A 71,382-nucleotide genomic window follows, 5' to 3' on the forward strand; every position below is an offset into this window, starting at 1 on the left:
GGCACTCAGGCTTTTGGAGTCATTCATCTAACATACACGTATCAAAGTCACTGCGACCCCCATCCTCCTCCCACGGGGGATACGTGGGCTTCCGAGCCAGCCAAGGCATCCTCTGGGCCACAGTAATGTCCCAAAAGCCAGCACCCCCCTCCCACCCGTGAACTTTCATGCTGCTCCGCCCTCGCAGGCAAACCTACTCAAGTACAGAAACTTCAGCCCCACCCAGGAACTCGCACTCAGACCCAACAGCGGCCGTGTCAGCCCACGCAAGGTGCACGCACATTCTCGGACACGCGTGGGTGCTAGCTCTCGCGCGCGTGCGCACACTTTCATTCACTCACCCTAAATGATCAGGAACACGGAGCCCGCCCTCTGAGCAGGGGGCGGGGGAACGAGGCGCGGAGAAGCGGCGCCTGCGCACTCACTGACTCCTTCACTCCACCGCCCCTTGCTCGGGTATCGGCACAAGAAACCAGCGTTCAAAGTTCGTCCGAGGCTGGGGAGGACTCCCACAATGCATCGCCCTGGGGCGGGGGGCGGGGAAGGGGGCTCCTCATTGGACGGGCCAGAAGCACTAAGCATCCTCTACGGGGGGAGGGGGAGGGGAGCGGCGGGGAGAGAGGACCGGCTGATGCACGCTCCGAAATGGAATCCGGAGACAGCCCCTGGACCGGCCCGCGCACGCGCCCTTTTAGGACTACAACTCCCGGAGTGCTCTGCGGCCCACCTCTAGGGGGCGACAGGTGCAGGCGGTTCTATCGCTACAAGGGGTCAGAGATGCCGTTGAATCTGACTCCCACATGGAGCAGACGAGGAAACTGAGGCCCAGAGAGAGGCAGTAACTTGTCCAGGACAAAGCCCGGGCTCCAACGTGGGGCATTGGGTTCCCACCTGAGGATCGTTTAATACCATTTCATATCATTTTTGTAAATTTCAGTCAGGGCCAGAGCCTTTTATGATGATCAGCTAGAAGAGCTGGAGCCAGGCTTCTTTGTTCTCTGGCGTTTGCTCAGAGAATGCCTTGTCCTCTGTCCGCACGGCCAGATCGGGCTGACCTAAGAACTTTCACCTGTTAACCGTTAAAGATGACACCCTTGACCTGAGAAAACTATCTTGCTTAATATTCTACGGGCATATCGCATGTTATGGAATGTTAATGATACATTAAACGCAGAAACGCTGGGTTGTAGCTTCAACCGACCCTTGTCAGCACTCTTATCTTACTGTATTTACAACCTACTCCATTGAGGAAAATCCTTGTCTTGTATCATGGTCAAACATACATGGGGATCGTAAAATTGAGGAACACAAACATGCCGAAGGATGACTCTTAAAAACGCACGTAAGCTTTTTCATTCGTTTGTTGAGCAGTCAGACTTTTGTCTGGCTGCATGCATGCATGTGCGCTGCGCTTTAAAGGCAATAAACAACAAGGATTTTTCTATCACCTAGCTTGTATGCCTCCTTTAACCAAACTTTTCAGGTCAACACACTCCAGCTCATTGCCGCTGCATGGCAAACTAAATGGATACAACCCCGCCCCCCACCAAGGGAAGTCAGCCGGAGCTGCCCCTCCCCCTCTGGTCCCTGCTCTCCTTCCAGGAAGCTTGAGAGGAGCTTGTGGGGGATGTCCCCTCATCTTAAAGCCAAGGACACCAAGGCCTAGAGAGGCCAAGTGACTTTGATTCCATGGACCCATGCCGTTGAAAAGTGGTCAAGACAAGCGGAGAAACTCACTGGCCACAAGCAGCGCCATTTTTATTCTAATTTTTGGAAATTAACAGATATCAAATAAAAGCAACATTTTCAGTCCCTGGAGAACAGGGACTGTCTTTGCTTTTCTTTTTATCTCCAGAGATAGCACAGTACCTGGAAGTAGTACTTAGTAGCCACTTAATAAATTTTTAATGACTTATTGACTATGTAAAGCAGGACATTAAAAGGATCGCATGTACAGAACTGAGAATCTCCATTATGTGAAGGTTTACCTTCTGGTGGTGGCATGTAGGTAACAAAAAGATACGAGACTTATGCAGAACAGATAAAAGGTGACCTGAAAGGGAAAAATCCTTGGGACTGGAAAAGCCTCCAGGAGAAGGTAGCATTTGAGTTGAGCTGAGATTTGAATGAAGGTATTCTAAGAGGTGGAAGTAAAGGGGGACAATATCCCATTGGTAGGGACCATCTAGCTTAAAGGCACAGGCACGGACATGCAAAACAGAATGTGGGAAACCATTATGTACAGCAAGATCCTAGAGTTTATGGAGAGGACTGAGGTATAAGAAAAAAGACGAAAAAGGTGGGGAGCGGTGAAGCTGTGAGGGGCTTTAAATGGCAAACAAGGACTTTATATTTGAGCATGTGGGCAATAGAGAGCAACTGGAGTTTGAGTAGGGTGACATGGGTAGATTCGTGCTTTATTTTTAATTTTCACATATATTTGTAATCTGTTCCTCACACTGACCCCCCAGACGAACTAACAAAAATTGAAAAATGAAACCATCATCATAGATAGTCCAGCAAAACAAATTCGTATATCTGTCATGTCTCAAAATGTTCTCTCTCTTTGTATCTTAAGTTCATCTCCTCTCTGGCTAAAGAGGAGCAGAGTATGTCAACATCAGTCTTCTGGATTGATAGATTATTACTTCAATGATCAGAGAATTCTTTCATCCTTTCAAAGTTGTTTTTGCTTTATAATGTCATTGCATGACTTCTAATTCTGTTTACTTTACTCTGCATCATTTATACATACATATCTTCCCAGTTTCCCCTGAGATTGTCCATTTTGTCATTTCTTATGGCACAATAATATCCCATTGTATTCATGTGCCATTATCTGGTTAGCCATTCCCACAGGCTCAAAAACAGCTGCTATAACAGAATTTTTGAACATACAGATATTTTGCCTCTTCTTATGATCTCTTTTGGGGTATGGGACTAGTGCTGCTTTAACTGGGTCAAAGGGCATGGATGATTTAGTAACTTTAGGGACATAGTTTCAAGTTGCTTTCTAAAATGGCTGGACTAATTCACGGCTCCACCAACAATACACCAGTGTACTTATTTTCCTATAACCCCGCCTACATTTGTCATTTTCCTCTTGTGTCATCTTTGTCTGCCTGAAAGGTGTGAAGTAGAATCTCAAAGTTCTTGTTTGCTGATTTGTGTTTTTTGCTCTGTTTATATAATTTCTGCTTGTAATTTCTGTTTCTGTTTTCTCTGAAGTTCAGGGTGCTGACTTTTTCCCCTGAAGTAAGTGAATGATGATATATCTATGTTTAATTAAAGTGAGATTGTAAATCCCTTAAAGTTGCTTTCCTTAGAAAAGCAGATCAAAGAACCTGTGCTAGCAGCCCTCCTTTATTGCTGGTATTGTTGGTCTTACACCTCCACAGCAGCTGCTGGTAACGTTGGTGTTACAGGGACTTGTCTTGGGTACACCTAGATCATATGGCATAGAGTTACTGTGTCCCCTACCACATAAGTGGACATAACCTCCTTTGATTGGCTGCGAAGCCAGCAAAGGCTGTGTCTTCAACTCGAAGCCCCAGAACCATGAACTGAACTAGGAGGAAGGATACTTTTCCCCTACCAGTCTCTTTTACTCCAGATCCTAGAAACCTGTAATAATAACTACCTTGGCCTCCACTATCAAGGTTATATATTAAATCTCTACCCCTCCCCCAGGGCTCCCCAGTCTTCTTAAGGGGGGAGATTTGGGGGTTTCTAGGTTCTCTGCAAATGGTTCTAGCCCCCACTAATGCTGTTCCTTTAATTGTAGGAGGGATCCACTGCACCCCGGTTCCACTTAGCTGGATTAGTTTTTATGAAGGAATATTTATTTGAAAAAGTATAATTACAAATATACAAACTTACTCCCCAATATATGAGGTTTAATCCTCCTCCCCTCTTGTACAACCTAAGTCTCCAAGGTAGGGAAAGAAATTAGGTTCATAGCTCAGTTCAGTTCCTGTAGAGCACAGTCCCAAGTCCCAAGTCCCAAATCCAAACCCATCTCTGGGCTTAAGTCTCCAGCACTCTGGCTTCTCCAGGCTTCCCTGCTGGTCTCCAGGCTGGCTGGCTGGCTGGCTACATTATCTAACATGGAATCTTGGCTGCAAGGTTGTGATGTACCTGAACTCCAGTGAGGTCCTCCCTGTCTGGCCACCAGCACCTGAAACTTGAGAGCCACAAAGAACATAAACCAAATTATTTCTCAGAGGCAGGGCATACAGGGAACTTTTCTTTTTGTCAGTGACTGCCTTGGGGCATAAACAGAGAAGTGGAATCGCTAGGTCAAAAGTTATGGGCATTTTAGCATCTTTCTTTGCATAAATTTCAGATTTCTTTCCAGAATGGGTACTCTAATTCATAGCTCCATGAACAGAGCATTAGCGTGCCTGTCTTTGCACAATCCCTCCAAAACCGACTATTTCCATCTTTTGTTATCTTTGTCAAATGGCTGGGCAGTCTGGGTAAGAAGCCTAGCTTGACCTTGGAGGCAGGAAGACATGAGTTCAGTTTTTATTTCTGATTTATACTGGCAGTGTGCCCGTAGGCAGTGTGCCCAGAGGCATGGCATTTCCCCTCTGAACCTTCCTTTCCTCACTTGTGAAATGGGGCTGTTGGACCAGATGGTCCTTTCCAGCTCTGGATCTCCACATGGTTTCTCCTCAGTAGTACACAAGTTCCTTGAAGACAGGAATTGCTTCTTTTTTTGTATTGTATTTCCCAGCACCTGCCTCGGTGCTTGGCACATACTGTGGATCAGAAGGTTCCCTTCTGAGTAACACCACCATCTTAACTGGTTTGACTTGGTGGGGGGGGGGGGGACATCACCTCTTTGGAGATGAAGATCCCTCTTGAATGAATGAGCATTTATTAGTTGCCTACTGTGTGCCAGGCACTCTGCTGGGCGCAGGGGATACAAAGCCCCAAATAAAACAGAACCTCCTTAAGGAGCTGAGAGTCTATGGAGGGAGGGAAGAATGCATGTAGGAACATCCAGCATGTCTCTACCAAAAGAACACTAAGCAATTTGGGAAAGAAGGCAACAGAACGCCTGGCTCAGCTAACAGGCTACAATGATTTGCCAAGAGCAGCCCAAGGTACTGACTGGTAAGCTGCTCCTTGGAAAGGAAGCCTGACAAGCCCCCTTTTTGGCTTGTGGTCGGTATCGCATGTGCTTGGGAGCTTCCATTTCCCAGAATGCCCATGAATTAGATGCCTATATGTGTGTCTGGGCGGGGGGTCCTCCCTGTTTCCCAGACACGTCCTGAAATAGTTCGTGGGGATGGGCCCTGAGGGGGAAGCCCTGGTCTGGCAGCTTGAGGTCAGACTTCCAGCTCCGGACTCGTGGTGAGCGCCTCGGCGGTAGAGGGTGCCACTGAGGCAGGGAGCTGGGGCCCAGAGGACTGTGCAGGCACAGACCCAACTTCCTCCCCGACTTGTCCTGGGCCAGGAGAAGGGAGGAGTGCGCATGCTCTGACAGATGGCCTCCACTCCTGTAGAACTGGAGCGTGAGAGCAGGTGGGAGCCCCTCTCCCACAGTATGCTCGCTTCCTGTGTTTCAACTATCCGGCTAGCTGCTGTTGTGGGGGTGAAAGACCAACACAAACCCAACAACAAGAATGCTGCAAAAGCCCAGGTTCTTTGGACCTGCTTCACTAAGGAAAGCAACATTGAGGGGTTGACAAGTTTACTTTAATCCGCCATACAAATATCACTCACTTAGTTCAGGGGAAAAAGCCAGCACCCTGAACTTCAGAGCAAATACAAACAAAGTACAAACATCAACAGACAGACCAAACACAATCCATAGTTACCAACATCTAGGTTCAGCCCAGGAGCTCAGAACAAGGGCTGGCCCAGAGTCATGCGCGCCACAATGGCTCCAAGGAACAGACAGCCAACCTCTGGTTTTATATCTTTTTCAGGGTCAGGGGTGAGTCACTGTAGCCAGAATGGACTTTGTTTTCTTTGAATGACTCAGCTTGCCTCGTTGAGCTTCCCTGGACGCTGGGGCTTGCTCTTCCGGGGCAGGAGGCCCAGCGACCATGCCAGGGATCAGAGAGCTTCCTGTGTGATGAGTCATGGGGCTGGCTGAGGGAGGTGTGTTAACGTGGTCTACGCTAGGGGGAGGGGCCAAGTCAAGAACCAATCGACCCTGGTCGTTCAGGCGGCGCTTGATGATGTCAAAAACTCTATAAGAGGGGAGAGGACAGCTTGAAGATCCTCCTTTCCTTTTCCGGTTGGAGCCAGAGATGCCTACAGCTGAAGCTGAGCTGCCGGTAGCAGAGCTGACTAGAGGCTAGTGGGTAATCTTCTTACCGTAGAGGGGAAGCATGTATACGATTTTGCCTTATACCATCTCGCTTCTCTGTGGCCTCCTGTTTACCCTTGTGAGGCGGACTTATTGGGCCTGGAAGCTTTTGATGAAAATATCAAAATGGGGACGCTGGTTTGTGGGATTGTTACTATGGAGTGTAAATACATGCTTTAGTTCTCCTGCCTTCTGCCTAGAGAATTCCTTATATCCTGCGGTTCCGGACCTTTTAGGCACATATGAGATTCTCTTTGAAATCATAAATTCTGCCTTCCTAATATAGTCACACATGCGGCTCACCCACGTGACCTGAAATCGTCACAAAGAGGCAACTTAAGCCCACACGGTCTAAAAGCCTCTGATGTCCCAAACATGCCACTCGAGCCCATGGAAACTAGGCCCTCCCCTGAGGCAAGGAGGTGAGCAAGGACTCCCAGTCCAATCAAGGACACAAAGGCCAGACTCTTCAAGGGTACTTGGTTGAGCTGAGTGCTAAGAGGCCACTTTGTTGGCCAACACATCGCGTGTCTGACGGGCTCATCCAGCGTGGCTCTGGGGGTACAAGCCTCGTTGTGATCGTGCGTGGGTCTGTGGGAGGTCTCCCCTTCCCTCCCCGCCCCACGTGTTCGTGGTGACTTGCCGCGGCCCCAAGAATTCAGTGCCTGGTGGCCGGCTCTGTCCGCTGGGAGGTGGGGGAGAAGCCCCCTGCCCTGGAGCTGGCCCTGCTGCCCGGCTCCGATGCTCGGACCTCGCGTGGCCGTAACTGGGCCCTGGGCGGACAAGTGACCGGCAATTAGGGTTCTGGTGCTGTGACCTCGGTCAGAGCCGGCCTAGGGCCCTCCCACTAAGAGGTTGAAAGCAGGGGAGTTTCGCTTGAGGGACACAGCGGACCCCAGGAAGTCTCCCCAAGGATGGAGCTTCCCAGCCAAGGGGTGCACGTGGAGAAAGGGTACGATGATGAGCTTCCTCAGCCCAGAAAGTATCCAAGGAGAATCCTTTTCAGGCCTTTCCCCTCCTCTGGACCTCGGGTGCCGGCCGCCTCCACAGGCTGTCTCTCCCACCTCCCTCCCGATGCACAGTCCCTCCTTGGGACGAATGGAGAACCCCGCCCCGCGCCAAGGGTTTGCTCAGAGAGGAGCCGGCCCCTTCCCAATGCGCAGGCTCAGAGGCTCTTTTGGGAGAGGAAAACCTGGGACCTCTGGTGTGCCTGGCAACTAAAGCGGTGCAGGCGCAATGAGGACCAGGAGGCGCCGTCCCGCTTCCGAACTCCATTTCCCAGAATGCACCGGAAGGCCCTTCAAGTTCGGAAGGATGTAGACTTCCCATTGTGGGGACCGTTTTTCCGGGTGTCAGGAGGCTGAAGCCGGGTCCCTTCCAGGAGACCAGACTCGCAGCCCGGGGCTCCCGGGGCGGCTCGAGGGGCTGAGCCAGCGCGTGAGTGAAGAAGGGAGGGGCGGAGGGAGGGAGGGCAGCGTCCCCCGCCCACGCCTCCTTCCGTGCGGTGCACGGCCCCTGGCCTCTTCCGGGCGCCTCCTGCTGCGCATCAGTGCGCAGGCGCAACAGCTCCACCCCCCCCCCCCCCCCCCCCGCCCTCTCCGCCCAGCTCTCGGCCGCGTGGCTGGAGGCGGGGATTAGCGTAGTCAGGTGCAGCCCGGGGCGGAGCGCGGGGCCTCCAGCGACGCAGGCGTGTGTGTAGTGGCACGAGGGAGTGAGGCTGCCCGGCGTGGGCTTTGTGTCCGTGTGCCCAGCCAGCCCGTTCTGGAGAGTCTTGGCAGCGGGTTCTCTAGGTGGGCCCCACGTCTCCCTCTCCCCTCCCCCCATGCCTTGCCCCGCCCCCCCCACCTCATCAGCGGTCTCCTGCCCTTTTTCCTGTCTCGGACCCCCAAGCCCACGCAGCCCCCACCCTGGAAAAACTCAATACACCCTGCCCCTCCCCCACCGTTACCCTCTGCACCTCCCTCCCTTTTAGCGAGATCTGGGGCCTCCCATAGGTTTCGTTCCCTTCTCCCTTGGTGGAAGGACCCAGTCCCTGTAGGTGACCCGTGCCTTCTCCTGTCCGCTCAGCTCTTCAGTCCACCCAGTGCTGATGAAGAGCCTACTGTGTGCTGGGCGCGGGGCATCCAGAAAGGCACAAGACCCCTCACGGAGCTTACAATCAGTCTAACGGGGGACCGTGAGCCTGTGCACAGCGAGGCGGGTTTGGGGTGAAGAGGAGATGGGGGATCCCCCTGGGATCGTGGGTCCCTCCAGGATGGGGCACCTTCCACAGCCTGCTCAGATTAAACTGTAATTAGGCAGGATGGAGCCCAGCAGAGACCCGGGAGGCCCCCCAGTCATGCCCCCTGTGCGCCCCCCACGGGATCCCTCTGAGCTTGACAGAAAAGGAGATTTTAGTTTGGCTCACGGCCAGAAGGGGGGCAGAGGGGGGGGGCAGCCCCAGCCTAGGAGCCGGAGGAGGGCGGGAGGAAGGTGCTAGAAAGAGGCAGGTGAGAAAGTGCTTGGAAGGTTTGCTGGGGAGCGGCGGAGGGGGCGGGGGTCGGTGAGGAGAGCCAGAAGCCACTGCTGTTTGACTGGGGGGTTGGCCCGACCTGACCCGTGCCCAGGGAATAGCCCTTTACTGGCTGCACAAAGAGATGAAGTGGAGCCAGGAGACTTGAGGCAGGTGGACTCAGCGGGGGGCCAATCCAGGGAGGAGGTGATGATGGGCAGAGAAGGGGGCATGGCTATCTTGGTGGCTGAGGTGGGAGTGGGGATGGAGCTCCTGGGAGGAGAGTGGTTAGGATGCTGGGGGAAAGTCAATGTGTGTGTTGAAGTTCCATAGGATGAAGGCAGAGGTTGGAGAGGAGAGAAAAATGAGCTGTGCACCAAGCTCGTTGAGGAAGGAAGCAGTGACCCAGGAGTCTGTAAGCAACAGCTACCAGGATCTTAATGGGTTCATAAGGTGTGAACAGCACGACCCCCAAAGGAGGGAAGGGCACTGAGTGATGGAGGAAGAGGGAGAACCTGGAAGTGGCCATGGGGAGTGAATGTGAATGTGTGAGTGTGCAGCCAGTACTGGGAAGGGTGGCTGGGAGGCTGCGCTATCACGGAAAGCCCGGTTTAGTAAGAGCTGGCAGATGGGAGGAGTGGGAGAGGAAAAGATTTCTGGGGGAAGGGAAGTTTGTTGCCTACGAACAGGCATTCCAGAGAGCACCAAGTTCCCTCTGTGGATAGATTGGAGCTTGGGGCTGGGAGAGTTGAGTAGGATGAGAATATACAATCTGATGGAGTATAGGAATCCTCATCCTTACTTTCCCCTGCCAATAGATCTGGTTTACTCCTTAGCCAGCTTCTCTTTCCTCTCTACATTCACCATTCCTGCTGGCCTTAGCTCACATAACTTTAATTTTTTAATTTTAAAAAATTTATCAGCATTTATTTTATATTTTTCCCAATTGTCCCCCCAGCAATTGAGAAAAAATAAAAACAAAACCTTTTATTTTTACGTATGCTTAGTGACATCAGCCATGTCCTAATGCCTGTGTCTTGAGTCCATCAGATCTTCAGCAGAAGTGGGGCCGGCTGCTTCACCTTCTGTCCTCTGAATTCTTGGCTTATCGGTTTTCCTATTTCCCCTTCCTTTACTGTATCACTTCCTACAAGACCCCCAGGGTTTTCTGAAACTGGCCCTTTTGTTATTTCTTATGGCATGGCAGTATCCTATTACATTCACAGACGTATTTTGTTCATCCATTTCCCAGCTGATGGGAAGCTGATGTTACTGTTCTTTGCCATTATGAGATGAGCTACTCAAATATTTTTGTATATGTGAGTCCTTTCTTCCTCCTTTGTGCTCCTTGGAGTGTGGACCAGGTAGTGGTATCGCTGGGTCCCGGGATTCACATGATGTAGTATCTGCTTGGGCACAGTCCTGGAATTTTAAACTTGTCACCTCCATCCCGATTACTCTCAGTCCTCGTTTTCCTGAGTGCCTGCCCTATATTAGCAAGTATTTAATTGCGTATTACAATCTGACTGTCCCATAGAAATCTCAGACTCCGTGTGACTTTCATCCGAACCCCTATTTCTGCCAAGGTGTAACGGCAGTGAGGCTAGCAGCAGCTGTAGCGGTGTGAGACTCAGCAAGGCCAGTAACAAGAGCTGGTAGCACATGTTCTTTGATTTGCTTTACTAAGGAAAGCAACGTTAAGGGGTTAACAGTCTCACTTTAATCACATATTCTTATATAACTCAGTTTAGGAGGAAAAGCCAGCACCCTGAACTTCAGGCCAAATACAAACAAATTACAAACATACGTTATTAACAGACCAAATACAAACCAGCATCTGGGTTAGCAAAGTCAGGAGGCAGTTACAACAGCTTGCTCAGTCACAAGCCACTGTTCTAGTGAGTGGGAGCCCCCAAATCAAACATCTGGGTTTCTTCAAAGGGGGGGGGGCACGTTCCTTAATGGCTACCCAGAGTCTCTTCACTGACACTCTTCCCGTGAGAGCCCCCAAAAGTCAAAGGCCAACCTTGGCCCTGGGGCACTTGATTACCTCAATGCTGAAAAGCATTCAAACAAAGACCAGTGAAAAATCCCATTTAGGGGGTGGGAAAGTTAAATCCTAAGACCACCACATACAGGTCAATGACTCTTGATTGTCTTAGTGCTGAGAAATGTTACAAGACAAAAAGATCCCATTTTACATGCCAAACAAAGGCCAGAATCATTAAAGCCACTTAAGAGAAGAACAACTAAAAGTCCCACCTTAATTACTGATATACAAGGGCATCCTCCCCATCACCTGGGTTTGCAAATTTGTTGTCATCCTCAGCTCTTCACAGCCCTACCTCAATCATAGCCAGTTCTTGACCTTCCTCCCTTTGAGATAACTCTGTCACCTTCCCTCCCCCAAGCCCTCATGGATCATTGTGTCTTCTTTCTCCACTGTCTTTCACAGACACCTATGTTGGTAAGCAAAATGGGCTCCTTAGCACTTAGTTCAACAAGTGCCCTTGAATAGTTTGGCTTTGTTCCCTTTGAGTAATTCATTGAGCCTTATTAGGTGCTAAGGCCCAGGCCCAAACCCTATTAGGTGTAAAACCTTAGTGGATGTGGATTGGCAACTAAGGTGGGGCTCAAGATGGGGCTAACTCCAGGGAGGGCCTAGTTTACATGTCTGGGACAGCAGAGGCTTTTAGACCATGTGGGTTTAAGTCTGCCTCTTTGTGACGATTCTAGGTTATGTGGGTGAGTCGCATGTGTGACTCACCCCTGATGCTGAAAAAGATATAAAAACCAGGGGTTGGCTGTCTGTTCTTTGGAGCTCTCTTACCCACAGCAGTGGTGGCTTGCGTGACTGGGCCAGCCCTTGTTCTGAGCTCCCGGGCTGAACTTAGATGTTGGTAACTATGAATCTGTATTTGGTCTGTTAATATTTGTAATCTGTTTGTATTTTATTCTGAAGTTCAGGGTGCTGGCTTTTTCCTCTGAACTAAGTGACTGATATCTGTATGCTGAATTAAAGTAAGCTTGCCAACCCCTTTAACCTTGCTTTCCTTAGTTAAGCAGATCAAAAGAACCTGTGCTGTTGGCAGCTTTCTGGGTGCTGGCTGTGGGTGGATCTTATGCCCCCACAGAAGCTGCTAGCCGGATTGTTGAAACAACATCCAAGCTGATTTTCCTCTAGTGGACATCCGACCTTGTCACTCCCCTGTTTGGGAAACTCCAGGGGCTCTCCGTTGCCTCCAGGACAGGGATTCTTAACCTGAGATCTTGGACTTGTCTTTAAAGACAAAAAACAAAACATTTTGATACTGCATTTCAGTATAATTAGTTTCTTTTGGAAGTCCTTTCATTTCAGGCATTGAAAAGTTATTCTGCAAAGGCTTCCATAGGCTTCACTAGACTGCCAAATGGGTTCACAACACAAGAAGGATCAAATAGAACTACCTGTATTTGGTACCAGCTTCAGCCATCCTTTCCTTATCATACATTAGGCCTCTCCCTGCCCACAGTGGTCCAACCACCCTGGCTTCTTCCCCTTCTGCACCTGGGCTTTGGTCCTGGCTCTCTTCATGCCAAGGATATACTTGCTTCAGGGCTCCCCTTCTACTGGGAGCCTTCCCAAAGTCCCCAGTGTTACCTTTTGTATGTTCTTGTATGTAGACGCATGATTTCCCTGGCTAGATTATAAGCTCCTTGAGGGCAGGGACAGTTTTCTACTTTGTGTATAGGTCCCCAACACCTACCTCGGTGCCTAATACATCGTGGACTGTCAATAAATGCTTGTTAACTGATTGGTTAATCTGTGTGCCATATATGGGTACCTGCGTTTAGAGTGTTGTGTGTGTGTCTGTGTCTTTCTGTCTGTCTACTATGGGTGAAGGGTATGAGTGTGCTTGAGTGTGTATAAGTGTTAAAGGCTAATCGTATGTGTACAGGGGTCGGTACGGGGTGCCCAGACACACCTTAGCAAGCCAGCAGCTTGGCTGTGGGGAGCAGGCCTGTTTGCCCAGTCCCTGAGGATACCTCTTCTTTCTGTAGCTGTAGCAGTACTGCTCCTCCATCTGTCTGCTTCCCACTGAATCCCCCACTTTGTGCTTCTGTCAGAAGGCTCTGGCACAGGAGCAAGAAAATGTGCCCAGTGACTGGACCCCCTGTCCACAGGCCAGGAGACCTCTATCACCCTCTTGCTGACTCTCTCCGTGGCATTGTCTCCCTTTCTTTGGAGGTGGTTCTGCTGGAGGAGCCCACATCCTGTGTGGAGGTCAGGCACATTCTCTGCACTTTGCCTTTTTCCTCACCGCTCACCCCCCCACCCCTCCCCCCCCACCATCCACAATCCCCTTCAGCCCAAGGACTCCAATGCACAACCAAGTCAGGGGAAAATCCATTAGATATCTTTTCTCCTTTGGCTCTTCTAATTTGATTTCCGATTTTCCAATATGGCTTGGGTTGGCATAAACCCCATAAGCATTTATGAATTGCCTACTACTAGGTACTTTACTAAGCATTGGGGAGACAAAGAAAATAAAAATCAGACCATCCCAGCTCCCAAGGAGCTCATGGTCTGATGGGGGAGGAACACACCAGCCACTGTGCACAAATGAGATCCAGACAGGAGAGACTGGAGACGGTCTCCAAGAGAATGCAGTGGAACTAAGGGGGCCCAGGGCAGGCTTCTTACAGAAGCTGTGGCTTCAGCTGAGGCTCAAAGGAAGCACAGGATGCCCCACTCAGTGACACGGCAAGGTTTTAGAGGGTGCGTGAGAAGCATCTGGTTGTTGGTCCTGCCATTCCACTGCCTGCTCTCCAAGGTAAAGTGCTGGGGAAGGAGGACAGAGTCTGGTTGGGAAGATGGTCCTTCTGCATTCTGGATGCCTGAGGGTTTAGAGTCTATACTCTCTAAGTGTGGTCTTCATCAGATGGTCACTCCTCTGTCTCTGCCTGCTACAGGCTTATTTTCTTATTCATTCTCATCTTGGCTTCGAAGTCGGTCAAGAAGTATAGTCTGTGGACGTTAATAATTGGAGCTGTAACATCTCCCTCACTAATTATCAAATTAGCTCAGCCCCCTACCCCATTTATCACGTATTGTGAAATGAACTGGGGAAACTTCTTCCTATAAACCTTGGCTCATCTCTACACCCTTCCCCCAATACCTGCATAAGCATCGAAGTCACTAGCTTTGCAATGAACGATTTAATCAACAAGAAAATAAGGAAATAATTATTTACATGTTGCATCAGATGTGAGAAAGCTCATAGCCAGAGAGACCCTTAATCGTCTGACTTCTCAATTCTGGAAATCGAGCCCCATCATTTAGCTCTTGTAACCTCCATCAAAGTCTCTTTAGTGTTTTCTTGCAAGACGGAAGTAAGGCCAGAAGGAAACAGACAAGGAGCACAGCTTTGAAAATCATGTGGAGATTTAAAAAAATTTTTTTAAGAATAATCCAAACTTCCCTTGACTAGGGAGAAAGGTGATAAATGTGGATGTAGCTCTACGTTGCCTGTATTTCCAGTCCCCTTTAGTACCAAACAGGACATATAAAAATTTGGTGTCCTGTTTTGTTTTTTTCACATGTGGTCATCAAGAAAGAATAGAAACAAGGAGTGACCCTTTTCTCTTGCCAAGATCTTTAGAGAATTATCTAGAGCTCAACCTGAAAAGCAGGGTGCAGGGCATTGACATCTCAGGGACCCTGTTTCTGAACTTAATATCCAGTGATTCGTGTCTTTAATTGTCTTTTCTTTGTCTTGGAATTTTACTCTGGATTAAGAAGAGTTCTTACTTCATCAGCAAGATTGCTGCATCAAAGGGCGTTTTTTTCTCACACTGACAGTGTTGTCGTTTTAAGCCAATAAGGAACCCCTCAATGTGCAACCAAAACAGTATGTTGAATTTATCATGGACTTAAAAGAAAAAACAAGCTGCACATCATCGAGATCTTTAGATTCATGTCGAATCCTCTTTCTGTTCCACTTTGTATAGGGAAGTGCTTATTTTATTTGGTGTTTGTTAAGTTCAGAATTTTTAAAGAAATTCTTTCCACGGTCTCCTCAGTGATAAGTTACACTGTCCCAGGATTCGTCAAATCAACCACAGTAATAATGGTAAAAGCTAAGATTTCTGTGGTGCCTATTGCATGCCAAGCACTCTGCAGAATGCTTTGTAATTTTTTAATCTCATTTCATGTTCACAATGACAGGGGCTTTTATTATCCCTGTTTTACAGAGGTTAAGTGACTTGCCCAGAGTCATACAGGTAGTAAGTCTGAGGCTGAATTTGAACTCAGGTCTTCCTGACTGCAGGCCCAGTGCCCTATGTATCCATAGTCTGTGGAAGAAGCGATTAAGGCTAGTGTTACATTTGGTAAGTTTAAGAGTTTGAATAAAAGTGGCTCTTTGGAAAGTTTATGTTTTTAAAATAAAGTCTAATCATTATCATTTTTAAAAAGTGAGTTTAGTTAGATTTTGACCCATTCAAAGTTTCCGTGCCCACACGCTAATGAGATTTGCCACATAGGACCGTGGTGGCGGGTGTGTGTGTGTGTATGTGTGTGTGTGTGTGTGTGTGTGTGTGTGTGTGTGTGTGTGCAGAGGGAAGGTGATCTCAACACCTCTGTGCCCTAGTGGACAGCATGTTGCTGTGGGGAAAAGATGTATGTGATGGAGTAGGCTTTCCTTCAGTCTTTCACAAATGCGGGAAACTCATCACTGGCCCATTTTTACATCCAGGGTCTGCGTCTGTGATTTCTTGGCCCCTCCTGCTGCCTCCAGAGTTTCAGTTCTGAGATGACGGTGGGAATCTGAGCCCCAGAGGGAAGATCCCAGCTAGAGTGATCTTGCTTCTGAGCCCCCATTAGCTGGATTGGGAAGTGAAGGTGTTGGAGCCCTTCCTATACAAAAAGGAATCCCCCCAGGAGACAGTGCCTACCCTGAAATCTGAGTGCAGGCCTGAGACCACTTTGTGAGGAGAAGGCCCTGGCACTTCCTGGGGGCCAGCGAAGGACTCCTGCTCATCCTGCCTGGGCAGGGAGGACTCAGCAAGGACAGGACCATGGACAACTTGGCCCTTGTGCTTGGGGAGAGAGGTGAGCATCTCATCGCCATGGACTCTTCCAGCGTAGCAGACCGGGTTTGTGAGGGAGTGACCCTGGTGGGGAACAGTTACAGCAGATAGTCCAACTCTTCCTGCCCTTTCCTTCCCCTCTTCCCTCTCCCACTTACCACACATGATGACTGGCCCTATTCCTTCAATTATTCCCAGAGGAAAATTTTGTACAGTCAGCCAGCCAGTCATTAAACCTGTATTAAATGCCTATTTGCCACTCCAGAATGAAAAGATGGATAGGGGGTAATGGGGACTGCATTGGGGGTAAGATGGATTTCCAAGGTACTTAGTCCAGAGGTGGCGTCTCTGCCACTAGAGAAGTGAGAGGAAGCCAGACTCCTGGCTCATCCATCCACCACAACTCCTTGACAAAGGTCTAGAAAATGCTCTAAAAGAAAGTCTAAAAGTGACTTTCTGGGGCCCCCATTGGCAGCTCAGGAAGAGGAGAACAGGATATCGTGGGAAGGACAACCTGGAGACAAGAGTGGTGTCAAGCAGGGGCCACTGAACCATCTGTAAGGATCCCTGCAGGTGCATGTTGGCTTAGAAAACCACATATTAACATTTTCTACATTTTATTGTTTTTATTAAATATTTCCCAATTATTTTAGTTTGGTCTGGCCTAGGCTCTGGAACGGCAAGCCATGTTGACCTTTCTGGTCTAGAGCATGCAGTTGGCAGTGTAGAAGGGTTTGGAGGAGGGGGTGAGAGGTAGTAGTGGTGATTCATTTAGGAGCTGCACCCCGAGTTGGGTGACTTCTATCTTCGTATCCAGCTCAGCCTCCCCAAGGTTTTGCTTTTCCCCCAGACAGGAGGACTGAGCATGGAATGTCTTCTCGATTCCTCCCAGCCAGGTTTCAGGTGAGTTCATTTATACTCCCTCAGGGAATCATTTCATACCACTGTCTTTTCTCCAGTATGTAGACAGAGTTCTTTCCCTTGTCAGTCAAGCATTATTTTCCATGGTATAAGTTCACCCAAGTCCCTTCTAAGGACCTTGGCCTGAATTCTTCTTATCAGAAGCCTGAGGTTTTTCTCATCAATATACAAAGTTGATAGCTCATTAGAGCTCAGATATCTCCGGGAGATATAAATGGACAAATTTCAGATAGGCCCTCTATAATCTGATAAGGATACCTGTGATTGTAGTACCTGTGAATGGCAGATGTTAGCATTTGCATGGGGTCAGAGGAGTCAGACTTTGAAGGTTGTTTCCTAGGATTTTTCTGTCAGTTAAAAAATTTAAATCAGCAAACATTTATTAAACTCCCACTGCGTGCAAGGCAGTGATGTAAAGGTAAATATATATATGTAGATAAAAGACTTAAGAAAGTAATACAATGTACCAAGAGGCAGAAGGAGACAGATGGGCTCAGAGCAAACGAGTCCAGGAGACAGAGGGCTCTGCAGGACGACATGGAAAGGCACCCAGGTGCCTCATGGTGGCCCTACACTTTTGGAGGTCAGTGTTCAATTTGTGGTCCCATGTTTGAGGAAGTGAGGGCAGCTAGGTGGTGCAGTGGATAGAGTGCCAGACCTGGAGTCAGGAAAACCTGAGTTCAAATCCAGCCTCAGACACTTTCTAGCTGTATGACTGTGGTTTCATAAGTTAGAACAAGACAGTGAGATAAAAATAACATTATTATCTAAATGAATTTACTTATTCGATGCCATGCCAGTCAGACTACCAAAGGATTATGTTATGCTATTAGAAAAAATAACAATGAAATTCATATGGAAGCAAAATAAGTCAATAATCTCAAAGGAAACAATGCAAAAAGTGGGAGTCAAAGGGCCCTGGCAACATAGATCCCAAACCACATTACAAAGCAATAATTCCCAAAACAATTTGGTGTCGGTTAAAAATGGAGAGATTGCTCAGCGGAGCAATCTCCAGAAGCCGGTGGAGCTCCTGGCCTAGTGTTGGAGCGACACAAAGTCCTCAGCTACTTGGGTTAGGTCTTACTGTTTGGAAAAGGTTGCTAGGAAAATGGGAGAACAGTATGGAAGAAATTAGGTGTAGACCAACATGTCCATTTCTAAGATCTGAATGGATGTGTTACTGAGACATTAAAGACAGACATTAAATCCTTATCATAAACAGATGAAAAAACAATCATGGTAAAGTGTTTAGCATAATCTTGGCACTGTGAGCCCCAAATGAAAAAGTCTGTAAGCCCTCCTCCGAAAAAGAAGAGGAGGGACTTGTCAGGTTGGCAGTTCCTGAAAGCATGGGTGACCACCCCTTAGGCTGTATGTCTGAGGCCCAGAGAAAGGCTTGTTGGTTAGACCCTTGGAGGGGATGAGGAGGGTGTTCTGTAAAGGTAACAGGCTGGTTTACCATCTTTCTTGGAGAGAAAACTGTCAACAAAGACTGCAGATGCTTCCAAGTATTGCAGGCTATATTTCTTTGGAACTTAAGAGTTCTGGGCCTATTGTGGGAAATGTTATAATTTTGCAGGGGTGGGAGTGGAAGGGTGGGGACAGGGCTGAATTTTGTTTCGGGTCTCTAAAGTACAGAGGAATCAATGACCTTTGAGAAGGAGCAGAGCACCATTAGTGGTGGGCAATGGAGAGGCATGATGGGCTACTTGTGGGGTACCATGTCCTCAGTGAATATGCCTCCAGTAAGCTGATCAGTATTGGGACACATGTAGGCAGCTGTAAGTTAATATTTAGAGTGTGCCGATGGTAGTGTAATGTATCTAATTGTAAGGTGTTTGCTGATTTTTCTCATGAGGTTTCAGGCATTAGGAGAAAAGTGCATGATTTTCTTGGGGTTCACATATGGAAAGGGTGAATTTGAATATTTGTGTAAAACTGTACATGCCACTGAGTCAAGTACAGAGAGGCCTAGAGGAAGTTGTTATTCAAGAAATATTTGACATGAAATATTCCACCTCTCAGTGATGGGAGAACCTCAGCCTTGAGAACCTTTGGCTTCATGTGTCTTTGAGAGGAGTGGTCCTTGACAAGCTGGAATGTGTTTGATTCAGGAAACGGTGACTTTCAAGGATGTGGCTGTGGACTTCACCTGGGAGGAGTGGAGATACCTGGAGCCTACCCAGAGGGCGCTGTATAGGGACGTGATGTTGGAGACCTATGAGAACCTCATGTCCCTGGGTAAGCACACTGTTGGTCCCCTGGGACTCAGAGTCTGGCCACAGCGGGTCCTACAGGCCGTGGGGTACATCTGAAAAGTTTTGGCTTGTTATGTAAAAGATTTCAGGATTACCAGTCACATGTGGTAAGTCCCTTGTGGCCCATTGAGAGAATATTTTCTGTTCACCGTTTCCAGGTGAAAGTCTTTACTTGGAGCTGATAGAAAGTCCATGGGCTCTTTGTGTTGGCTGGTTGACATACAGGCTGACATCCCTGGGGAATGGGAAGGCCTCTTTCTCCCAGAAGCCTTCCCTGCTTTGTCGGGATCTCTCTCCTCTCCCAGTGAGGCCAGCAGCAAACACCTCTTGGCTGACCGTTGTGTTCCCCCAGCTCAGTTTGCTCCATATAATAAGGACTTAATGATTAGGTCCCAGGTCTGACCCCTCCCCCTGATGTGGCCTCTCAGGTAAAACATCAGATTCTCTGGTTATCATATCCTGCTCCCAGCCTGCCTTCCTAGCTTAGTGTCTCTTGTTTCAGAGGCCCTTGGTACCAGCTGTGTGCTTCCTTGGTTGTCCTTTTTTCTAGGACTAGCAGTGGAACTTGAGGTAGCTTTCTGGCTTCCACCCTTTACCATTTCTAACCCTATTCCTAGGGCTTCCTGTTTCCAAACTGGATGTGATGTCCCTGTTAGAGAGAAACATACAATGGATGCCAGAGGGAGAAGTTTCCAGAGGCTCTCATACAGGTAGGTGAGCTCAAAACAGGCAGAGAGGAGTCATTGCAAACAGTATATCCTCTAATTCCTGGTTCCCAAATCTATCTCTCTCTCCTTTTCTGTCTCAGTGAATAAGATACGCTCCTTCTTTTGTGTTGTTTAAAAAGAATTTTCAGTTTAGTAACCATCAGCAATAAAGATTCCTTATACACAAGGAAGACTGATAAGTAATACTTCAAAATACAGATTTCTATTACTTTCAGTTACTTTAGAATGTAGATTATCTTTATTTTTGAGAAATAAATTTTACCAATAGTTTCTGTTTTGATGTCATCTACATTTCCTTGCATATCATTCTTCTTCCTTTTCTTTTTAATTTATATTTTATTATTTATTTAATATTTTTAGTTTTCAGCATTGATTTCCACAATATTTTGAATTACAAATTTTCTCCCCATTTCTACCCTCCCCCCCACTCCAAGATAGCATATATTCTGATTGCCCTGTTTCCCAGCCAGCCCTCCTTTCTGTCACCCCACTCCCCCCCATCCCCTTTTCCCTTACTTTCTTGTAGGGCTAGATAGATTTCTATGCCCCATTGCCTGTATATCTTATTTCTCAGTCGCATGCAAAAACATTTTAACATCTGCTTTTAAAACTTTGAGTTCCAAATTCTCTCGCCTCTTCCCTCCCCACCCACCCTCCCTAAGAAGGCAAGCAATTCAACATAGGTCACATGTGTATCATTATGCAAAACCCTTCCACAATACTCAAGTTGTGAAAGACTAACTATATTTTGCTCCCTCCTATCCTGTCCCCATTTTTTCAATTTTCTCCCTTGACCCTGTCCCTTTTCAAAAGTGTTTGCTTTTGATTACCTCCTCCCCCATCTACCCTTCCTTCTGTTGTCCCCCCTTTTTTATCGCCTTCCTTCTTCTTCCTGTGGGGTAAGATACGTAATTGAGTGTGTATGTTATTCCCTCCTTAAGTCAAATCTGATGAGAGCAAGATTCACTCATTCCCCCTCACCTGCCACCTCTTCCCTTCCCACAGAACTGCTTTTTCTTGCCACTTTTATGCAAGATAATTTATTCCATTCTATGTCTCCCTTTCTCCTTCTCTCAATATATTCCTCTCTCATCTCTTAATTTGATTTTTTTTTTTAGATATCATCCCTTCATATTCAACTCACCCTGTGCCCTCTGTCTATATATATATATATGTATATATATATATGTGTATATATATGTATAATCCCTTCAACTACCCTAATACTGAGGTCTCATGAATTATACACATCATCTTTCCATGTAGCAATGTAAAAAAAACAGTTCAACTTCAGTAAGTCCCCTTTGATTTCTCTTTCTTATTTACCTTTTCATGCCTCTCTTGATTCTTGTGTTTGAAAGTCAAATTTTCCACTAAGCTCTGGTCTTTTCACTGAGAAGGCTTGAAAGTCCTCTATTTTATTGAAAGTCTGTATTTTGCCTTGGAGCATTATACTCAGTTTTGCTGGGTAGGTGATTCTTGGTTTTAATCCTAGCTCCAGTGACCTCCAGAATATCATATTCCCAGCCCTTCGATCCCTTAATGTAGAAGCTGCTAGATCTTGTGTTATCCTGATTGTGTTTTCACAATACTCGAATTGTTTCTTTCTGGCTGCTTGCAGTATTTTCTCCTTGATCTGGGAGCTCAGGAATTTGGCAACAATATTCCTAGGAGTTTTCTTTTGGGGATTTTTTTCAGGAGGCGATTGGTGGATTCTTTCAATTTCTATTTTACCCTCTGGCTCTAGAATATCAGAGCAGTTTTCCTTGATAATTTCTTGAAAGATGATATCTAGGCTCTTTTTTTGATCATGGCTTTCAGGTAGTCCAATAATTTTTAAATTATCTCTCCTGGATCTATTTTCCAGGTCAATGGTTTTTCCAATGAGATGTTTCACATTGTCTTCTGTTTTTTCATTCCTTTGGTTCTGTTTTATATTATCTTGATTTCTCATAAAGTCACTAGCTTCTACTTGCTCCAATCTAATTTTTAAGGTAGTATTTTCTTCAGTGGTCTTTTGGACCTCCTTTTCCATTTGGCTAATTCTGCCTTTCAAGGCATTCTTCTCCTCATTGGCTTTTTGGAGCTCTTTTGCCTTTTGTGTTAGTCTATTTTTTAAGGTGTTATTTTCTTCAGTATTTTTTTGGGTCTCCTTTAACAAGTCATTGACTTGTTTTTCATGGTTTTCTTGCATCACTCTCATTTCTCTTCCCAGTTTTTCCTCTACTTCTCTAACTTGCTTTTCCAAATCCTTTTTGAGCTCTTCCATGGCCTGAGACCAGTTCATGTTTTTCTTGAAGGCTTTTGATGTAGGCTCTTTGACTTTGTTGACTTCTTCTGGCTGTATGTTTTGGTCTTCTTTGTCACTAAAAAAAATTCCTGAATCTGAGACCGTTTTCGCTGCCTGTTCATGTTCCCAGCCAACGACTTGACCCTTGAGCTTTTCATCTGGGTATGACTGCTTGTAGAGTAGAGAGTACTTTGTCCCAAGCTTGAGGGGCTGTGCTGCTGTTTTCAGAGCTATTTCTACACAGCAAGTTCTGCCACACCAGCGCTCCTTCTCCCCCATGAACCACCAACCAGGATTGCAGCCCAGATCCAGGCAGGGCAAAGCAGGCTTTGCACTTCTGCTCTAATCTGCAGCCTAATTCTTCCCACCAAGTGGGCCTGGGGCTGGAACCAACTGCAACTGTAGCTCTGTAAGCAGCCTCAGAGCTGAACCACCTCCACTGTCCCCAGGGCAGTGGCCAACAGCAAACTCCTTTCACTCTGTCCTAGTAGCTTTTCCCACTAATCTTCTCTGTTGTCTTTGGTGTTTGTGGGTTGAGAAGTCTGGTAAGTGCCACAGCTCAATGATTCAGGGCCCTATGGCCTGTTCTGCCCAGCTCCTGGTCTGGTTGGTCCTGCCGCGGGCCATGCTGGGCTCTGCTCCCAGCTCCATGTGATAGACCCTTCCCAGTGACCATCCAGGCTGTCCTGGGCTAGAGCCCTACTTCCCTCTGCTATTTTGTGGGTTCTCCAGCTCCAGAATTTGTTCAGAGCCATTTTTATAGGTGTTTGGAGGGACCTGGGGGAGAGCTTAAGCAAGTCCCTGCTTTCCAGCTGCCATCTTCTGTTTTTGATTTTTGATAGCACAGTGGCAACTCCTGCTTTTTCGGACTCACTTGATGTATAGTGATTTTTTTTCATTCCCTCAGTTTTATCTTGTGTATGTCTTTGTTTTTTAAATGTGTTTCTTATAAGCAACAGATTGTAGAGTGTTGTTTTCTTAACCAATCTGTCTTTTTCTCTTTATTGGGTTAATTAATTCATTTGCATCTAAAGTTATGAGAGTTAGATATTTTCTTCAGTCTTTAAAATTGTGGGGTTTTTTAGTTATGAGTTTTCTTCTGCTGTAAACACAGTATCATGTTCCTTCAGTTACTTTTACATATTTTTAAGGTGGCCCTGTTTCCCATTGGCTCTCTTCCCTTCACCTCTGATCCCCTCTTCTCCTTTGTTATTCCTTTCCTTTTATAGTATAAGGAAGCAATTACTTACTAAGAACAGCATCCTCCATGTTAGTTCCTTTTTCTGTCCTGCTTATGTCTAGTTATAGAATTCTTCCCTCTTTTTTCCCTCTCAGTCAAGTAGATTCCCCCATCCTTTCCTCCACTTCAGCTAGTCCTGTTCATTAGTTTTTAAAATTTCATTTTTTTTGTGCCCCTTTCTTCCTTCATCCCTGTCTCCCTGTATACATTTAGAAAGAGTTCTCTTAATGGTCTTTCTGTTGTTGTTCTATTGCTGTTTGCATTTATTCACTCCTCCTGGGTTTCTGTTGTTTGGCATGTAGAAGGAGCAAATAATCTCTTCAGTTTTGGTTTTCTTCCTAAAAATGTTTCACACTCTTCTGTATTATTGAATGCTCATCTTTTGTGTTAGACGGTTAGGTTCAGATTTACCGGATAGGTCACGCTGGGCTGTGCCTGAGCTCCATTTCTCTTCACAACACACGAATCCATTTCCTGCTACTTTTTCTAGTAGGAATGTTTGCATTGTTCTAATGTCCTTTCCTGTGTATTTGCAAGTCATCTTCTGAAGGCTTGCAGAGCATGTTTCCACAATGAACTGTTAAATTTATGTCCTATGTGTCTTTCAGTTTTCAGGCTTGGGTTTTTTCCTAGAGGCAATCTGAATTCTTTCTATAATTTCACTTTTTATGTTCAGAAGTTCTGGGTAGCTCTTTTCTATTATTTTCTTCATTATGGTGTCAATGTTTTTTGTTCCTGCAAGTTCTTCTGGGAGATCTGTGATCCTTAGGTTGTCACTACACATCCGTCCTTCAGCTAGCTAATGATTAAGTAAATACACTACTTGGGCTTGGTGAACTGTAGTTGCTGGCAGATGTTGACACAGTTGTCCGCAGGGATTCTACACTTTTTTTTTTTTTTTTTACAAAAAGTGTTGTGTATGTCAACTTGATATTATATGTTATACTTTTCTTCTATTAGCAGGAAAAAGAGGATCCATAAAAGGATAAGAACTTTGCCTGCAAAGGACAGATGGCTGATAATTGATAATGGAGAAAATAGAGCTGTTCTGTTATTATGATTTATTTTTTTGACAAGGGAGAATGATCTTTCCACTGAAAATTAAAGCACAAAAATTACTAACAGGGAGATAATACTGAAGATAAGCAAGGAGAAAGTAAGAGAGCACTTAGCTGCCCATGATAAATTCAGGTCTCTTGTCCCAAATACATTACATCCTTAGGTCTTGAATGAGAAGGCAGATGTGGTTGCTGTGCCACTCTTAGTGGTATTTGAAAGATTGTGGGAAATAGGAGAGGATAGTATAAGATTGGAGAAGGACAAATGTCTCAGTTTTTGAAAAAAGAGAAAAGTCTCCAAACCACAGGCCAATGAACTTGACTTTAATTCTGAGGAAAATTTCTAGAATTGGATCACTAAAGAGATTATTGGTGAATGTCTAATTGGGGAAGGAGTAATTGAAAAAAAGCCAGTGTATCATGGCTTAATCAAAAATATGTCATGTCAGACTAATCCTATTCCCTTTTCTATAGGATTACTAAATTTTCTTACTTAAGGGGGATGCTGTGAATAGAGTATACCTAGATTTTAGCAAAGCTTTTGATGAAGGATTTTATATTATTCTTGTGGAGAAGATATAGAGATATGGATTAGATAATGAACTGGTCAGATGATTCAAAGAGTAGTTGTTAATGGTTCAGTGTCATATGGTAGGAGTTTTCTATTGAAGTATGTTAGGGATCTGTGCTGTTTAATGTTTTTATCAAAGACTTGGATTTGGGCATATATTGTATGCTCATTAAACTGAAGATGACACAGAGTGCAGAGAGATAGCTAATACAGGGGGTGTTAGTCAGGTTCCAAAGGGCACAAGCATGAGGCTGAAACTGATAAAAAGTAATAGCAATAACGTAAAGTCTTGCACATGCATACACAGTTCCTCTTTCCCCTTTACTGTGTGGTTTTCCATGATTCTGTCCTATAACAGATAATTCTGTTTTTCACTGAGTGTTGTTTTTAATGACTCCTAGAAATGTTTTCACTTTCAGGGAATGTAATTCATCACATCCAGGGCAGCTAAGATGCTCTGTTATCACTTCTTTTGTCTTGGTCTTCAATTCCCCTAAACGATATTGGTTCTGCCTGACCCAAATGATGCCTCATTCTCCTTGATGGAATAGTTAGAAACTAGAACTTGCACTAACGATTCCTTTCTCTCATCACAGATAATAATTGCTAGTAACTTTTAAAAATTGTCTCTCAGACTCTTAGTCAGGATACCAGGTTTGAAACCAAAGACCCAAGTCTGATGCAGGACATTTGCACAAAAGCATCAGCCAAGACAAGACTAACAAAGTCTAGTTATTGGCAGTCTATGGAGACAGAAGCTGTGGAATATACCTTAATTAATTAAATTTTTTTTGGTTTGCTTTTTTGGAGGGGGAAGGCATGGCAATTGGGGTTAAGTGACTTGCCCAAGGTCACATAAGCTAGTAAGTGTGTCAAGTGTCTGAGGCCAGATTTGAACTCAGGTTCTCCTGACTCCAGGCCTGGTGCTGTACACACTGTGCCACCTACCTGCCCCCAAATATACCTTAATTTAGAAAACGAGAGGGTTGACCAGGAGAGGCTAGCTAAACAAGTAACAGTATCTCAGAGAACTATTTTTAATGAAGTAAATGTACCTCGATGTCCTACCTTGGGGAGAAGTTTACTCCTCAAGTCAGTCTTTGTTCTGTTATGGAGAGGGACTATGGAGCAAAGTCTCCAAAAATATAAGATACTTGGAAAGAGTTTCAGGGATTTTTCAGACCTACTTAACATGTAATACCTTCTCCTTAGGTAAGAACCTTTCTAAGTACAAGCTGAAGAAGCACTTCAGTTACCATTCAGATCTAATTAAATTTTATAGAATACATGCTGGAGAAAAGTTACATGAACACAATGAATGTGGAAAACTGTTTGGGAGAAGATCAAATGTTATTGAACATCAAAAAATCCATATTGGAGAGAAACTCAAGTGTAATAACTATGGGAAAACCTTTAGCAGCAGGGGGAGCTTGATTAAAGAGAAGAAAATTGAGACTAGAAAAAAATCCTTTGAATGTGATGAATGTGGGATACGCTTCAGCTGGAGGTCAAACCTAATTAGACATCAGAGAACTCATACTAGAGTGAAACCCTTTGAATGTAATGAATGTGGAAAAACTTTCAGTGAGAGGGCATCTGTTACTAGACATCAAAGAACTCATACTGGAGAGAAACCCTTTGAATGTATTGAATGTGGGAAATTTTTCAGCAGGAGGGAACAACTCATTACTCATGAGAGAACTCATACTGGAGTGAAACCCTTTCTCTGTAATATATGTGGGAAAGCCTTCAGAGAGAGCCAAGTACTCAAAGGCCATCAGAGAACTCATACTGGGGAGAAACCATTTGAATGTAATCAATGTGGGAAGGCTTTCAGTTGGAAAGGGCATCTTACTATGCATAAGAGGACTCATACTGGAGAGAAACCCTTTCAGTGTAATGAATGTGGGAGATCCTTCTGTCAGAGGGGGTCCTTTAATAGACATCAGAGAACTCATACTGGAGAGAAGCCCTTTGAATGTAATGAATGTGGAAAAGCCTTCAGTTTGAAAAGTGTGCTCAAAATCCATCAGAAAACTCACACAGCAGTTAAACCCTTTGAATGTAATGTATGTGGGAATGCCTTCAGTGACAGAAGTGTTCTCAAAAGCCATCAGAAAACACATTCTAGAGTGAAACCTTTTGAATGTAATGCCTGCGGGATAGGCTTCCGGTGGAGATCAAGCCTTGTTATACATCAGCGAACTCATACTGGAGAGAAACCTTTTGTATGTCATGAATGTGGGAAATGCTTTAGTCGGAAGGAAAACTTTATTAGACATCAGAAAATACATACTGGAGTGAAACCTTTTGAATGTAACGAATGTCAAAAAAGTTTCAGTGAGAGCATAAACATCACACATCATAGAACTCATACTGGAGAAAGACCCCTTGAATGTAATGAATGTGGGAAAGGCTTTAGCCGGAAGGGAAACCTCATTAGACATCAGAAAATTCATACTGGAGTGAAGCCCTTTGAATGTAATGAATGTGGGAAAACCTTCAGTGACAGTGCATCCATTAATAGACATCAAAGAACTCATACTGGAGAAAAACCTTTTGTATGTAATAAATGTGGGAAATGCTTTAGTCGGAAGGAATACCTTATTAGGCATCAGAGAATACATACTGGAGTGAAACCTTTTGAATGTAATGAATATGGGAAAAATTTCAGTGAGAACATACCCATCACATATCGTAAAACTCATGCTGGAGAAAGTCCTTTTGAATGTAATGAATGTGGGAAAGGCTTTAGCCGGAAGGGAAACCTTATTAGACATCAGAGAATACATACTGGAGTGAAACCTTTTGAATGTAATGAATGTGGGAAAAGTTTCAGTGAGAGCATACCCATCACACATCATAGAACTCATACTGGAGAAAAACCCTTTATATGTAATGAATGTGGGAAAGGCTTTAGCCAGAAAGGAAACCTTATTAGACATCAGAAAATTCATACTGGAGAGAAACCCTTTGAATGTAATGAATGTGAGAAAGTCTTCAGCCGGAGGGAACAACTTATCGCCCATGAGAGAATTCATACTGGACTGAAACCCTTTCTGTGTAATGTATGTGGGAAAGCCTTCAGTGAGAGCCAAGGGCTCAAAAGGCATCAGAGAGCTCATGCTGGAGAGAAACAATTTGACTGTAATCAATGTGGGAAAGCCATCAGTTCAAGCAGTGTTCTCAAAAGCCACCAGAGAATTCATACTGGTGAGAAACCTTTTGAATGCAGTGAATGTGGAAAGGTGTAATGCCGATGCAATTGGCACAGCCACAGCAGCTGCTATGAATATGCAGACGTATTTCCAGGTAGATTGGCAAAATATAATAAACTCTTTTCCTCCAAGACAAAACCAAAATATTCAGATACCAGAAAGCAAAATCGACCATGGTAACAAAAAAGTTTGTACATGTCACCAATCCAGGGAGTACTGACATCTCTTTAAGTTAAGCCTCCCCACAAACAAGTTCTCCCAGGAAAATTCCTCCCTCTCTCACACTAACTTCTATCCCTCAGCTCTACCTCACTCTCACTTCCTGCTTCTTCCTGTTGAGCAAGCTCCTCCCACAATGGGCTCCACGTGACTTAGGCTCCATGTGACACAGGATGTAACGCAGCTGTCAGCTGGGCCAGAGCTCAAAGCAGGTCATAAAGGCTGCTTAATGGATGGGAAAGATCTTTCTATTCCATTAACATTACAGAGGGCCTTCAGTTCAAGTAATGGACTCAAAAACCATCAGAGAACTCATACAGGAGAGAAACCTTTTGAATGCAATGAATGTGGGGGAGCCTTCAGTTCAACTAATATTCTCAAAAACTGTCAGAGAAGTTATTCATACAAGAGTGAAACATTTGAATGTAGTCAAAAGTGAAGGCCTTTACTGATGATATTCTTAAAGCTCACCAGAGAACTCAGCACTGGAAAGAAACCCATTGAATTTAATGAACATAGCAAAGGATTCAAGTGGAGGACAAACCTAATTAGGAATCAGTGAACGCATATGGAAAGGAACCTTTTGTAATAAATGTGGGAAACACTTCATTGAGAGCAGACACACTATATCAGAATTCATTGTTGAAAGATTAATATGGGAAAGGCTTCAGCTGAAGTGAAAATCTTATTAGATAAACATCAAAGGACATGCTATAAAGAGAAATCCTTTGAATGCAGGGAATACTTTAGTACCAGGAGAACAATTTATATAACAGCTATTAAACTGTGAAAGAAAATTACCTCTAACAATTTCAGAAATCAATGTGGTGATCATTCATCACTATAGAAGCAAAATGTTGAAGCATTCTGCCCACCCCTTGGTACAAAAATGATGGACCTACTGCAGGGGTTTGGGCACAGCAGGGTTTGTTGCCTATTTTGTTGTGGCCTAAAACCTGAGAATAGTTTTTACATTATAAAATAAAATTTCATTGTATTTTAAAATATATAAACTATCCTTAACTAGATCTGTACAAAAGCAGCTGGTGGGCCTTTCAAGGGCCAAAATTTGCTGACCCCCTGGACTAAAAGTTCAGAAGTTTTCAGATATGAGTGATGTTAATTTATTTTACTTAATTATATTTGTTAAAAGAGACCCCTTACCTTGCATGAGAAATGTTGTGGAGGAGGGTATAGGTGGATACTGTTACAAAAAAAGGAAAGAAAAGTGTCTAAAACAATTAAAAGTACACAGAATTAAGCATAATGTATTCTGACAAGGATAGATTTGTTACTGTTCTGTTAAATTTAATATTCACTTAAAGTGTACATAATAGTTTACATACTCATGTAAATTCTTTTTCCTTTGTATATTTTTCTTCTATTTTTGATGTTTGAGTTCATAATTAAAAGAAACCTAAATGGAAACTAAGAAATCCTTCAGCCAGAGAGTATTATTGGGAAATAAATTTCTACTAAGAGAAACCCTTGGAATATAATAAATGTGCAGAAAAGTTTCAGCAGAAGGTAAACTTTATTTTCTAAAGAAAACTCATATGCAAGAGAAAGCTTGTTGCCCTGTTTGGCATGTCAAAATGGATAGGGTGAGTGGCTGAATAAGATGTTAAGCATATTGTGGTCATGGGCCAACTAGATATAGAGGGCTACTGGAGTTTGTACTCACTTACCAATTAGGATGGCTCACTACAGGGTAAGTGTTCCAAGGCTAATTGCAGTATAGTTTCTTGAAATCTTGCCCAAATGATACTGTATCCAGGGGGAAGAGCTGGTTTAGCCAGAGAGTACACGGCAGTGACTCAGTGAGACATCAAGAACCAACATATTTTGAGCACTTTTGTACAAAAAGGCACCATCATCCTTACTGCTATTGGACCCCAAAGATTGGGCAGGTATGAATGCTGTGGATGTGGAATGGAATGTTTCCTAGTTTGTAGACATTTGGGTTCTTATTTTTGGAAAAGGTCCTAACCCTAGTCTGCTACACCAAAGGTCACTGCAGAGCTAGTCTCTTCTATCTTGTATTTGACTTTACTGCTTACCTTCCCCTGACCCGCTCCCCCAGGTGAGGGTTTCATTTGACAATCCTTTCTGTTGGGAGTGTACTTCTTAGTATTATGTCTGTTGTTTATTCCATTATTTATGTCTATCACTCTTGCTTTAAAGAGCTCTCTTCCTTTTTTTCTGTTCTTTTGTTTTTTTGGCATTGCTTTCTAGTGGGGCTCACGCATCTAGTAAAGACTAGACTCTCAGATGCATCTTATTCCAAATGTCTCTTCAAGAATTTTACCAACTTCATTAATTTTTTCATTGATATCTTTTGTTTGTACATCACCTGCATTTCCTATTGTATTCCTCTTCCTCCCAGGGAGTTACTCTGTGTAATAAAGAGGGAAAAAGTTCAACAAAACTAAGTAACATAATGAAAAACATTAGATGCAGTATTCCACACCCAGTCCCCTCACATGTGTCAGAGGTATCTATACCTCAAAGGTACACATACTTTTTTGGGCTAAACTTGCTCATTATAATTTCATAGCATTCACAATAAAAATTTTAAATAAAAACTTGCACTTCCCCATTATTAGCTTGGATTTAGTTGGGTTAATACCAGGGATTCAAGGGTGGTTTAACAGTATGAAAACAATTAGAACAATTATATTAAAAACAAAAACCATTTAAAACCTCATGATTAACTCAATAGATAGGGAAGAGACTTTTGCCAAAGGACAACACTCATGCTAAAAATCCTACAAAGCAAAGGCATAGAAGGAGCTTTAATATGGAGAAAAGCACTGGTAGAAAAGCTAGCATTATTTGTAGTGAGAGAACGGTATATGTTTCCCCAAGAAATAAAGAAGGAAGGCTGCCTGTTTCCTTCCTTGCTATTTTATGACATGCTTCTAGAATTGCTAACAATAGCAAGAAGAGGGGGCAAAATGAAGGCTTTATAAAGATAGACAAAGAGGAAACAAAGCTGTACTGAATTTGCTAATGACACCATGGTTTATGTAGAAAATCCTAGAGAATCTGCAAAGAAACTAATTAGAAAGTTTAAGGCTTTGTATTGATCAAAACGCCTACCTCCATTGTAGTCAGACCATTCAGTTCCCACATACCTACTCTGTCAAAGCCCTGGAGGCCACAGCACACTGAATAATCAATAAATCCAATGAGAAACTATGACAAGTGATTTCAGAATGCATAAGAGGCTAACAGGAAACCTGAGGACAGTAAAAAAAGAGGTCACTGGAAGTCTGGTTCCAGCACAGGATTGCCTCTTAGCACAACCAGATCTGGGCCAGGGTCATGTTAAGTCTACAAGTCTCTATGTCTGAAGGTAGCTAGAGCAGAGAGCTCTTCCAAGAAGATGCCAGGATGGGGACATTAGCATCCCCAAGAGTGGGAACAAACAGGAAACACTAGTGCAGCAGTTCTCAGAACAGGATAGTACTAATCCAGGGACTCTGAGGACCTCAGAAAATCTGGGGAGAGGGACCTAACCCTGTGAGGTGAAAATCAGTTTAGAAGTCCATGACCCATGTGAGATCAAAGCAGAGCCAACCACTGGACCCAAAACCTAGCCAGGAGCTGAACCTGGCCATGGTACAAAGGCCTAGTTTAGGAAATAAAGATAGAGAAATGGGTAAATATAAGACAATATTGACCTGTATCAGACATTTTTGTAGATATGTTCTCCAAATGAGCTAACTCCATAAGAACTGGTAGCAGAGACTCAAAGAATGTTCTACAAGTACTCCACAAATACCTAGAAGAAATGAAATTAAGTAGCTTTGGAGGAAAGAATTAAGAATGGAATAGTTTAAAACTTCCTTAAGCATTCAAGAAAGTCTCTAGAAATCAATTACCTTTGTTAGAAACATACGTACATTGTCTAGGAATAAATAACACTCATTGGGAAGCCAGGAACATTTTGATTATATTTTACATTTATTCAGTCTGAATAAATGGGTTCATCCCCTAAACAGAGTACAGGAGAGTACAAAGACTCAGATGGATGCCAGTACTTTCATTGAGCCCCCACTTTGAATCCCCACCAGGCTCTTCATTGGCCAGATGCAACCCCCTGACTGCCTTCATCATGCCCTCAAATGGCTCATTTAAGCATGCATACAAGCCTTTAACCTTTCACCCTACCAGAGGCCTGGTCTCTTCTAGATCAGAGCTCTGATTAGAGTTCTAATCAGTCACCTGACTTACATTCTGCTAAAGCTGGGGGAGGGGGTGCGGGGGGGGGGGGGGAGGGATACTTTCAACTCTGTCGAAACAAAACTGCTCCCCCGTTTCTTACAATTTCCCCCTCTCCTTTTATTCAAATTTTTGCCTCCATATCTTTAATACTTCCTTACTCTCTCATCTGAATTTTTCCCCTTAACCATCACCCCTTTAAGTAAATATGGGAAGGGGTAAAGGTTGATTGACGCATTGACAAATCAAAGGGGGCAGTCCCCTTTATAAATACAGATACAGAGACCCAAAAGAAAACAATAATGCAGTTGTCCCTTTAAGATTCAAAAGTCTCTCCCCATACAGCTGTCTGGCAGGGAACAATGTCAGTGAAGTCCTCTGGTCCTTGGTATTTGTTCCAGCCATCTTCAGCACAGCATCTCAGCATCTTCTTCTTCTTGTAGGAACCAGCTTTCTTTCCATTCTCCTACAAAAGTGACCATAGCACAATTTTAAGTTACCATTTCTAATCATTTTTACAGATTCAAAATTGGAACCTTGACCAATTGTCATGTTTAAGAAATTCATATCAGAACCCAGTTTCTTATACTTTACATTAACCCATTATTAATTTCCTCACCAGGAGGATGAGATTTCACTAAGGAATTAACAACAGGATCCAGTACATACATAAATACATCAAATAATCCATTTTTAACACAGTACATATAAAATCATAAACATGTTTCTTTTAAGGCATTTACAAAATAAACCACAAGCCATTCTTCTTTTAACATTGCTAATTGTAACAAAACTTTAGACAAGCATGATATTAACCAAATAACAAAATAATATTCTCACAAGCCCTTGACCTAATTGTCTCTATACTATTGCCAAGAATTAAAGTATGCTCATTTATACATGACCCTGTACAAGGCCCTAATAAAGGATCCTAACTTATACAGGAACACTAGTCCCAGTCCTATGGTAACCTGAGATGTTCCACAATCAATTATTTTAATAGATTTGTTACTGTACTTACAAAATCTTCTGATTATAGAAATTTACCACTAAGAGATTAGGAACTTATGGTAAGGGGACAATATTTCCCCAACTTCCTGTCAACTTCAGGCAGAAGTTATGTCAAACTACAAGTTGTGTTGAACCAGGCTTATAGTCTGCCAGGTTTCAGTTACAGAATCAAGTCAAGAGTCCCACCTCAGCACATGCAGAACAGTTGCTCTCTCAACCTTCCCATAAATCATAGCTGAAGTTCATATTTGCCCCTCATAGGGCTACTGGCATCATGGATCAGTGGCTCAGACAGCCTTCCTTGATATTCACATCTGGAGTTAGACTCAGAAACAGTTAACAGTCCCATTAAGTCTTTGAATAGCACGTTCCAATAATCAGTTTAAGATATGACTATGGGGGGGCGGAGCCAAGATGGTGGCTGGAAAGCAGGGAGTAGCGTGAGCTCCCCGCCGAGTCCTCCAAAAACCTATAAAAAATGGCTCTGAACCAATTCTAGAACTGCAGAACCCACAAAGGCTCCAGAGGGAAGCAGAGCTCCAGCCCAGGACAGCCTGGATGGTCTCTGGGTGAGGTCTATCCCGCACGGAGCTGGAAGTATGGAGCAGAGCAGAGCAGAGCCCAGAGTGGGTGGTGTGGACCAACCAGACCAGGAGCCGGGTGGGGTGTGCCCTAACGCCCTGAATCAGTGAGCTGCAGCAGTTACCAGACTTCTCAACCCACAAACACCAAAGACAACAGAGAAGGTTAGTGGGAAAAGCTGTGGGAGTGGAAAGAGTTCGCAGTTCAGCTACCACCCGGGGGGCAGCGGAGGTGGGGCAGCTACAGAACTACACTTGCAGTTGCTTCTGCCCCAGGCCCACCTGGTGGGAGGAATTAAGTGGCAGATCAGAGCAGGAGTGAAGAGCCTGCTGAAGATCTAAGTCCAGTCCAGGTTGGGGGTTCTTGGGGAAGGAGGAGTGCTGGTGTGGCAGAACTGGCACATCCCCCAAGCTTGGAACATAGTTCTCTTAACTCTACAAGCAGTCATATCCCGCAGAAAAACTCAAGAGTCAAGTCAGTTGGCTGGGAACATGGCCAGGCAGCGAAAATGCACCCAGATTCAGTCTCAGACTCTGGAATCTTTCTTTGGTGACAAAGAAGACCAAAATATACAGCCAGAAGAAGTCAACAAAGTCAAAGAGCCTACAACAAAGGCCTCCAAGAAAAACATGAACTGGTCTCAGGCCATGGAAGAGCTCAAAAAGGATTTTCAAAAGCAAGTTGGAGAAGTAGAGGAAAAATTGGGAAGAGAAATGAGAAGGATGCGAGAAAACCATGAAAAACAAGTCAATGACTTGCTAAAGGAGACCCAAAAAAATACTGAAAAATACACTGAAGAAAACAACACCTTAATAAATAGACTAAGTCAAATGGCAAAAGAGCTCCAAAAAGCCAATGAGAAGAAGAATGCCTTGAAAGGCAGAATTAGTCAAATGGAAAAGGAGGTCCAAAAGACCACTGAAAAAAATACTGCCTTAAAAATTAGATTGGAGCAAGTGGAAGCTAGTGACTTGTTGAGAAATCAAGATATTATAAAACAGAACCAAAGGAATGAAAAAATGGAAGACAATGTAAAATATCTCATTGGAGATATGACTACAATCTCAGATTCCTTAAGGAACATCTCCAAAGCGAGCCCTAAATAGCTTGCATGCATTTCCACCCTTCTTCATAAAATCTTCCCATTAAGTTCATAAATTATTGCTCTAACACATTCGCATCAATTTCCCAGGTTTTTCTGTTCCCCTCTAACTATGCCTGATCTGAAAGAATGAGATATACTTCAAGAATTGAACCATGTAAATATGATAGGTTCAAACACTAACTTTCTTTATGTTTTAGACCATGGAATGAATTCAAATCCAAACAACCACATTTAACTTTTCCCATCAATGCAAAAGTATATTCTAGAATTTATCTAAGAAACTTATACTGAAATCCATTTCCCCAAACTGAAAATGTCTCTTACTTAATTCCAGTAATTAATTACACCATTTGTATTAATACCCAATTGCTCTTACATCACTTTAAAACATTTAAGGCCCTTTTTCCACATAGATACAAAGTAACTTTAAACCTCAGCCTTAATCTATGGGATAATGATTCAACCTTACATTTCTATCTTTGTTTCACAAACTTCTTTTCCCTTTGTCTAATTATTCCCATTAATATTTAGAAAGAATGTTATCTTTCACATGGCTACACAAGAGTACCAATGTACCCAATCATTTAATTGAAAACAATAAGATTTCACATATTAATCAAATTTTCCATTTTCCCCATAAAACCTTCCAGGTCTTTAGATACTACAACTTCACAATAGTAACAGATTCTGACAGATACTTTCCTTTTATCACTAACTACTTATTTTTGATTACAGAGACCTGCCATAAAAAAAGCATCATATCTATCTGCTCTCTCTCTAGTAACTAATGGCATCTCCCCAGAGGGTGGTTTTTGTTTGTTTGTTTGTTTTTTACATCAGATGGCAAGTTTCATTACCAGGACCCACATCTCAAATTCTAATCTTATCCTAAAGACCAATCACTAGAAATCAGTTCTGACTTTAAAAAGCCAGGTTGGGAGGTCAGCTGGTTTCTGATGCCTGCTGTTAAATCCCAGCAACTGCTGTCCCGCCCTGCCCCTTCCCTTCTGCCAGGTGGGGATAGGTAGAGCTCTCTCTTCTTATCTAGATAGACAAAAGGAGGGGAGGGGGAGTGGGAGGAGGGGATGAGACCCTGCCTTGTTTCAAAGTAATCCCAACTTTTTAACCTGAAGGCATCTCAAAGTCTGCTTCCAAAAAAAATTTCCTGTCTCTTCCCGGGGCGCCCCCCCCCCCCCCCCCCCCCCGCCCATCTTGAGTCCTAAAATTTCCCAGTCTGCCTTATCTTCTGCCCCTGGTCCCTCCCAGACTCATAAAATTCAGGACTTCACACAGGGTTGATAAGAATTTATGCCAAAAATCCTTGTTTTAGTTAACAGCCTCAATTCTTGATTAAGTAAATTCTTAATCTAACAACATTGAGATTATGAGAGGAATTGCTTTTCATAAATTCCCAAAGTATTATAATCACTAAATTCCTAGATATCACAAAGTATCAAATTGTGACAAAACCCTTCTGTACATGATTGACAAAAATTACAAGAGGAGATCTCACAAAGTCTTAGTTAACAATCTCACGAATGGTGTTAAGTAACAGAAAAACAATTTTAACTGAAAGTTTATAATTTCAGCAATAATTCAGTAACAGCTGTTTAACCCATTCATCATTTTTCTCTGATAGTATGATTCTTATCAACATTTAAACAATACAAATGTAATAATACCTTAAACATTTTTATGTGTTTAAAACTTGAAACTACCCATCAAGTTAGGCGAATGCATTTCTAAGTCTCCTCACACAGGAAGTCATTCATCTCATTACCAACATGTGGAGATTAATACCCTGAACAACCGTATACTTTTTTATAAATAGCCCAGATTTCAAAAGGAAAATCTGCTGTAATATTACTTGTTTATAACCAAATATAACAGTTTCAAACTATCACATTTTATCACACCCTTTTTTAAAAGATCAATTCATATCTAACAAAATTCAGACCTCACAAGGGTCTCTCAAATTTTACAACCTAAGAGAACTCTAAAATACAATTTAGAAATAAGATGACCTCAATGACATTTCCAGATTCCTATTACCTTTGGTATATATATATAGTGTGTGTGTGTGTGTGTGTATGTATATATATATGTATATATGTATATGTGTATATGTGTGTGTGTGTGTGTATATATATATATATATATATATATATATATATATATACACTTAAATACATGTTAATTATTTATTTAGCACTGAACAGCTCTTCTTTTGAGCTAACTGTTGCCACTGGCCTAGGTATTAGGAATATTTGCCTAGCCATGAGTGAATTTAGAAAAAAAATATTATTTCATGTCATTACTTGATTTTATAATACATCCAGATTCGAAGTTGGTGCCCCAACCCTCATTGGTCAGCTTTCCCCAAACTTTATCTTAGGCATTCCAATTCCTTATTCATAATTAACTAAAGCCCTAAGGAATTTTAAGGAGGTGTGGCCACTTCCCTTCTGAGCAAAAAAAGACCAAGCTAAAATATTTTAGTCTCCTTTCCGTTTGTCTGCCTCAGATAACTTGAGAAAAGATCTCTCTCAATTGCTAAAGACTCTAAGAGCAAAGGAGCTAGCCCTTTTAGATATCCTACTTTTCAGGGGGCTAGCTTAATTTCCTATCCCTAGCCACAAGTATATGGCTTCAAATCATAATTTTATATAATCTCCATGGAAACAAAATTCAATCATACCTTACACAGGCAAAGCTTATTTTATAATCATACAAATGAATATATTAACTATAAAACCTTGGATTACTAGCCAATCAGTCTTATTTTCCAATCAGGTTACAAGTTTCTTTTAGATTCAGCCCCTGATTGACACACCCAGTCTTCCAATGTGGAGTGGAGGAGGGGGTGGCTAAGAGCACATGGACCCAGAGCCATGTGGACTTAGCTGGTGTTCCACCCCCACCCAAATCCTTGATCTTTCTATTTTACCCTCCGCATCCTTACTCCAATTTCAAGCTCTTTCTTTCCTAATCTTGACCCAAACTACCTCATACATTTCAAATAAATGAAAAAAAAAATTATACTCATCAAGCTTCTTCTCCAGCTGCTTTTACCTTAAAACTTAAAGCTAAATGACTAAAAATTTGCATACTAAAGCAGCTTATCTATGTCCCCCAACCTCAGTTTTCTTTCTCCACAGCCTTCCAGAGATCTTTCTTTTGCTAATTAATTCCTTTTAACCTCTCAGTTCCTAGAGTTAAAAATTTCTATGGGAACATAAAGCATAAAACTTTTTTTTTTTTTTGCTTTTTGGCAGGGCAATTGGGGTTAAGTGACTTGCCCAAGGTCACACAGCTAGTACAAGTGTCAAGTGTCCGAGGCTGGATTTGAACTCAGGTCCTCCTGACTCCAGGGCTGGTGCTCTACTCACTGCGCCACCTAGCTGCCCCCATAAAACTTTTCTTAAACACACAGAAGACATTAGACAAGACATTACACACAAACAATTTAGAATTCGAATTCAGACCCATCTGAAGCATTAAATTAAAAATAACATTTCATGCTTCCCCTCTTGCCTCCTGGCTATGTGTTCCCAACATAAACCTCCTTTCCAAGAAACAGTGAAAGGTTTTGAAATGCAAATCAATCTACCTCTCCCTGAGAGAGAATTTTTACTGCCCACAAACTTCCAAATCCCTTTTCCTGAGTCAGCCTACCAGATTTCTAGCATTTTTCTCCAGTCAGAAAAAAAGCTAGGAGAAAACCTCGGTCAATATTTTGAGAGCTCTTTTTCCCGTTCCAAGCAAATCTTATTTCTCAACTTGGAGTTAATCCAGACATGACAAAGCAGCACTTTCCTACCTTGCTCAGGCACCTGACTTCCGCTGTCTATGGCCATTTTCCTTCCATTTACTCATGTTCCTGGGTTCCCAAGGATTCCGGTCTGAAGAAGGGAAATTTTTACCCGCAGATACTAGGGCCCACTGGAAACCAGTGGGGGCACCTCCCATTGTCTGGGTGAAATATCTCTTTCTTCTGAAGCTATATTTATCCTGGTAATGAGCCCCCAACTGTTAGAAACATGCTTACAATTTTTCTAGGAATAAACAATACTCATTGGGAAGCCAGGGACATTTTGATTATATTTTACATTTATTCAGTCTGAATAAATGGGTTCATCCCCTAAACAGAGTACAGGAGATTACAAAGACTCAGATGGATGCCAGTCCTTTTTTTGAGCCCCCACTTCGAATCTCCCACCAGGCTCTTCATTGGCCAGATGCAACCCCCTGACTGCCTACATCATGCCCTCCTCAAATGGCTCATTTAAGCATGCATACAAGCCTCTAACCTTTCACCCTAAAAGAGGCCTGGTCTCTTCTAGATTGGAGGTCTGATTAGAACCTGACTTACATTTTGCTAAAGCTGGGGGGAGCGGGGAGAGAGATACTTTCAACTCTGTGGGAACAAAACTGCTCCCCCCGTTTCTTACACCTCAAACATAAATCAATGACTCCATGAAGCAGCAAGAAATGTTAGAACAAAGTCAATGGGGAAGAGTAAAAAAGTAAAAGTTCTTATCAAAAAGAACTGATATGGAAAACAGGCAAAGTAGAGATAACTTAAGTATCATTGAATTCCATGGGAACTAAAGGGAAAAAAAAGCCTGGAAACTATATTAGATCCAGAGAATTAAGATAGAATCCACTAATCATTTCCTGAAAGCAAAAGCTCTAGGAATCTTAGAGCCAAAATGCCTTTGTCCCACATCAAAGAAAAAAATATTGCCAGCATCCAGAAAGAAATTGTTCAAGTGCCAAGGAACTACAGTCAACATCATGTAACATGCCTCAGCCTCTACTGAAAATCAAGAGATCTTGGGGTGCAATATTTCAAAAGGCAAAGATATGGGCTTGTAACTCAGTATTAACCTGCAAATCCAAGTATAATCCTACCAGGGATTGGGGGAATGGACCTTTCATGGAACAAAGGACTTCCACGTGTTTCTGATAAAAGACCAGATTTTAGTAGGAACTTTAAAATGCAAATAGGTTATAAAATAACCTCGAAGGTAAGTTTATTTGAGTAGTTGGAAGAAGTTGTATGATTATGTAGTGCCAATATTCCATTGGGGGGCAGGGAGAAACAAATGGCCTTTGAGAACCTTAATGTCTTCAAAGGGTATTGAGGGAGTTAAATGGAGAACCCTGAAATAGTCTGCTGTTTTCAAGGTTTGGAGAAGAGAAAGAGAAGGGAGGATAAATATTCTTATATGAATTCAGATCAATGCAATCACTACCTTGGCTCTAGAGGATCTGTTATGAAGCATCTTACCTGCCTCCTCACAGAGAGGAGATGGGCACAAAGCACATATATTGGAGATGGATATTTGGAAACTTAACATATGTAATTTACTTGACTGTGCTTATTTGTTACAAAGTTCTTCCTCCTGGTTTTTAGTGGGAGTGGATTACAATTAGTGATGCCAAACAATATATAGGGCCCTATTTTAAAATGTTTTAAATTTGACAGACCATTTGTAGTAGTGCTCTAGACTAACTTTTCTTTGCTGTTGGAACAACCTTTAGCCCTGCCTCCCTAAGGTGCTAAACCTTATGGAAGAGTGGTTGGGGGACCAGGGCCTAAGCATGAGCCAGACTGGGCCAAATAGTTGCAACACCCCATGGTCTTGGTGGCCTGACTGGACAGAAGTACCAGGTAGTAGTGGTCAGTAGAAGCAGTGTCAGCAAACCAGCATTCACTATCTAGTTCAACCGGTCCTATCTTACAGATTATGATCTAACAATTGAAGATTCATATACCAAACTGTGATAGATTTTAGGAAAGTGGTTTGATATTCTTGGCACAAAAAGGCAAGAAGAGTTTAGGATGATGAGAAAATAAGATATAAAGACTGGATAGGATTTCTTGCTGGTCTTTTCAGTCCTATTGAGGAATCTTTGAAGAAATCTATAAAATCCATAAATAGATCCTCAGAGTAAAAGACCATGATGAGTTTCCAGTCATTCTAGTTCATGATAAAGCAGATCTTAACCATCAAAGATGGGTTACACAAGAAAGACAGAAAACTGGAAAGCAAGTGAAGACATACATGGAGGCATCTGCAAAAATTGGAATGAACTTAGACCAAACATTTCCATAAAATTGTATGGGATATTAAAAAACTTCAAGAGAATGAATATTCCTCCTCAGAACCAGTGAAGAGAAAGATGAGAAAAGCCATGTCATTTCTAGGAATTTCATTTATCTTAGCTACCAACTTCCAGGAAAAAAAAAAAGCCCTCTTTTGTTCTTTTTCTTCCTCTAATTTGCATGCTCCTGTTGGATACCTCTCTGGCCTTACACACATATCCTATTAATGGCTAGTCCAAGACGAGGGCTAAATCTTGGCCTTGAAGATAACAATGTTACAGACACATCAGGACAGATTTAAAGAAAACCCTCAAGTTGCTTCTCTAAGGCCATCCAATTACGCTTTCTAAAAGCTAGATGCGTATAGCTATAATACACACTCTTTAAGGGCTTATAATGGGGATATATTAGCCAAGGGGTCCCAATTTTCATCCAAGTTAAAACCATATGTGATAAATTCCTATAGCACTTCCAAAATCACATTACTTGTTATCCTAAATCAAAGTTTAGGAAGTTTTACGGTGGTTTCTTATTTGTATTTTGTTTGTGCTGGAGGGGACATGAATGAGCTTTACCAAAGAAATTAAAATTTTATTTCAGTTTCAGTTAGCCTTAAACCCTATGAGGTGATTTAGCAAAAATGATGTATCTCAGACCTCATGGATCACTATAGCCTCTAGTTTCCAGAGGCCCGCAACACCCAACCATCTCCTCTATTTTCTCCCATGTGTTCAGAATAATTGTAGGGTTCTCATTCCTCTTCTCATCGTTGCTATGTGGTTAATGATGGTATTGTTCTCTGTGACCAAGCATCCACCCCCGCACTCATTGTGGCCAGAAGCATTTTGTCTTCTTAGGAAGATCCCTCAGGTCAAACAGGAATTTCCTTTTTGTATTTCTGGATAAGGGATTCAAAAAAACTTAAACTAGTTGTTTTTATGTAATATAAAAAGAGGAACTAATCTTTGCAGGGTTAGAGATGATCAATGTATTTGCTTTACCCTTTTACACATTTTCCTATATTTGTTAGCCGGTACATTTTTGTAGCATAACATGTACGTGCATAAGGTATTTAATTTTCCCAGTTCACGCCTAAAAAAAAATGCATGTGAAATTTGCATAAACTATGGTAAAAGTTATTCTTCTGGGCTTTAGTGGGGCCCAATCATGGCCAATGGCATTGCCAGCCAAGATATTGTCACAGATTATGAAATTCAGGACATGGATCTCAAAGCAACTCTCGGCAGCCCTTATGAGAGACTGATTGTTTACATTAAGTATTAAACTGCACGACTTTGAACGGACTCTTACCATGGATGACTTCTGATTTTCTAAAAAGTTTTGTGGCTTGTGTTTAAGCAAAGTTTTCTAATTTTGAAATGCTAAATGCTGTTGCACAGTTGCCACTCAAGAAATGTGTACAACAGTCCCCTGAAGCTCAGGAAGTATCTACCCTTGTAGAGCTTCAGGTGCTAGAATGAAAGATGTGTTATTACAAGCTGGAAAAAATAAAAATGAAGAGAAGGAAACACAGACGAGCAGGACAGTTTTGAAAATAAAATGTAGGATTTGTAATACACATTTTAAAAAGCAAGTATTATGAAATGGAAGTTCAGACTTTCATATTAGAATCCTTTTGTGTTCTGTTATATATATGGAAATGCTCTTATTGGATGTTTAAGTTCAGAATAAGACTTCTATAAGATCATTCGTAACCTTAAAGAGAGCAGTTTCTGCGGAGATATCAGAAGATGAGAAGTCAGATTGCAAAGGCTGAGGAGTGAAAGAAGAGGAAATGGAGGTAGGAAATACATACATTACTATAGTTTCTTCAAGGTAGGGACTGACTTTTGTATTCGTTATCTCCAGCCCCTAACATGACATCTAGCACACAGTATGGGCTTAATAACTGTTTTTTTTTTTCATATTTATTGAGACTTTGTGCTGGCCAAGAATTGGAAACTAAGGGGAATGGTCACCTTTTGGGGAATGGTTGAATGAATTATGGCATATGAATGTAAAGGAATACTAATGTGCTGTAAGAAATTGAGACTGTTTCAGAGAAACCTGGGAAGACTGTATGGAACAATGCAGAGTAAAGTGAGCAGAACCAATTTATATGTTAAACAAAAGAAGTTCTTAAAGACTTAACTCTGATCAGCCATTATTCCAGAGGATGGATGACAGATGTACCCACGCCTGATAACCGATGGGCTAATATGATCAATGAGATGCATACTTTTGGATATTAACAGTATGGGAATTTATTTTGCTTCTTTGCTGTGAGGGCTTTCCTGTTTTCTTTTTCAGTAGCAGGGAGAGGTGGGAAAGAAAAAATAAATGCTTGATAACTGAAAGATATTTAACTTTTAAAATGCTTTTTAATTCATTCAGATAAAGACAAAGTACTTATTACATGCTTACTTTTTGACAGGTACTATGCTAAGTGCCAGGGATCAACTTACATTTTAATTTGGGAAGACAAAACATAAAGGGGAGCTGGAAAGAAGGGTGGAGTATGGGGAGGTAATGCTGGTGAGCAGGTACACTCTGGAGAGTGAGTTGAGCAGGAAGTGATGTTAGTATAGCAGGACCCCTCATGAAATGATGATTCTTTCCAGGGACTCGCCGATCAGAAAAGCAGGTCCATGGGGCAACACACAAAGAAAATCCCATATTTTAATCTCTCTCTCTCAAAAAAAAGCAAACAGTATTCTAGCATGAAGCACACACCATGAAGTCAACCTCTCAGAATCCTGTTTCCTTCAACATTCTGCTCCTGAAACATTCTTTTTTTTTTTAAAAAAGATATTTAAGTTAAAATTTTATTAAACTATATATTATATATGAAATAAACTAAATTTTATACAAAGAATATGTGGAAAAAATACTTTCATATGCCAAAAGCAATGATGCTTCACAAGTAAGGCCTGCTAGGTTACTTCTGACAATTTCAATTCACAAACATTCTGCTTTCTCCTTTTTTCTCTCCCAATACCTCTGTTCCACTTTAATGTGAGTACTAGTCAGAGACTGTACATACCAAATTGTTTTTAAACAGCGTGAGAACCTAAACATGAAATATACAACAAAATGTACTGCGATGGTATCATACACTTAATTTTCTCTTACACAGACATTAATTACCTGGCTTTTTGCCCAATGACTTTGTTTTATGTGACATACAGAATGGTAGGGACTACAGCATGAAGAGTGTAAGAGTCAGCTGGGGGCGCTCTGCCCTACTGTATGGATAGTATATTGTGTCTTGCTCACACCAAGACAAGGCTCTGTCCTATAAATAATACATACTTTAGCCCAGCATCAAGTTCTTGGCCCGTGTCTCTCTTCAAGTTCTCATTCCATGTGAAAATTGTAACACATTCTTACGTGAAATATTTCTGGATCCCTTCAGCTGCTAGTGACAAAAGGGTTTTTTTGTTTGTTTCACAGTTTCTACAGCTACGTATCTTCATGTATTTCTATATGTATGCCATTTTCCTAGATGCAATGTAAGCTCCCACTGCAACAACCAGGGGCCAGTGAGCATGACCTGGATGAAGATCTAGCAAATCAGATTTCTTTCTAGGAAGACATTTTTTGATACTAAATATTTTCCTCAATGCCTAAAAAAATGCCTTCCCATATCCATAAGCTTTCTCAGTTATGGTTTAAAAAAAAAAAAAAGGAACACAGTACAAACTTTACCTAAGTCTGGGTAGAGAAACTTCATTGTTAACCATGACAGGAAGAAGGAAGTTGAATGACAGCATTGTGGTCAAATGACCTCTAAACAATTTCCTACCAATATACAATGAAGGGTGTTCTAAAAGTCTTCATTTTAAGCTTTAATAACTTTAGAAACATAAAGGCCACAAACTCCCATTTGAAAATCTAAATTTCTTTATGCTTTAGTTTTGTAAATTTTGAATAAAATTTTAATTTGAAGATGAGGCACCTTGTCATTATTCACTGCATGTATGAGTTTCTGAAAGATATCGTCTCAGGCTGGTAGAGGAGGTTCTCTTGCTTGGTCACCTGATCTTTTTCTTATCCATTACTTTTCCTTGTGAGGTCATGTAAAAACTTGTTATAAATGCATTAAAACCTCATTCTTTGCATGATCTTTTAAAAAATAATATTTTTATTTTTCTCCAGTTACATATAATGACAATTAACATTAATTTAAAAAAATTTTTGATTTCCAAATTTTCTCTCCCTCCCTGAGACAGTAAGCAATTGGATATAGGTTAAACATGTTCAATCATGCAAAACATATTACTGTATTAGTCATGTTGTGAAAGAAGACAGATCCAAAGGAAAAAAACACACAAAAACACAGAAGTTGAAATATATAGTATGTTTTGATCTGCATTCAGACTTTTGGAAGATCTTAAGGCTAAGATTACAAATACAGTCCTTTCACAGTCACTGAGCAGACTAAAGTTTGTATAAAGTTCAGAAAGCAACTGGAGCAATATATTGCATGACAGTGGTTAGAATGGGTTGAAGTAAGAAACATTAATGTTTTAAAACTTTAAATCATCAAACTTTCAAATTTAGGGAAAAGTCTGCAGCATTTATATTTCTGAATTGATTAAAGCTCCAAACTGGACTGAGTCTTTTGGGACACCTTATAGAGTTTAGTAGGCAAAAAACATGAAGGCATTCAATCTAGATGTACAGCTGTCCTTGAATGTGGGGCATGGATTTGTCAGTGTCAGTGACTTTAAGAAAGCAGAATAAAGCAAATTTGGGCTATGGCTAGCCTACCAGGGAACTGAAGAAGAGGAGGAACAAAGGAGTTTGGAGAAGACTGTTCATTTTACACTGAAACAGTGACTGATTTTTTTTAAAAAGGAGTCACTCATGCCAGGACAGGAACAGTTATAAGCTCTCTTTCTCACTGCTACATCTCCAATGAGTACACTCAGACTGAAGTCTTTGCAGCGGTCACAGAATTACATTCAGGCAAAATCTCAGAATTTCAAATTGGAAAGGTTCTTAATGGTGATCTAATCCAATTCACATTCAAAAAAGAATCCCATGACAACAGCTCAGTGGTCATTCAATCTTCATTTTATTTTTTATTTGCATTTTTTTTTGCCATTGTTCATTATTAAATATCTTCAATTTGAGGGCTCTTGCTGCCTCCTGAACCAACTCACTCCAAGTCTGAATTGCTTTTGGGAGGTTTTTGTTACATTGATTAACGGTGCCTTTTTGGGAATTTCCAATCCCTGTTCCTAGCTCTGCCTTTTAGGGTCAAGTAGAACAAGTGTAGTCCCTCTTCCACTCAATAGTCCTCCAGATGCTTGAAAACCATGATTATGATACCACAGAACTGACACTCATATGGCATGAACCCAAAGCCCTCCACCTTCCTGGGTCACCCTCCTTTGGAATAAATTCATCTTCATGTCTTAAAATGTGTTGCCCAGAACCAAGCACAATAATCCAGATACTGTCTGACCAGAACAGAGCATAATGAGACCATTACTTCCTCATTCCTGGAAACTGTACCTCCCTTTATGTGGCAAAAGATGGCATTGTATTTCTTTGTCGTCATATCACACAAATAATTCAGATTGAGCTTTCAATATAAAAAAAATCACTCAAAAAACTTTTAAAAAATTACTGTTGGACAATGCTCAAATTCAAAGAACTAACATTTTGTTGTTGTTTCACAGTCGTGTCTGACTCTCCATAACCCTATTTGGGATTTTCTTGGCAAAGATACTAGAGTGATTTGCCATTTCTTTCTCCAGTTCATTTTACAGAGAAGGAAACTGAGGCATACTGGGTTGTGACTTGCCCAAGGTCACACAACTAGTGTCTGAGGATGGATTTGAACTCAGGTCTTCCTGACTCCAATAGTTTAGACACTGGGATCCAGATCTTAGAGGGTGACTGTCTGAATATGTTAGTTATGCCTCTAAAATCTGCCATCTACAAATTTGATAATTATACTATGTCTGTGTCCATCATAAATAAAAGCATAATTTCCTGAAGCACACTACTGTATGCCTTAATTTGACATACTCTTTGGAGCTGACCATTCAACCTGTTTTGGAACATTATAATTTTGCTATTTTCTAGCCCAAAAGAATAGCTTTAGACTTGATCAAATGGTTTGCTAACGCTGAAGTAAACCTTATCTATAGCACTCCTCTGATCTGTCCACTTAGTAAACTGGGGGGAAGCAAATAACATCAGTATAAGTTACTGTTAACATATTGCTTTTATGTTACCTTTTGTTTCCTGAATCTATTCCTCTTTCCTATTGAGAGAAAGTCAATTTAACAAAAAATGGAGGGGAAAAATAGTTAAGCAAAAGTAATCAATACACTAAACAACTCTGATAGTAGACGCCGAAAATATAAAAGTTACTATTACCTCTAATTTCTTCTCTATTGATTCCACAATGTAACTGGGTTTCTGCTGTACTGATTTTGTAATTGGGTCTGCATCCACCTGGCTTGACTTGAGCTTAAGAATCCAGATAAGCTAGCTTAGTTTAAAAGAAATGTTATCATCTCTACTGCTGGTATCTCTTAAGATACTTCATGGATATGTTTGTTCAGCCCCTAAAATTACCATCCCCAAATGTTATCTGTCCTTTCTTGTTTTTGTGTAAAGGACTTTCCTTCTCTTCCAAGAAGAGTGCAAGTCCTGTTAGTTGTGATTGCTTAGCGAACACTGCAAGATACAAACGGGTTTCATAAACAACTGGCATTCTTTAATTGTTCGAGCGGCATGATTAGCCTTACCTGAATGCCAGCCAATCTTTTTTAGTATAACCAATCATAATGATCCTGTCCCAACCCTGCAACGTATCATCTTGTCTCCATGCCTACCAAGATCTTTCTTTGTCATATATTAATAAAGAGAGTCTCTTCCTTCTCTGGGGGTCACTGGCTTTGCTGAGGTTGCCAATGTGACCTGCTTTAATAGTTATACTTATTACTGTTCATAAACTGATCTTATTCAAGAGTCTGTACCTCAGCCTATCTTTATTAAATTTACTCAAGATAATGCAATGTTACGCATTGATATTAATTTCTAATTAGATCACTGAATTCATGCAATACAATTTGTTTAGCCATTCCCCAATCAATGGGCATTCTTTGTGGTTGTTGCTCAGTCACTTCAGTCATGTCCAATCCTTCATGACCCTAATTGGGGTTTTCTTGGTAAAGATACTAGAGTGGTTTGTCATTTCCTTCTCCAGTGGATCCATTTTATCGGGCAATCAGGTTAAGTGACATGCCCAGGGTCACACTGCCAGGAAATGTCTGAGGCTGGATTTGAACTTGGGTCTTCCTGACTATAGGCCCAGTGCTCTATCCACTGAGCCACCAGTTGCCTCTTAATGGACATTTACTTTGGTCTGTTCTAAATGAAGGTATTAAAAAAAGTTCATTCCAGTATGAATTCTCTGTTGTTAAATAAGGCATCCCTTCTTGCTAAAGCCTTCCCAAATTTCAAAAGGTTTCACTTAAGGAAGAGTTTTCTGATAGATAATAAATTCTGTATTTTCAGATAGATAATAAATAAGTTATGCATGCTGGCCAAGGACACTCCCAAATTCATCACAGTCAAAGGTTTTCTCTCCAATATGAATTCTTTGATGATAAATGAAGTGTGTACTCTCACTAAAGGCTTTTTCATATACATTGCATGCAAGGGGCTTCTTTCCTGTATGAGTTCTTTGATGTCTAATAAGATTTGCTCTCCGGCTGAAGTTTTTCCCACATTCACTGCATCCAAATGTTTTCTCTCCAGTATGAGTTCTCTGATGTCTAATAAGCTTTCCCTTCTCACTGAATGCTTTCCCACATTCATTACATGTAAATGATTTCACTCCAGTATGAGTTCTCTGATGTCTATTAAGGCATCCCCGCTCTCGGAAAGCTTTTCCACATTCATCACACGTGAAGGGTTTCAGTCCAGTATGAGTTCTTTGATGTCTATTAAGGCATCCTCTCTCCTGGAAGGCTTTTCCACAGTCATTACATTCAAATGGTTTCACTCCAGTATGAGTTCTCTGATGTCTATTAAGGCAACCCTTTTCTTGGAAGGCTTTCCCACATTCGTTACATTCGAAGGGTTTCACTCCAGTATGAGTTCTCTGATGGCTAATGAGAGTTTCTAGTTTACTGAAAGTTTTGCCACATTCATTACATTCAAAGGGTTTCACACCACTATGAATCCTCTGATGTCTCTTAAGGCATCCCTTCTCTCGGAAGGCTTTCCCACATTCATTACATTCAAAGGGTCTCAGCCCAGTATGAGCTCTCTGATGTCTACTAAGGCTCCCCATCTGGATGAAGCCTTTCCCACATTCATTACATTCAAAGGGTTTCACTCCAGTGTGATTTCTCTGATGGTACATGAGATGTGTCCTCCGACTGAAGGCTCTTCCACATTCACTGCAGACAAAGGGTTTCTCTCCAGTATGAGTTCTCTGGTGGCTAATAAGGTTTCCCCTTTGGCTGAAGCCTTTCCCACATACATTACATTCAAAAGGTTTGACTCCAGTATGTGTTCTCTGATGTCGAATAAGATGTCCCCTCTTATTGAAAGTTTTCCAACACTCATTACATTCAAAAGGTTTCATGCCAGTATGAGTTTTCTGATGATAAATAAGGTATGCCTTTTGGCTGAAAGTTCTTCCACATTCATTACATTCAAAGAGTTTGTCTCTAGTATGAATCCTTTTAAATTTGGTCAAGCTCCCTCTGTGGTTGAAGGTTTTCCCATATTGATTACATCTGTAATGCTTCTCTCCAATACAAATTCTCTGAAGTTCATTAATACCTGACCTTCTGCCAACAGCTTTCTCACATTCATTGTATGCATGTGGCTTTTCTCCAGCTTGTTCTCTATAAAATTTAATTAGGTCTGAACTGTAACCAAAGGGCTTCCTGTATGTGCTATACTTAGGAAGATTCTTTCCCAAGGAAAAAGTATTACATGTAATTAGGTCTGAAAAATCCCTGAAGTTCTGTCCAAGTGTCTTATATTTTGGGAGACTTTCTTCTATACTGCCTCTCCATAGTGCAAGAAAGAGTGACTCCAGACTAAAACTTCTCCCAACAGAAGTTGTTCTGGGAGTGACTGTTACCTGTTGGGAATTTCCATTCTGGTTGCCTGTCTGGTTCTCTGTGTCACATTCTCCAAATTGTCTCATTTTGGGACACCACCAACTGTCCTTTGGCAGACTTTTCTTTGCTGACAGTCCCATGAAAATACCCTGAATTACATTTGAGTCTTTGGTTTCAAACATGGTCTGCCAACTAAGAGAATCTGAAAGAAATGAAAAAAAAAAGAGGAAAAGAAAAAATGTTACTTATTACTTTTGGCTGAATTGAAAAGAACCTTCATTATACCTTCAACTTCTAGTTAATGTCTCTTACACAAAGAGCAAGATGCTAATTTGGGCCATGTAGAACAAGTACTATCTAAGGGGAACTGAAGTCAAAGGCAATGATATAAATGCTAACTTTTCATTTTATTCATACAATTTCCCTCATATTAAAAATGTACTATCTAAGCCTAGACTTTATGAAATATGTTTAGCATAAATGAATGTTATACATAGTCACAGACTTTTTCTGACTGGGATCAGCGGCACTGTTGTTTTTAATATGATTAATTACATTAAGTTCCTGGTGTTGTCATCCTTATATTCCTGGTATAAATCCCACTTGTTTATAGTGAATAATTTTTTGCATATGTTGCTGTAACATTATTGCTAGGATTTATTCCAACATTTTGTATCAATATTCAGTAGTAATTTATCAGGACTAAAGCATGGATATGATTTTTTGAAATGTTATTTGACATAGTTCTACAAATGCTACAGTTAAAATAAAGAAATTTAAAAAATAAACACTGACAAAGGGGAGATTAAAATACTCCTATTGCCTGATAAAATGATGGTTTCTTTAGAAAATTCCAAAAAATCAGCAATGAAACTCATCAAGCCCATTAGAAAACATTTTAATTTACAGAGTATAAAATAAAGCCACAATACCAACAACACCAAATATAAAAGACAGAAGGAAAATTAGAAAAGGAAGCCCTATCAAAATAAATACAAAAGGAATAAAATATCTGGTTGGTCAATCTACCAAAGTACACTCAAAACATAAATACAATTATGAAATAAAGAACAACTTAAATACCAGAGGCATATGCACTGTTCAAGGTTAAGATGGACCGAATAAAAAAAATTGGCAATATTAATTATGTTAATTTACAGATTTAGTGCTATACCAAGAAGACCAAGGTCATTCTTTATGGAGCTAGATAGAATAAGAATTCATTTGAAGGAATAAATATTGAAACTCTCATGGGAAATGATAGGGGAGAAATGCAGTGATATATATAAAACCATTCTGTCTTTGCCTGAGCTATATGCCTATCAGTGGGACTTCTGGCTCAAAGTGTTACAGCATTTTAGTCTCTTTCTGGATTAATGCAGGGACACTGGCATGCTCTTGGTAGAACTGTGAAATGAACTGACCACAATTTGGAATTATGCTCAGAAAGTCATTAAGATATCCACCCCCTTTGGCCCAGAATCCCACTGTGAGGCACATACTACAAGGAAGCCAAAGACAGGAGGAAAGGATGCACAAACACCAGAATATTAGTAACAGTGAGCAAAGAACTACATGCAAAGCAGAAGAGCAGAGGTAGGAGTATCATCCAGATTCCAGAGGGCCCCAGGAGTAAGCAGAGCTCAGCCACTTAGCCTGGAGGACAAACACAGATTCTCAATCCAGTCACTGAGGCTGGAGGTGTGAGTAAAGAGAAGCAAGTACCTAACACAATAAAGAAATACCATAGATTATGTCGAAGAAGAGAATAACTCTGAAAGTTCAAATACAGCTTTAAAGAAAAGAATGGCCTGGCCACAAGGACTAGAAGAGTATCTGGAAGAAATTAAAAAAGAAGTAAAAAAAAAAAAAAAAAGAAAGAAAAAGAAATGGACAGAGAATAAAATGCTTAAAAGGTAGAAAACCTTACTAAAGGAGCAGACACCCAGGTGAATGGAAAGGAACAATAAGAACTCAATAACTCCATAAGATAACATGAAAAATAAGAACAAAGACAAAAGATTGAAAAAACAGAAATAAATATAAGGCAACTAATATTAAACACAAGGAACATGGAAAACAGATTGAGGAGAGAAAATTTAACACTCACTAGATTCCCTAAAAACATAAGCACCATATTTCACTAAATTATAAAACTACCTAGATCTATTAGGACCAGTGTACAAAGTTAAATAGAAAGTATCTACCAGTCACTTCCCGGAAAAAACAAAAAACCCAAATCAGGAAGGTAAGATAAATCCATAATATCCAAATCAAAAAACAAACACGCAAGCAAACAAAAAACCCATAAGCATCCAGAAAGAGTTCAAATGCCAAGGAACCACAGTCAGGATCACACTAGACTATGCTACAACTACTACGAAGGAGAGAAGACCTTAGTATACTATTTTCCAAAAAGCAAAATGATTTAAGGTTTATAGTAAGGAATAACTTGCCCTATAAAATTGAGTACTCTACATCACACAAAATGGATACCTGAGGCAGAGAGACCAATTAGGAAGCTACTGCAATAGTCTAGGCTTGGGTGGTGGCCATGCGAGTGGAATCGACAGATGAGGCAGGAGACAAGGGGAGACTGAAGAGACCATGGAGAAACAACGTGCCCAGATCTCAAACTACACCACAAAGTTGTACACATCAACACAGCCTGATACTGGTTAAAAAATAAATAAATAGAAAAGTTGATCGATGAAACAGAATAGGAACAAAAGATGCAAAAATAACCGAACGTAATAGTAACCCAATGACAACAACTTCAGGTGGAACACAGTCAGAAAATCTGAAAGCAGTCAGGGAGAAACTAGGCTGAGACCAACATCTCACCCCATGCCTCAATTCCACAGACATACATGATGTAGATAAAAAAGGTCATTCAATGAACACATTCGATAACTGGGGGCAGGTGATAGAGAAGATCCCAGGAGACAAAACTGACCATTTTGATTCTGAAGACTGAAAAGGTTTCACTCACTTACCGTGACAAGGGCCAGGGGGACCTCTTCCCTCGGGCAGCCATGGGGCTTGCCCTCTCTCCAACAGAGAGATCACATCCACTTTAGAAACAGGAAGCCCTACACAGAGGCATAGAAATGATAAGGTAGTATCTCATATCTCCATAAGAAATTATAGGAACAGAAAACATGCCAAGAATTAAATTCTGTTTAAGGCAAAGCTAAGAAACAATCTTTGGAGCATATTCTATTTTGCATTCCAGGGAGAACAGGTCACTATTCCAGGCCCAAGATGTCGATTTGTTCTATCGCTTCCATATATATGGTATAGTGGTCAGAGATTCAGTGGTCAGGGATTTTTAACCTGAGATCAATGAACCTGGTTGGGTTTTTTTTGTTGCTGCTGTTGTTTTTAACATTGTGATAGCTGCATTTCAATAGAATTGCCTTCCTTTGTAATGCTAATAAGTATCTTACTTCATGCATTTAAAAACACTGCTCTAGATCAATGGTGTCAAACTCAGAAACAGGGGCCACCAAAGCATACATAAGGATCCCTCAGGATTACATAGTGACTTAGAAAGCAACAACACAGTTTTCTTTTTATTTTTATTAATGTATCAATGCAAAAAAATCAGATAGGAACTACATTTAAATCTGATTCGGGCCATACTAGGTAGTGTTGTGGACCGTGTGTTTGACATCTCTGGCTTAGAGGACCTCTCCCAGCTCCACTCACTCTCCATATGGCTCCATGTGCTCACCAGAAGCCTCACCCTGTGACATGCTGCTTTTCCTACTTCCCACTCCCTGACTTCCAGCTCCCCTTTATATGTCACCTTCCTCCATTAGAACATAAGCTCTTTGAGAACATGGGCCATCTTGTTTGCTTGTATTTTTATCAGCAGTACTTTGCACATAGTAGGAACTTAACAAATACTGTCCACAGAGAATCCCTCTTCTACCACTATGGGGAACACCTTTGGTGAGCTTATGTGGAGGGGTGGCTGAGACTGCCTTCAGCCAATTACAAATCTCCTTCAATGATCAGAGGCTTCCAATGAAAACAAAGGCCCAATGCTCTGTCTGTGGTGCTGAACAGAACGGAATATAGCAGTGTCCAGAGAATTAGCCATGATACTGTGGGCAGTGATGAGGGCACACAGACTGCATCATATTTAACATGAGCAGCTCCAGAAAAGACGTTTCATCAAGGAAGCAGGACGCAGAGTGGAGACAGACTGATTGGGGGTGTGCGCCCAGAACGGCTCCTCCAGCTCCCCAGTGATGCAAGGAAAAAGCAGTGAGAGCCTCCAGTACAGACAGTGGGTCCCCAGTTAGGGCTAATGGGAAGACATGGAGCAGACAGTCACAGCAGACAGTCAGGGGCACATAAACTTTAATCTGCATCATTAGAAGGAACTTTGAAACTGAGATCACAGATCCCTGGGGATCTGAGCATTCGTCACAGATCCAGCTGTGGCTGGAAAAGAAGGAGCTCATTTTACCCACTTCCATAGACTTCACCTGAGATACAGGTACCTTAAACTTCTAAAAGGGGCCAAGAATGGTGCTAGGCACTGGAGACAGAAAGATGAAAGTAAAACAATTGTTGCCTACAAGTAGCATACATTCTATTGAGGGCAACTGGCTTGTACACATCTAAGTAGGACTACAACATAGAGAAAACATGAGATCATGGGCAGGCATCACTAGCGACTGAGCGATCCACAGCGAGAGGTGGCGGCTGTGTTAATATCCTGTGGGAAGAACAGCAAGTGCGCCACTTTGGGTGGGCCTCAGAGTGCCAGGTGGCAGTCAGGCTAGATCTGCCCTGAGGCTACGGGCACGTTTTTAGGCTTCATCTAGCATTTATTAAGTATTCCCTGTGTGGTGAGAGCTGTAATGGAGGGTGTGGGAGGCATACAAAGCTACCCTAAGACATGGTATTTGCTTGACTCATGGGAGTCAAGTCTAGAAAGAGCAGAATCCATGCAACACAGGGCTCCAAGGCACCCCAGGATCCCAGGAAGAAGAGGAGGGAAGACTTCCTGGAGGAAGCAGTCTCCTAATGCTCCTGGGATGCTAAGAAGGACCTTAGACTGAAGGGCCCAGGGGCTAGGGAGGCTCTAGACTGGGGCTCGCACAGGAAACTTTGGCATTTCCATCAGTACAAAGCAAAGACCTTTCACTTGGAAACAAAGAAGAGAAATCCTCTTGGCATAAAGAGTCTGAGTCTTTCCTCACATGATATATGACGTTGAATATCCTTGCCCAGTGGGTAGCCCAGTATCTGCAGCAAACGGGCCTGCCAAGACCCCCCAGGGGTCTCACCCTGAGTCACAGGGCAGCTGCGCTCACCGAGGGAGACCAGGTTCTCATAGGTCTCCAACATCACGTCCCTGTACAGGGCCTTCTGGGCAGGCTCCAGGCATCTCCACTCCTCCCCGGTGAAGTCCACAGCCACGTCCCTGAAGGTCACCGATTCCTAAATCAAACACATTCTTGCTGAGCCAGGGACCCCCCTCCAAGTGTCTCCTGATGACCTAGTCACGGTGTGCCTCACTTTGTCCCAGACTCAGTGTCCCCAACAGTCTTCCATGATTGCTCAAGCTCATCCTGAAAACTTCCTTCTCATAAATGAACCTCAAGAAGATCATGCACTTCACCCCAAATCACAGCAGAAAAGGAGCATTTGTGGACAAGTCAGATCGTTACCTCTAAGCACCCTTGGCAGCTCCTACCTCACCCCCTCCATACACGCCTCTCTCTGGTTTCCACATCTGGTTGCCAGTTCTGCCCTCTGGGCCATGCTGAAAGTCTAGGACAGCCTTTGAATGCTCTGGTATAGTTCTCATTCCCCTTTAAATTTCTCTTCTCTAACCTCAGTATCCCCAGCTCCTTCAGTGGATTCTCCCTCTTCCCACTATTTGAGTTACACAAACACCAGCATATCAATAAGAGAAAGAAAAATGCATAAAATATCCAGAGATCAAGCTATTAAAACACAATGAACCTTTCCATACATCCAAAGTCAAAGTGTCCCTTAAAAAGAAAAGATGTGGACCAAGGCAGAGCCTCTGCCCCCTCCACCTCCTCTCCACCCCAGGACCCCTCTGGCACTATGGTAGGAGGGCTGGTGCAATGGAGAAGGGCACCCTGGGGGAGCGGAGGAAGCCCCCTGCCCTTGGTTGGCTAGTGGAGCAGGTGCACCATGTCTCAGCCATGAGAGTCCAAAAGTCTGGGGCCTGTGGGCCACCTGCCACCACATGCTCAACAAGATGGAGATGATGCTGCCCCCAAAGCTGAGGGCCCTCTACAACCGCCCAGCAGGTCCTAGAACTGTGTTTTTCTGGGCACCAATTATGAAACGGGGGCTGGACTCACTGATGTGGCCAGGCCTGCAGAAAAATTCTGCAAAGCAGTCTGCTGTATTAATGGCTATAGGGTTAATTTGGTCAAGATACTCCCATGTTCTCCTTCCTAAAAAGTGGAGTCTGTTTGCTGTTGACTTTTTCTTGGTGCCACACGAGGCTCTCAGCTCTCTCATATATGAGGTATAAACAGGAACTAAGAGCCAAGGAAGATTTGTAAAGGGCTCTTGGTCTGCTGAACAAATCTAGAAGCAGTTATTACCACCAAAGGGACCTAGTTTGATTAAATTTGATTTTCAAAAAGACAATGCTAACAATGTTCTGCAGATGGGACTGTAACAGTAGCCATTATACAGTACCTTGATTGAACTGAAAATAAAACACGATTTTAGTTAAAAATAATAATAATAAAGGATGTGGGTCATTCTTTGGGAGCAATGGGGTACAAGCCTGGCACTGGGGGACAAAGGGAAACCCTGTCTCTAAAAAAGGAAGGAAAGAAAGACCGTAAAGAGCTGTAGAAATATGCAGTGTTACATGAATAACCTATATCAGATTGCTTGCTGTCTTGGGGAGGGGGAAAAAAACCAAAACTTAAAAATCTTATAAAAAGCGGATGTCGAAAACTATGTCTATATGTAACTGGAAAAATTAAAATACTATTTACAAAAGCTAAGAAAGAAATATACAGTGTTTATGTCTGGCCTATGGCCATATAATAAAAATGACAATACTTACCTAAGTAAATAATTTCTACCTTTAATGACATAACAATCAAACTACCAAAGGGATACTATGTAGAACCTGAGAAAATAATAAAAACTCATTTGGAGAAATAAAAAATATGGACTATCAAAGCAAATAATAGAGAAATAAGATAGGAATTATGGAGAACAACATTCCTACAACTGAAACTATATTATAAAGCAGCAACCATCAAGGGCATTTGTACTGATTTTTAAAAATGAAGAAATAATAAAACTCAATAACCTACTGTATGACAAGCTGAAAAATAAACTACTTAGGAAAGAATTCTCTACTTGAAAACTTCTGGGAAAACTGGAAAGCAGTCTGGGAGAAGTTAGGCTTAGACCAACATCTTAAAAATATTAGACAATAAAATCAAAATGGATATGCAACCCAAATATTGAGGATATTCATTAAAAAACAAAAAAGGGAAGTAGACCATATACTTCTTACAGCTACAGGTAGGATGTGAATTCTTAACCAGATAAAGGATAGAAGCAATTAAAAAAGATAAAAGTGATATGAAGTTGAAAAGCTTTTGCACTAAAAAATTAATGCATCCAGTATAATAAATTTCTCAGGTAAGCGTTTGATGTCCAAGATATAAAGACAACTAGCAGAAACATTTAAGACCAAAAGCTATTCCCCAATATATATGATCAAAGAATATGAATAAACAATTCTCAAAATAAGAATTAAAAACTATTAATGAATCGCTAATTAATTTGTAGAATAAGGGAATGGGATCACAAGGAAGTCCCTCTGGGTTGAGTGGGGGGCAGGCATGCTGGGTTCTCTGGATACTTGCTGGGAAAGACCACAAGAGCACCAATCACCCTTTAATAAGGCATGAAAGTACAGACGGCATGGGGACAGGGATGGGTTGGTGGGAAAAGGCAGTTAGCATGGGGAAGAGAATGGTGAAGGGGAGAGGCAGAGTCACGTGACTATGCCTTGGGCTGGGAGCACTGGGTAGCATGAACCCCTAGGAGGTAGGAGAGGGCTAGGGGAAGAAGCAGGAGTTGGGGGGGGGTCTCATTCTTCTAGGGTTCTGGTACAGGACAGACCAACTCTGATCCACACCACCTTGGGGTTAGTTCATTAACACACCCATATTATCTCTAGCTGTTCCGCTGGTCTCACTGCCAAGGGCTGGAGCTTAGATGATGCTTACAGACCACAGGCAGTTAGCCAGACTGAGAGGTCCTGACAAGAGGCGTGGCTGGTTTCTCTGATTTATCACATAGTCTCAGGAGTTCATTTATGAGACAGTCTGCAAGTAACTGTTCTGCTTCCTTTATCTATGGGACAGTCTATATGTGACTTCCAGATTCCCCTTTGCAATCCTACTTCTGCCATTGATACATTATGCTGGCTATTTATAAACTTGCTATACTGAGATGGGGGGGAGGGGGACAGGGAGATGAAAAGGGAACCAGAACAAGGTAAAATTTTAATACAATTAACAAGCATATAAAAGAATGCTCCAAATAACTAATAATAAGAAAAAGGCAAATCAAAACAACCTTGAGGCAGAGATGACAAAAGACAGGAATGATGAATGTTGGAGGTGATTGTGAAATTCAGTCTCAATAACGCGCATCCTCAGCGTTCCTGTGAATGAATGAAACCATTCTGGAAAGTAATTAGGGGTGATGCAAATGAAGTGGCTAAAATGTCCATATCCTTTGTTCCAAAGACTCTGCTGCTGGGGAGAGTCCCCAAAGAGATCAAGGACAAAAAGAAAGGCCCCACAGACACCAGAGTATTTATGGGAGCACTTTTTGTTCTAGCAAAGGACTGGAAATCTTGAATATAATGGAAGCACCACAGTACCATAAGAAAAGACAATCAGGAATTCAAAGAAGCACAGAAGACTTCCATGAATGGATGCAGAGTGAGGTAAGGAGAGTCAGGCAATGACGGTGACAATGTAAATGGAAAGGATGAAAACCACAAAATAATTGTAAAAATGAAGGTTATAAGGAATATGGAATGCTGCAAAGAATGTCAGAATTCTTCAACGTATTCATAATTTTTGCTAATTTTTTTCTCCTCTTTAACTTTGTTTATTCTTCTAAAAAATTATTTGTTATACAACACGGCTCTCTGGAAGGGTGGGGAAGGAGAGGATACAGGGAGAAATCTAGACTATGTAAAAACAAAAAATATGGATAAAAATTTCTTTAAAAACCAGTTGGAAGGGAAATTTGAGATCATCTAGTCCAAATTCTCAGGCCATAGTCACATGCTGAACTTTCACCATTAATGAACGTTATAACAACCACACACACACACACACACACAAACACACACAAATCTCCACATTCAACTGTGCATTCATCCTACAATCTGTCTATTTATATTACAAAGACACTCCAACTCTAATCATCTCCAAACTTTAAACCGTCACTGAGAACAGCCAGAGGCTTCCGGGGAGAATAATTGATACTCAGGATATAGATGGGAAGGGGATCAATTTAAGCTAATGAAAAGAAGAGAAAGAATCTATTTATACACTAAGGAATGCCACGGTATGAAATGAGGGGCAAGAGTAAACTTGAACTCACCTGGACCTGGGCAGAGCACAAGCCAGAAGTCATTCCCTCCTCCTTCTCCTCCTCTACACTGTTGTCTTGAGGAAGATGAGCTACAGGAAGAGAAGGCAGTCCTGAGGGAGGGAGATCAGCCCTGCCTGGGGCTCCTCCACAGGAACACTCTAGAGGGCCTCACCCCCAAGTCCTGTGTCACTGTCAAGTCCCATACGCAATGTGACCCCACCTTCACAGCTTTCCCAGTTCTTCATCCTGAGCTGTCACAATGCCACTGAAAGTTCATTCTGCCCTCCTCTGTGACCCTGATCTGACTTCCCATCCCTTCACTCCACACTGGCAAGGGGAGAAGCATAGACAGAACAGAACCAGTTCAATGGATCAGAAGTTCTGCTGATACAGAGCCCATTAATGGCGTCGACTGGGTGGTTCACGGGAGGTAGAGACATAAAGGTTGAGGACAGGTGCTGTATTTATTCCTTCCCTCCTACAACAACTGCTCTGACGTATTTGTTTCTCTGTCTCCCACCCTGGGCAGGATTCTAACCTTCCCTCAACACCACCACAATTCTCACCTCTGTCCTCAAACATGAGAGACAAGTCCTCCATGGTCAGCTCCTTCCTGGTGGTTTTCTCCCTGCTCTTGATGTGGATACAAACAGTGCCCTAAGAGTTAAAAATAATATTAAGAGTTGACTTTGTGAAGCCCCTGGTTTATTCTCTAACCTGAAGGCACCCTGGAGTCTCTTCCCCTTATCTTGGGTTACCATAAAACCTTCCCCTTATCCTGGACCATAAAATCCTTGTCTCCCCACTCCCATCCTGGGTCATAAAATTTCCCTCCTCCCTTATCTTGTGTCATCCATTTTCCTCATCCTAGCCCTAAATCTCCAAACCCCATCAGAAACCCTAAAATTTACATCACCATCCCACAGGCTGTCTAGCTTGCTGTCTGTATACGTCTGGTTCTTTTCCCATATCGGGGCCTTTGTTCAGCTCCTTGCTAAACCTTTTGTGTCTAAAATAAAGTTCCCAATGGCTACAGAGAAGGTCTAAGTGAATTCTTTCACACCTGAACCTGCTCTGCCAACTGGGACCTCGTCACTCTGACTTTGCTCCAGTCTTTTCTGCCCAGCCAGCTTGGAATCGCTGTACCACCAGCAATGCTGGGGCTGCCCTGAAGCTTCGGGGGAAGGTCTCAAGGCAAGTGTTTTCTCCTGGGTTCTGGTCTTTGTCTTGGGATCTCCCTCTACCACCTTTACTTCCCAGTGGGGCCTGGGGGCTTAAAGGCAAGATCCCTTTATTTGGAGTCTTCATCCTGGGGGTTCAGATCCCCATCCCCAGCTGAACACTATACCTTGGGAACTATACCTTGAGGACCATCAGGAGGTACTAGTGCTAGAGAAATGATGGAGGCAGAAGGAGAAGCTGGGAAACCAACCACAAGAACCAAGGGTAACTCAGGACACATCCTGGACGTAAATGTCACCGATTCAGGAACTTTTCAAGAAAGCAAACACCAAGACAACACAGCACTTGGGGGGCTACAGCAAGGTAGGAAGAACACCTCCAAGGTGTTAGGATTTCATACACCAACGCCAGCCCTCCTGGCTGCTAGGCAACCCTTGACACTTCCCTAATTGTCTCAGAGGACCTTCTAAACAGAGGTTGCAGAGAAGTCAAGAAGGAGGAGATTGAGAAAAGGCCATTAGATGTTGCCATTAAGAGATGATAGTAACTTTGGAGAGCAGAGTTTCTGTGGAATGATGAGATCGGAAGCCAGACTGTAGAGAGTTAAGACATTGAGAGGAAAGGAGGTGGAGGCAACCTCTGTCCATTAACCTGTTCTCCTTGATCCTCTCTCCCTCTTCTGTCTTTCTGACCACTCCTCTGCTGTCTCTTTTAACTGAATCTTCACTCAGGTCATACTTGCTGATGGTGGGTAAGGTAAAGCTCTGTCCTTACCAAAGGGCTCTCTCATTTTCTCCCTCCACTACTATTTCCACATGAATTCAATAATCATCTCTATGAAGTTCAGATCTGTTTCAATAGCCTCGGCCTCTCTATGGACCTCCAGTCCCACATCTGCGAGAGCCTGGTGGGATCTGACTAAACCTCGACATGTACAAATCTGAACTCATTCTCTTTCCCTTGAAACTCTCCCCTCTTCCATACTTCCCTCTTATTGTAGAGGGCAACACTATTCTCCCAAAACCTAGGTATCATCCTGAACTCTTCATTCTCTTTCCTGAGACATTTCCCAGGCCTGTCAAAAACCTTGCCATTTTTTCCTGTCACTGACACTGCCAGCCGGAGACGAAGTCCCCCTGCTATATTTTCAGCGTGAGCATTTTCACCTCAGACATCAGACAAGGCTACAAATCAGGGCTTGATTTATGGTTTTACTGACTAGACTTAAGAAAGTGATGAAGAAAATGTCAGTAACACAAATTCAACTTGACAGTATGTCCTGCAGTCAGCTGTCAAACATCTACCAGCAAATATTAATGTGATGGAAAACTACTGTGCTGTAAGAAATGACGAAAGGGATGTTTTTAGAAAAACATGGGAAGACTTCTATGAACTGATGCAAGTGAGCATGAGGAGAACCTGAACACTATACAGAGTAACAACAATGTTGCAAAGATAAACAACCGTGAAAGACTTGGCTACTCTGATCCATACAATGATCCAAGACAATTCCAAAGAACTCAGGATGCTATCTCCCTCCAGAAAACTCATGGGCTCAGAATGTAGATTGAAGCATATTTTTTCCTTTATTTTTCTTTTTTTCCCTAAACATGGCTAAAGAGGAAATAAGCTTTGCATGACTTCATATGTATGATGGACATCATCTTTCTTAGAACCTCAATGGGTGGGGTAAGGGAGAGAATCTTAACTAGGAAAAAAAAACCATCTCCCAGCACACCCCTATCCAGGAGGTAGCCTGAATGCAGAGCTCATCACCTCCTACCTGGATTATTGCAATAGCAGCTGAGGGGTCTGCCTAGCTCAAGCCTCTCCTCTCTCCAGTTCATCCTCCATTCAGCCACCAAAGAGGTCTTTCTTCATCACTCCCCGCTCAATAACCTCCATAGGCTCCCTACTGACTCCAGGATCAAACATAAAACCTCTTTGGCGTTCCAAGCCCCACCTCTTTTCCAGTCTTCTTCCTCTGCCTCCCACATTGCCGGCCACTGGACCCCCACACCAGGCATTTGGAGTGGGCTATACTCCATGCCAAGAAAAATCCGCCTCCTACCGGAAGCCCTTCCTGATTCCTCCTAGGCGAAGTCTAATGGCGATGTGCAGGTGGTTCCATTAGACTGGAAGCTCGCTGAGGGCAGGGCTGACTTTGGCCTTTCTGGATACTCCCAGAGCTTGGCCCAGTGCCTGGCACACAGTTGGCACTTAATAAAGGCTTGATGAACGAAAGCCCCTAGAGACAAACTTACAGCAACTTCTCCCCCATTCAGAAACGCCGGCATCAACCCAACCCACCCACTTCGGGTCAGTTACAGACACGCCCCAAGCACTTTCCCTTCCCTCACCGCGCCTGCGCACTCACTCACCCCAGGGCTCAGGGGCATAGAAACGCACCCCGCGGGGAGGGGTGGGAGAGCAAGGAACTGGGCTCCGGGGGCACCTGCAAACGCTCCACTCCACGCTGTGAGCTCAGGGCCGAAGACACGCACGAGGAAGGCACGAGAGTTGGAACTCGGGCCTCACGAGATGAGTGCCACCGCCCTGTGCGCCTGTCCTCATTGAATGGCTCAGGGGCGAAGCGCCCCGACCCCCAGGAGTCTTTCGAAGCATTCTGGGAAATGGAGTCCGGGCGCCGCCAACGGCCGCCTGGGCCGCGCTGCTTGAGCTCCGGCCAGGACTACATCTCCCAGATTGCTCTACGGCTCCCTTTCCTTGCCGGAGCGCCTGCGCACAAGTCTAGGCAGGCCCACCCCGAGGCTTTCTGGTCCTTCTGGGCTAGCAGGTCGACTGGCTCACCGAGGCCGCTGGTGCGTGGCCCTAGGCCCAGAGGCCTCCGCGGGGAATGCAGTCTTCCGTTAGTGGGGTAAGGGCTGTTTCCTTCTTGCCCCTGGGCCCCTCTCCCTTCCTCGAACCTGGCTCCTGGAGGCGCTTCTTGAGCTCGGTCCAGGGCCCGGGGCGGCTTCGTCCACAGCAGGGCTCCCGAAGACCCAGGAGGTCCAGGCTGGAAGCCCCGCCCAGGGTGGGTAGAGCGTGGGGACGGGCCTGGGCAGCAGTGACCCCTGGGCCGAGGCTCCTCAGGGGAGTCCAGGCTGGGGTCAGCTCGGAGGCCCCGCCGCGAGGGCCTGGTGTGGCCCCTGTGGGGGAGGGGAGGGAAGGTGGCGAGGACTCGTCCGCACCCCCACCCTACCCCCGGCTGTGAAGCAGCACTTCCGGTCAGTTATCATGACCACCAGCTGCCCTCCGGGCACCATCTTGCCAACTTCTGTCAGTGATCACGGGAGAAAGGCGAAAAAGCAAGTAACTGCAACCCAGGGCCGCTGTTGAAACCATGCCTCGGAGAATGAGCCCTCGGACTGGGATCCATCCGAGTCATCCTCACTTGTGGAGACGGCACCTGTGCCCACATATGCTTTAGGGTTGGGCCTGTTGCCCTAGGTTGGGAAGGGGGCTGTCTGCATCCCCCGCCTCCCAGGGGACGCCAAGACACCGAGCTCATCACCCAAAGGAAATAGTGTCATTAGACGGCCATTCACAAAGTAAGGTGACATGTCTCGAAAAAGAGCAGTTGTCTGTGGAAGAGGTGGCCCCCCCCCACCCTAAGACTCCTGAAAAATTAGAGAAAATGCCTCAAACAGCACAAGAAGCTCTTCCCCAATAAAGAATGGCAAAAGAAGGAACCATCCCAAACAAATCAATGAATGATGATTCATCAGTTTTTACTTTTTGTTGTTTTCAGTGGAGTTCAACTCATGACCCTTTTGGAGGTTTTCTTGGCAAAGATGCTAGAGTGGTTTGCCGTTTCCTTCCCCAGGTAATTTCACAGATGAGGAAACAGGCAAAAGGGTTAAATGACTTGCCCAGGGTCATACAGCTACTAAGTGTCTGAGGCTGAATTGGAACTTTTTTTTACTTTTACTTGCCTGGTTTTATGACAGTTTTCCAAAGTAATTCACATGTTTGCTAAACTTGTTTTATAAAGCTAAAATTCATGTAAAATAAAAGGACAGATTTAAGTAAAACAGCATGATGAATTTAAGATTTCCTTAATCTTTTGTAGACCAGCTTTTACGTTGGCCATGTTTAATCTTTGGTTCTCTGGTGCATGATTGTTGGCATTCTAAATTCTTCAACAAGATTACTATTGGTCTAGCTCTTGTTCAACATTTCTATTTTAATTTTAGAGATCCAACGACCCACAAAACTTCATGAAAATTAAATACATTGGCCTTTTCTATGCTATGTCAAGACTTAAAAAAGATTTTTTTTAAACAGAGTTTTAATCTTTTGAGATCTGAGAGTGCTGGCCCTGAAGTCAGAATGACTTATCTTCCTGAGTTCAAGTCTGGAGCCTGGGTAAATCATTTAACTCTGTCTGCCTCAGTTCCTCATCAGTAAAATGAGCTGGAGAAGGAAGTGGCAAACCACTCTAGTATTTTTGCCAAGAAAACCCAAAATGGAGTCATGAAGAGTCTGACCCAGCTGAAATGACTCAACAACAAATTTTCATTCCGTTTAACAAACAATGGTGATGACTCTTCTAATTTTCATTGTGGTCCCTCAGAATTAAACAAGTTCTCAATTGTTTCCTTTTATTTTTCTCAATCTCCAAGCATGAAGGTAAAGGAGCTGGCTCAGGTTAAAGGGAATTTTACAGAATCCCAGAATTTCACAGCAATATCTCTGAATCTGGAATATTTCCTCTTTACCTGGAGTCTTAGAGTTTCTTAGGAGCAGCTATGTTACAGAAATAAGAGGGAAAAAAAGTTTTCTCCAAGAAACTTAGTACATATCTTCTAATTTGAAGGGTAAAAAAGGTACAAAAAAGATGATCTCATTTTCTTATGATGAAGATCTCACAGCCCAAAAGGATGCTATTCAAAGAGTTCAGGTTGAATATAAACCTACTAAATAATAAAGGAAAACTCCCTACCCCTTGGCTGTACTTACAACATACTTTGACAACTGACGGGTTTATGAGATAATACTTAACAGTGCTTTATTTAATTTATAAGCCCACTTACACAAAATGAAAACCTCAGGAAGTTAGGAGAAACCTAGGAAAAATCCTAGAAAGGCACATTTCTATGTGGCATATTTAGAGACAGCCATGGACAAGAATGTTACAGGATTGGCAGCTATGGATTGATTGTGATGTGTACCAGTGGAGGGGATGCCCACACTGATTATTTTTTTTTAAAACTGTCAGCATGTCATATGTTGAGTACCCAGAGAATTGGACTTGGAGCTAGGAAGATTGGGTTTGAATCCTGCCTCAGAATTACCATGACCCCAGACAAGTCACTTAATATCTATAGGCCTCATTTTTCTCTTTTGTAAGGTGAACAGGTTGACTTGACCTTTAAGGTCCCTTCTAGATCTAAATCTCAGATCCTAGTCAAGAAAAGCTAGATAAAAGGGATGCTGTAGAAGGAATTCTTTACCTATTACGGGTTGGTCTCAGTGGTGAGGACCTTCCAATTCTGTGATTCTGGAATGATGGCAGCTCAGTAAGTGGCTTTCCCTTAAACTTGCCATGTCTCTGACCTGACACAAGCTGGTCCTAGAATGAAGAAAATGAGAGACAAAAGCATGGAAAAGATACTTTGACAAAGTATTGGTTCAGATGAATTGTAGTTCCTTTATAGTATTAATAAAGAGAAGTGCCTCCTCAAAGGGCATGTTGACTCCTAGAAACAATGGGTCCTTCATAACTGAAAAGCCCTGACTACTCAATGACTAGATTTTATATTTAGGAGACCAGGAAGTTATATCAACTGTACCAGTTTAGCTCCCTGGATTAAGTAAATCTTGACTTTAACTTTTAGGGGAACAGTAGCCTAGCTTTCATTGCAGAAACTTAGTAGATGTTGCAAAACTAGCCTAATCTATGTGAAATAGGTGCTGCTTTTACCATATGAAGAAATGAGCTGGAAATCCAACCAGCCCTCTATCTAGCAGGCCCAGACCAGCCATTTACATCCCATCTACTCCAGACATCTTGCCATCTGCCCTGTTGCTGATAGATTCTCCTCAACTGGAACAGCACTTCCATACTGGACAGCTAGAAGAAATTTCCATTCTCTTAAGGAGTTAATGCACCAAGTTCTAAACTCCCACCCTGGTGATTGGTGAGCAAATGAGCTGCAAATTCAGCTAGCAGACTGTAGACTAATGAGACTCAGACCACCAAACCAAGTAGTTCTTCACATCTCTTCTAGGCATCCACTATGTCACCCCAGTCTTTCTTTTTGCCTTTTCATCTTTCCGCAGTAATCAAATCAATGCTACCATACTACCATTCCTCCTTGAAAGTGCCTGTGGATCAACTAATCACCTATGATGCCCCTCCCCTGCCCACCAATCCGATATACATACTGCTTCCTCCTAATAGAATGAAAGCTCCTAGAAGGAAGAGACTTTTCCTGTTTGTCTCTGCCACCTAGCACAATTCCTTGCATATGGCGTGTGCTTAGGAGACGTCTTGAATTACTTAAAGTTTCATTTAATGTATTCCAGTGGGGGAACCTGCTATATCCTGGAGCAGTTCATTCCACTCTTGGACAGGCTGTCTTTTCTTCTAGTGAGCTGAAATTTATCTCCATGCAACTTCTAGCCTTCTCTCCCAGCTTTGCCCCCTGGACCCAAGCAGAACAAGCCAAATCCCTCTTCTACGAGACAGCCCTTCCAATTCTTGAAGACAGCATCCATTTTTGCCCAGTATTTTCTCCAGGCTAAGCATAGTATTTCATCAATCTTTATATGAAATAAACTTAAGGCCCTTCACCAGTCTGATCATTCTCCAGTTTAACAGTGTCCTTAAAACTTGGGGCCCCAAACCAAACATCTGTAATTTCTATCTCCACAACATGTCTTGTATATCCCCTCTTCTCTTCACTCTCAGATTAAACCCTAGTTCAGGCCCTCATCACCTCTAACTTGGCAGTTACAATGATTTCCTAGTTGGTGTTCCTGCCTCAATATCTCCCTTCTCCAATTCATCCTTCACTCAGCTGCCAAAGTGATCGTCCTTAAGTATAAGTCTGTCCCACTCCCCGATTCAAAAAATGATGTTCCCTATTAGGTCTAGAATAAAATGCCTTTTGGGCATTTAAAACCCTACACAATCTATACCCAAAATACTTTTCCAGCCTCTTTACTTATGATTCACTTCCATTTGAATTATGGTCCACCCAAACTGGCCTTCTTAGCATTCTCACATTTGATACTCCATTCCCACATCCATGCCTCTGTACGGACTGTACTTAGGCCTGGAATGTACTCCCTCCTCACCTCCATCTCTCAGAGTCTCTCAGCTTAAGTGCCATCCACCTACATAAGGCCTTTCCTGATCACTCTCAATAGTTACTACTGCCTTCCCCCTAGAGTAGTTTGTCTGTCTGTTTCCCCCTCTCCCACATATTGTAATAATAAATGTTTGTTGATTAACTCCTTGTCACTCTACTACATTTACTTTACTAAGAAAACTATAGTGTGGGAATGTTTTAAGATGACTTTTAATGTAAAACAGAATGGCCACTAACTGTTGATTAGTTTTCAAACTCAGTTGTTCCTAAAGGTAGAACACTGTTTTCTTTCTAAGTATTTTATTGACAGCCCTTTCAGGAAGAGAAGGGGAGAAAACCATCACTACCCAATCACTCCTTGCCTGAACAAATGAAATAGGCTTCTAATTGGTCTCCCTGCTTCAAATCTATCCATTTCCATCTAACCTTCACTTAGCTGCCAAAGTGATTTTCCTAAATCTTAGGTCTGATGATGTTACTTCCCCTCCACACTTAATGAAATCCAGCAGTTCCCTATTACCTCCAAGATCAAAAATAAAATCCTTGGTGTGACATTTAAAACATTTCACAACTTGGCCCCTTCCTACCTTCTTTGGCTTCTATTCATCCTTTACTCCTTCCCACACATTTGATAGACCAGGTACACTGGCCTACTTGCTGTTCATAGCGCTCAACACTCTATCTCTGCTTTTGCCTACAGCTGTCTCTAGTTCTTGAAATGTTCTCTCTTCCTCCCTGCCTCTTATCTGTCCTGGATTCCTCTAAGACTCGGCCCAAATCCCACCTTCTAAAGGAAGATTTTCCTTATTCTCCCAGTTAGTAGTACCTTCTAAGATTACCTTCCAGTTCTGTACTGTGTACATCTTGTGTGTACACAATTATTTACATAGTGTCTCCATTAAAATGTGAGCTCCTTGCTATCAGGAAATTTTTTTCTTTGTATCCATAATGCCTAGCACATAGTAAAGTAAAACATTAATACATGTTTTTTAACTGAGTGACTTGTGAAGTAGATTTTTGTCTTTTTTTTTAAATTTAGAACTTTTTAGTCTATTTACATTTATCTCTTATTAAATTTCATATTTCAGCCTTCCAAATCCTTGCCTGTCAAGATCTTTTTTTTTATACTATCATATAGTGTTAATTATGACTCTCACCTTCAAGTCATCTGCAAATTTGATAATCATGACGGCTAAGTAATTGACAACAATGTTAAACTGTACAGAATTAAACAAGGACGTTTGGAGTACTCCACTGAACATATTGACATTGAATCATTTTATGCTACTCTTTGTATTCATCCTCTTCAATACATTTCACTCCAGTATGATTTCTCCGATGTCTAATTTAAAGGCATCTCCTCCCACTGAAGGCTTTCCCACATTCATTACATTCAAAATGTTTCTTTCAAGTGTGAATACTCTCATGTGCAATATTTCCTCTGGCTAAAGCTTTTTTCACATTAATTACATTCAAAAGGTTTTCCCTCTGGTATGGGTCTTCTGATGGATAATAAGGCTTGCTCTCTGAGTAAATGATTTTCCACATTCATTACATGCAAAGGGTTTCTCTCCAGCATGAATTCTCTGGTGAGTAATAAGGCTTGCTCTTTGAGTAAAGGTTTTCTTACATTCGTTACACATAAAGAGTTTCTCACTGGTATGAGTTCTTTGATGGATGATAAGGTTTCTCCTCTCACTGAAAGTTTTCCCACATTCATTACATACAAAGGGTTTCTCTCCAGTATGACTTCTCTGATGGCTAATAAGGCTTGCCCTCTGGGTAAAGATTTTCCCACATTCATTACATGTAAAGGGTTTCTCTTCAGTATGAATTCTCTGGTGGGTAATAAGGGTTCTCCTCTCACTGAAGGTTTTCTCACATTCATTGCATTTAAAGAGTTTCTGTCCAGTATGAATTCTCTGATGTGTAGTAAGGTGTCCACTTTGTCTGAAGCATTTCCCACATTCATTACATGAAAAAGGTTTCTCTCCATTATGAGTTCTGTGATACATAATGAGGCTTATTCTCTGTCGAAAGCCTGTTCCACATTGATTACAAGCAAAAGGCTTTTCTCCAGTATGAATCCTCTGATGGGTGATGAGATTTCTCCTCTCACTGAACTTTTTCCCACATTCATTACAGGGAAAGGGTTTTACTCAAGTATGGATTCTCTGTTGTGTAATAAGGTGCCCTCTCCTGATGAAGGCTTTTCCACATTCACTATAGACAAAGGGTTTCCGTCCACTATGATTTCTCCTGTGTACGATAAGGTGTCCCATCTGGCCAAAGACTTTTCCACATGTACTACACGCAAAAGGTTTGTCTCCAATATGGACACTCTGATGACTCATTAGGCTTCCCTTATGGCTAAAAGTTTTCCCACATGTACTACATGCAGAGGGTTTCTTTCTAGTATGAGCACTTTGATGACTAATTAGGTTTCCCCTCTGGCTGAAAGCTTTCCCACATTCATTACATTTAAAGAGTTTTTCTTCATTGTGAGTTGTGTTGTATTAACATGTCCCTTTTCAGTGGTGGCTTTCTCACTTTGACTATGTGCAAGAGATTTCTTTCTAATATGAATCACATTATGTTTAATCAAGCCTTTTCTGTCTCTGAAGAATTTCCCATTACATTTGTAATGTTTCTCTTCCTTATGAACTCTCTGATGTCCAATATGATTTAAT

General features: G+C 42.4%; 2 protein-coding genes and 1 pseudogene across 5 annotated transcripts; 2 read left to right on the top strand and 1 right to left on the bottom strand.

Moving 5' to 3' along the window:
* Window positions 1-7,657: 7,657 nt before the first annotated feature.
* Window positions 7,658-29,762, top strand: LOC118855886 (zinc finger protein 268-like). Of its 2 annotated transcripts, none has more exons than XM_036765920.1 (6): window positions 7,658-7,762; window positions 15,554-15,909; window positions 16,738-16,790; window positions 18,926-19,052; window positions 19,687-19,779; window positions 26,169-29,762. In XM_036765920.1, the coding sequence occupies exons 2-6, from the start codon at window positions 15,876-15,878 to the stop codon at window positions 28,208-28,210; spliced, it is 2,349 nt and encodes a 782-aa protein (XP_036621815.1). In that variant the 5' UTR covers window positions 7,658-7,762; window positions 15,554-15,875; the 3' UTR covers window positions 28,211-29,762. The 2 variants fall into 2 exon arrangements, with proteins under 2 accessions (XP_036621815.1, XP_036621816.1); XM_036765921.1 differs by lacking the exon at window positions 7,658-7,762 and adding an exon at window positions 13,006-13,080.
* Window positions 29,763-30,089: 327 nt separating this feature from the next.
* On the top strand, window positions 30,090-42,714 carry LOC118856452 (annotated as a pseudogene).
* A 3,141-nt stretch (window positions 42,715-45,855) lies between these two features.
* On the bottom strand, window positions 45,856-63,957 carry LOC118855887 (zinc finger protein 883-like). 3 transcript variants are annotated; one of them, XM_036765923.1, is made up of 6 exons: window positions 63,755-63,957; window positions 60,758-60,848; window positions 60,201-60,280; window positions 55,871-55,997; window positions 53,534-53,629; window positions 45,856-50,739 (listed from the first exon to the last, which is right to left on the bottom strand). In XM_036765923.1, the coding sequence occupies exons 1-6, from the start codon at window positions 63,770-63,772 to the stop codon at window positions 48,989-48,991; spliced, it is 2,163 nt and encodes a 720-aa protein (XP_036621818.1). In that variant the 5' UTR covers window positions 63,773-63,957; the 3' UTR covers window positions 45,856-48,988. The 3 variants fall into 3 exon arrangements, with proteins under 3 accessions (XP_036621818.1, XP_036621819.1, XP_036621817.1); XM_036765924.1 differs by having other exon boundaries at window positions 48,734-50,739; window positions 55,844-55,997; window positions 63,783-63,932; XM_036765922.1 differs by having other exon boundaries at window positions 48,734-50,739; window positions 55,844-55,997; window positions 63,755-63,932.
* Between the last annotated feature and the right edge of the window lie 7,425 nt (window positions 63,958-71,382).

The sequence above is a fragment of the Trichosurus vulpecula genome, chromosome 7 (genome assembly GCF_011100635.1).
Source record: "Trichosurus vulpecula isolate mTriVul1 chromosome 7, mTriVul1.pri, whole genome shotgun sequence".
NCBI lineage: Eukaryota > Metazoa > Chordata > Mammalia > Diprotodontia > Phalangeridae > Trichosurus > Trichosurus vulpecula.

Excerpts from the sequence above, each read along its gene's own strand:
- LOC118855886 (XM_036765920.1), top strand. The coding sequence starts at position 15,876 with ATGGACAACTTGGCCCTTGTGCTTGGGGAGAGAG. Across the intron at positions 15,910-16,737 it reads CCTTGTGCTTGGGGAGAGAG|ACAGGAGGACTGAGCATGGA; the intron begins GTGAGCATCTCA and ends CTTTTCCCCCAG. Across the intron at positions 19,780-26,168 it reads TTCCAGAGGCTCTCATACAG|GTAAGAACCTTTCTAAGTAC; the intron begins GTAGGTGAGCTC and ends CCTTCTCCTTAG.
- LOC118855887 (XM_036765922.1), bottom strand. Across the intron at positions 53,630-55,843 it reads CAGCTGCCCTGTGACTCAGG|GGCTTCCTGTTTCTAAAGTG; the intron begins GTGAGACCCCTG and ends GCCTCTGTGTAG. Across the intron at positions 50,740-53,533 it reads TCCCCCTGGCCCTTGTCACG|ATTCTCTTAGTTGGCAGACC; the intron begins GTAAGTGAGTGA and ends CATTTCTTTCAG.